Source organism: Pelophylax lessonae, assembly GCF_965119305.1.
Source record: "Pelophylax lessonae genome assembly, chromosome: 9".
Taxonomy (NCBI): domain Eukaryota; kingdom Metazoa; phylum Chordata; class Amphibia; order Anura; family Ranidae; genus Pelophylax; species Pelophylax lessonae.
In genome coordinates this window covers 141,380,186-141,452,274 of record NC_138776.1, presented here as the reverse complement: position 1 = coordinate 141,452,274, position 72,089 = coordinate 141,380,186, and the positions used below count along the sequence as shown (strand labels likewise).

At 42.5% G+C, this 72,089-nt stretch overlaps 1 protein-coding gene across 1 annotated transcript; it reads left to right on the top strand.

The window, feature by feature from the left end:
- The first annotated feature begins 11,540 nt into the window (after nt 1–11,540).
- On the top strand, nt 11,541–60,682 carry OIT3 (oncoprotein induced transcript 3). The gene is made up of 9 exons (XM_082269282.1): nt 11,541–11,815; nt 22,973–23,347; nt 26,203–26,313; nt 33,515–33,637; nt 38,456–38,578; nt 42,062–42,222; nt 43,665–44,080; nt 52,500–52,599; nt 60,418–60,682. Exons 1-9 carry the CDS (start codon nt 11,758–11,760, stop codon nt 60,589–60,591), a joined length of 1,641 nt encoding a protein of 546 aa, XP_082125408.1. The 5' UTR covers nt 11,541–11,757; the 3' UTR covers nt 60,592–60,682.
- The last annotated feature ends 11,407 nt before the right edge of the window (nt 60,683–72,089 follow it).

Genomic DNA, 72,089 nt, shown 5'->3' with positions numbered 1-72,089 from the left:
CCCAGGCTCTCTTCAGTAGGCCCCAACAGCTAAGCCTAGCTGAGACCTTGATGTCTTGACAGGACTCCTCAGCTTTCTCTTTGTCTCTTTCTTTTCTCTGCCTCATGGACAGAGCCCCCAGCACAGGAACCTCTTCTAGAAGGCTGGACCCTAGAACTCTGCCCACTGCTTCCTGGCTTCAGAATATTTATAGGCTCTCTCTCCACCTACTGAGCAACTTCCTAATGGATTGTCCGGAGACCCATAAACATTCAGGCTGCCCATCCTGCTCTCCCTCCCACTATACTTCTAGAAATCTCCAGAAAACAAGGGGGAAATAGCAGAACAGAAGCCTACGAGACACTGAATAGCCCCAAGCAATCAACCCCTGCTCCTCTAACAGAGGAGCTAACTAAACTTGCCTTGAATCCTGCTCTGAACTAAGAGAGTGCTACACTTGAAAACTTTGAATTTTTTTGCACTCGTTAAAACCTCAATTTTATTTGCTAGAAATTTCTGTAAACCCCCCTCCCCCCCAAAAGAAATATATAACTTCTAAAAGCAGAGACCGTTTAGAATAAAATGGTGGGAGTTGCAGTTTTTATGTTGCACGATATTTGCACAGTTACAGTATCTCACAAAAGTGAGTACACCACTCACATTTTTGTAAATATTTTATTATATTCTTTCATGTGACAACACTGAAGAAATTACGCTTTGCTGCAATGTAAAGTAGTGAGTGTACAGCTTGTATAACAGTGTAAATTTGCTGTCCCCTCAAAATAACTGAACACACAGCCATTAATGTCTAAACCGCTGGCAACAAAAGTGAGTATATCCCTAAGTGAAAAAGCCCAAATTGGGCCCAAATAGCCATTTTCCCTCACCGGTATCATATAAATCGTTAGTGTTTTTTTTTTTTGTTTAATTTCTGTTTATTGAGAATTTTTCAAAAAGACAAAGAAAAACAGTACATAGACCATACAATCCGACGTTAAATACAGCAAATAGCCATGGAACAGTATCAACGAGTGCGTGAACATCTCAGTGCGCGTCAAGCACACCTAGTCATGTAGAGTCTGAGGAAACATAATGATAGAACTATATCATGCATCAAAAAACCAATGTCAGAGAGCGTCTATATGAAAGTGAAAGGATACAAAAAAAGCAGAAAAGAGAGGGAAAGAAGAGGAGAAAGCAGCAGGAAAAGGAAAAAAAAAAGGGGGGGAGTAAAAAGGGGGGGGGGGTAAAGTAGGCCACGGGTAACTTATGTACCGATTAATAAAAGTTTCAATCAGATATGATTACATTAGAAGGTGATGAACCAAGGGGGGTGTCTTCAGCGATTAGGGCCACATAGGAAGAGGTGCTTTTAAAAGTAGACCAAGGTTGCCAGGCAGAATGAAAACGGTCCAGTTTGTCACGGGCTATGAAAGTAAGTTCCTCTAATTGGTAAGTCGTATCAATTTTCCGTAGCCAGTGACGTATCGTGGGAATGGTCGGTGAGCCCCAGAGGGCAGGGATCAGGGCTTTGGCCCCATTAAGCATATGAGGGATCATTGATCTTTTGTACTTAGAGAGCGGCATGTTAGTTCCATGCAGCAGGACAACCCAAGGATCTGATGGGATCGTAACTTCCGTGATCACATGTATAAGCCTAAGTACTTCCGACCAGAACGGTTGTATTATTGAACAGTGCCACCAGATGTGTGCGTGCGATGCAGCATCTCCGCATCCCCTCCAACATAACGGGGAGATGGCCGGAGAAATAACGTGCATTTTCTGCGGGGTATAGTACCAACGGGACAATAACTTGTAGTTGGATTCCGCCACCTTGGTGGAGAGAGAGGTGATGTGAGCCAAAGCAAGAATTTTGTCCTTCCGGTTATCGGAAATTTGAGATCCAATATCCAGTTCCCACTTGTGTAAGAAATTCGGGTAGGGTTGACCTTGTAATGAGATAAGTGCCTTGTAAAACTGCGAGGAGGAGTGAAGGGGGGGGGTCCCTAGGGGCCAATATTGCCTCAATAGGGTTCAAATCCTTGGAGTCCCGCAGTGGACGTGGAAGGGCAGCTATGAACCCGGATAACTGCCTATGTCTCCAGTGGTCCATGTCCGTTGCGGGGCTAGAGCCCAAAATGTGGTTAAGCGGCTTCACAGTATCGGAGTAGATTACATGGGACAACAAGAGGGGAGTCGCAGGAGACCAGTTTCTAAATCCAGCATCCAGTTTGCCTGGCATGAAGTGGTTGTGATTCAACAGAGGCATCAAAGGAGAGTTGTAGGTCCAAGAAAACTTCGTATGTATGGAGTCCCAGACAGACAAGGTTGACAGGGTCAGGGGAGAGGTGGATGGGGAGAGGGCCCTGGCGGACCTTGGAATCCACGGTACTGCAGACAAGTCACTGTCACATAGATCGTATTCCAGCTGTACCCATAATTTAGAATAAATCGTTAGTGTTACAAGGTCTCAGGTGTGAATGGGAAGCAGGTGTGTTAAATTTGGTGTTATCACTTTTACTCTCACATGGCATCTCATGGCAAAAAACTCTGAGAATCTGAAAAAAAAAAGAATTGTTGCTCTACATAAAGATGGCCTAGGCTATAAGAAGATTACCAAGACCCTGAAACTGAGCTGCAGCACGGTGGCCAAGACCATAAAGCGGTTTGACAGGACAGGTTACACTCAGAACAGGCCTCACCATTAACCAAAGAAGTTGAGTGCACGTGCTCAGCATCCTATCCAGAGGTTGTCTTTGGGAAATAGACGTATGAATGCTGCCAGCATTGCTGCAGAGGTTGAAGGGGTGGGGGGGTCAGCCTGTCAATGCTCAGACCATACGCCGCACACTGCATCAAATTGGTCTGCATGGCTTTCATCCCAGAAGGAAGCCCCTTCTGAAGATAATGCACAAGAAAACCCGCAAACAGTTTGCTGAAGACAAGCAGACTAGGGACGTGGATTACTGGAACCATGTCCTGTGGTCTGATGAGTCCAAATTAACCTTTTTGGTTCAGATGGTGTCAAGCGTGTGTGGCGGCAACCAGATGAGAAGTACAAATACAAGTGTGTCTTGCCTACAGTCAAGCATGTTGGTGGGAGTGTCATGGTCTGGGGCTGCATGAGTGCTGCCGACACTGGGGAGCTACAGTTCATTGAGGGAACCATGAATGCCAACATGTACTGTGACATACTGAAGCAGAGCATGAATCCCCTCCGTTCAGGGACTTGGCCGCAGGGCAGTATTGCAACATGATAATGACCCCAAACACACCTCCAAGACTTCCACTGCCTTGCTAAAGAAATGGAGAGTAAAGATAATGGACTGGCCAAGCATGTCTCCAGACCTAAACCCTATTGAGCATCTGTGGGGTATCCTCAAATGGAAGGTGGAGGAGCACATGGTCTCTAACATCCACCAGCTCCGTGATGTCATCAGGGAGGAGTGGAAGAGGATTTCAGTGGCAACCTGTGAAGCTGTGATGAACTCCATGCCCAAGAGGGTTAAGGCAGTGCTGGAAAATAATGATGGCCACACAAAATATTGACTCTTTGGGCCCAGTTTGGACATTTCCACTTAGGGGTGTACTCACTTTTGTTGCCAGCGGTTTAGACATTAATGGCTGTGTGTTGAGTTATTTTGAGGGGACAGCAGTTATACAAGCTGTACATTCACTATTTTACATTGTAGCAAAGTGTCATTTCTTGAGTGTTGTCACATGAAAATGTATAATAAAATATTTTCAAAAATGTGAAGGGTGTACTCACTTTTGTGAGATACTGTATTTATCAAGTGCATATTTTCAGGAAAAAATACACTAAAATAAATTTTAATGCAAAAAAAAAATAATATAATACACAAAATATAAAAGATTGGGTTACGCTGAGTATAAAGATAGCAAACATTTCAAGTCTTTAAATTGCGCACGCCTGTAGAATTGCAAAAAAACAATGGTATCCAAAATTCTCCATGGGCGCCGCTTTTAAAGCCTTTCCAGGTTATCATTAACCATGAATTATGGCCCTAGATTTATTGCTCTCACACCGACATTCATGACGAGACAACAAATGGGTGGAGCAATATACATGTGCTTGCCCTACACTGCACTTTTCATTTTTTTTATTATTATTTTATCACATCTGCTGTGAGCTGTTTAGAAATGTAGACCAGTGGTTAAAATGTATGTAAACCCAAACTTTTCTTTTTCATTTAAATAGAGTAGGGAAGGGATAAAACTGCTATTAGGTTATTTTTTTGCATTCTGTGTCCTACCAGAGATAAATACCTTCACTTCTTATTCCAGAGACCCAACAGGAAATAAGCAGATCGTTTGAAAGGTTTTTGATGGTATACTAATAGACTCTATAAAACAATTTGTCAGATAAATTGTTAATATTAGTAATAATCAACACAGATTTTTGAAGGACTTTTCGGTCATATCAATCCGGTGGCATTTTATGAGTATTGAGGAGTAGCTTAGACAGAGATAGGGCAGTAGACGTAACGTATCTTGATTTTGCAGAGGCATTTTCACTGTTCCCACAAACGCTTACTTTACAAACTAAGGTCTATAGGTATGGAAGCAATTGTATATCCATAGATAGCTTGTGGGCGTGGCCATGAGTAGGGTACCTAATTTAAGAAAACAGCACAGGAAGAGTCAACAGTTATTGTAATAAGAAGAATACAGGTTAGGAAATAATACGGTTGCTTTAAGAACATAGATGCCAGCACCGGTATTGCTATTTATGGCAATCAGTGGGGAACACCGATAGGCACATATATACAGGAACACTTGCTGCAACAGGTGCAGTATCACTTGTAGTAACAGGGTCAGCAACACTTGCAGTAACTGGCTTGATTGCCATCCCATTCAGCCACAGCAGAGTTCTCAGCAGGGTGCTATCACAGTCTTTAATGGCACAGAAGTAATATGGCAATACAGCTAGGCTAGCCAGTACCAGGAGATTACAACCCTTCATCACAGATATGCAGCGATATAACCTCGGCCACATTAGGTCACATTATAGGCATGTATACTGTACATTACCAGAATACATCTGCTGGAGGGTTGATCAAGTGGCAGGGTGACTGACATAGGTAGTAGCTTGGTTAGCTTGGAACAGATAGTAACAGTGGCAGACTGGAGTCGTAAGCAACCCTGAATACTGGTGGCTATGTGGGCGCATAGCGATATCCCCTACTTTTTCCCTCCTCAACTCGAACCTGTCCCTAACACTAATCCTTTGTCCCTATGAAGTGGGGTTCCTCTCCCTACATTGTCCACTTGCAAATGTGCATCAAACCCAGTAGGACACTGCTATTTATTAGCACTGCCCCAACCAAGATGGCCACAACAGGTCACTGTCTAACTCAGGGATCCTAAAACTATGGCCCTCCAGCTGTTGCGGAACTACACATCCCATGTGGCATTGTAAAACTCTGACATTCACAGACACAACTAGGCATGATGGGAATTGTAGTTCCCGAACAACTGGAGGGCCAAAGTTTTGAAGACCCCTGGTCTAACTGGACAGATGCTTCCCTAGGGACACCTATGGAGGCTGCAGAGGAACATCATTCCCCTGAGACTCCACTTCATCCCCAAGGTGGCAAGGTGCCATCTGCTGGCTAGAATGGGAACTATACCTGTCAACTAGCTTGCTTTAGGAAAGGGGTTGGAAAGTAGTGGTTAACCCCTTCATGCCAAGCGTATGCAAATATGCGGCCCCACTGGACTGGGCTTTTTTCTGTGGAGCCGCATATTTTCGTATCTTCCGCACGGCACACTCCCAGCACAGAGACCAGGGTCTCAACCGAAGCTCTGGGCCCCGTACCAATGATCGGGACCCGGAACTCCCGATTTCAGGTCACCTGATCGTCTCTGATTGGCTGTCACAGTGATCAGTCACTGTGAAATATTCCCCGCGTTTTCTCTGTTTTCTCTCTCTTTGCAGTAAAAGAAAAAAAAGTGTGCGTAAATAAATAAATAACAATAAAAAGGTAAAATACCAAAAGATCCCTAGATCAAGATTTGAGCTAGGTCAGATCTGGGGTTAGTGTTTGGGTCAAGGTCAGGTTCAGTATTTTTTTTATTTTTTTAAGTTAATGTCAGTGTGTTTTAGGTGAAAAATAGCAAAATGTGCACTATTTGTTTTTGGTCTGTACTATGGGTACAAACAATAACTAATATACACATATGTGGTATTGCTGTGATCCTCAGGAGCGGGAGAATTTATTATTTTTTTATTATTTTGGGACAGTTTTCCTTTGATAATAAAAAAAATCTGAAGATATCCATTACCATTTACCTTCAAATAAAAGTCCAATTTGTCCTAAAAAAAACACGGTATAATGGAACTGGATACAAAGTAGTTGTGATGATATGTACAGTTTTACAAACACATGTCAAAGTTGCAAAATTGTTCTTAGGCATTAGGATTTGTTTTACCCTTAGGCGTGAAGGGGTTAATAAGTCAGGCTCTAAGTGGTCTAAGTTTAGTGGTGTGCCCCAGGGTTTTTACACAGATTAGGGTATAATCAGAAACTGAAAATCTGTTTAAGTCCAAAAGATGCAGATAATGAAATACTCCATTTCAATTTTATTTTGTGCTTCATTTAATAAAATGTAAAGATAGAAAAGCAATAACATTTTTACACACCAAATGTCACCAAGGTTTGTATTTTAGAGGCATAGTAATATGTATTGGTCTCTAGTTGGTTAGTTGATTTGGGTTGTGTACATCATTGTTTCTCGTAGTTTGTTTTTAAAGCACTACATGACCATGCCATACAGGCATGCTGTAAATGTTGCTGATATTGATTAGACACTTGATTATTTATCACAAAGTATGTGATCTCCAAAAATGATATAGTGCATAATCTACACAGAATATAGCTAGATTTTGTTTTTGTTCTAGTAAGAAAATAGAACATCCATGTTAAGTTAAATTACCATTATTAATAGAACTCATTAGGATGCCAGAAAAAAAAATTGCAATAAGATGCTACGTGCTTGTAACATTTTTTAAAATGCCATTGCTGAGCCTGGAGAAAAGAGAAGCTTCCAAGTTTAAATTATTGGATGCTAAGATCTCATAACTTCTGAGGTGTGGTCCTCTCCATAAATCTGGATGTGCAGCACTTCCTATCGCAACATTAATCACAAAGCACTTGGTGAGCCAATACCACTACAAACTAAATACACTATATTACCAAAAGTATTACTACACCTGCCTTTACACGTACATGAACTTTAATGGCATCCCAGTCTTAGTCCGTAGGGTTCAAAATTGAGTTGGCCCATCCTATGCAGCTATAACAGCTTCAACTCTTCTGAGAAGGCTGTCCACAAGGTTTAGGAGTGTGTCTATGGGAATATTTGATCATTCTTCAAGAAGCACATTTGTGAGGTCAGGCACTGATTTTGGAGAGAAGGCCTGGCTCGCAGTCTCCGCTCTAATTCACCCCAAAGGTGTTCTATCGGGTTGAGGTCAGGTGTCAGGAAGGTCCTGCCAGGAGACAAGTTGGCAACCGCAGGCAAAGTCCTGTCCCTTGAATTTCCCAAAGTTAATTGGCTAATTGGCAAACGTGAAAGCCCCAGCATGTGAATTTGAGTGTGCTGCGCACCTGATGACAGTTAAGCATCAAGAGGCCTATTTAAGCTGGATTTGCTCCCAGGATCAGTGCTGTCTCCTCTACAGCGTTCCCTGCCAGTCCTGCTTCCTGTTACCTGTGTTGTTTCTGAGATCTTGACCCGGCTTGCCTTGACTACTCCAGTTCTCTGCCTGCACCGACCCCAGCTTGTTCTTTGACCATTCTCCAGTCTCTCCACTTGTACCTAATCTGACCTCTCTGTGTATGACCCGGCTTGTCTGACTCTGCTTACCTTCCAGTAATCCCCGAGGCTCCCTAGTTGCTGCATTGATCCAACTACTTCCAGGACACCTGCCTCCTTCTGGAACTCTACGCTACCAGGAGTCCTGCAGCCTGCACGACCACCGGCACTCGTGCGACTCTGCACTCTGCACTTCCTGTTTACTCTATCAGGGGCTCTGAGTCAGAGGTGTAAGAGAGGCCTTCCTCTGCACATTCAGGCTCTACCTACCAGGTACGTGACATCAGGACTCTGTGCAGGCCAGTCAAGTTTCTCCACCCCAATCTCACTCATCCATGTCTTTATGGACCTTGCTTTGTGCAGTGGTCCAAATCATTTGGTGAAGGGGGGATTATGGTGTGGGGTTGTTTTTCAGGGGTTTGGCTTGGCCCCTTAGTTTCAGTGAAGGGAACTCTTAAGGCGTCAGCTTTACTAAGACATTTTGGACAATTTCATGCTCCCAACAATGTGGGAACAGTTTGGGGATGGCCCCTTCCTGTTTAAAAATAACTACGAACCAATGCACAGTAAGGTCCATAAAGACATGGATGAGTGAGTTTGGGGTGAACGAACTTACATGGCCTGCACAGAGTCCCGACTTCAACCTGATAGAACACTTTTGGGCTGAATTAGAGCACAGACTGCAAGCCATGCCTTCTCGTCTACATCAGACATTTCGATACAGGTGGGCAGATTAGTATTCGGCATACTTTAGTATCATGTAGGTATCCTAACGTCCCACTCTGCAGGTTTCCCAGTGTTTTTTTGTCTCCGAGGACTTGGAAATACCCAATACCCAGGGAGTTTTGGTGCTCTTGTTGCTCTGTGCCGAGATGAGTGCTGTATGGTATTCATTAGCCTTGATAAAGCAATTTGGCAAAACGTGTTGGCACATGAGAACATACTGCATCAGCACTCACTCTTTGGTGTATGACTATATACAGCAAACTCTACCAGCACTATTTGTGTTTTGTTTGCACTTACCTAGATGCATACACACTGTGTGATCTGTTTAATAATTGTTACTAAATAAATTGTATATTTTTAAAAAAGTGCTAAGTGTTTGCTCCTAGTCTGGCCTGTACAGTCTGAAATCCATTTGCCCGTTTTTCTCTATACATAGACAATATGGATGATGGCCATGAGTGTCATAATGTTTTCTATAAAAATAGGCACATCATATGGGCTCAATTTCGGTGTATGTACAGGTGCATCTCAAAAAACTAGAAAATCTTTAAAAAGTTCATTTATTTCAGTAATTTGATTCAAAAAGTGAAACTACTATAAAATAGATTCATTACTCACAGAGTGATATATTTCAAGCATTTCTTTATTTTAGTTTTAATGATTATGGATTACAGCTGGCAAAAACCCAAAATTCAGTGTCTCAGAAAATTAGAATATTACGTAAGACCAAAACAAAAAAAAGAAATTTAATACAGAAATGCTGGCTTAATGAAAAGTATGTCCATGTACAGTATAGTATGCATGCAATACTTGGTCGGGACTCCTTTTGCATGAATTACAGCATCAATGCGGCGTGACATGGAGGCGATCCGCCTGTGGCACTACTGAGGTGTTATGGAACCCCAGGTTGCTTTGAAATCAGCCTTCAACTCATCTGCATTGTTGGGTCTGGTGTCTCTCATCTTCCTCTTGACAATACCCCACAGATTCTTTGTAGGTTAGGAGAGTTTGCTGGCCAATAAAATACAGTAATACTAGGATCAGTAAACCAGGTATTGGTACTTATGGCAGTGTGGGCAGGTACCAAGTCCTGCTGGAAAATGAAATCAGCATCTCCATAAAGCTGGTCAGTAGAGGGAAGCATGAAGTGCTCTAGAATTTCCAGGTAGAGGGCTGTGCTGACTTTGGACTTGATAAACACAGTGGACCAACACCAGCAGATTGTATGGCTCCCCAAATCATTAGGGACTGTGGAAAATTCACATTGGACCTCATGCAACTTGGATTCTGTGCCTTTCTCCACTCTTCCTCCAGACTCTAGGACCTTGATCTCCAAATGAAATGCAAAAATTATTTTCATCTGAAAAGAGGACGTTGGACCACTGAGAAACAGTCCAGTCCTTTTTCTCCTTAGCCCAGGTAAGACACTTCCGTCGTTGTCTCTCGTTCAGGAGTGGCTTTACAACAGGAATGCGAGAGTTGTAGCCCATGTCCTTGATATGTCTGTGTATGGTGGCTCTTGAAGCACTGACACCAGCTGTAGTCCACTCCTTGCAAATCTCCCCCAAATTCTCAAATGCCCTTTGCTTCACAATCATCTCAAGGCAGTGGTTATCTCTGTTGCTTGTGCACTTTTTCCTTCCACTCAACTTTCCATTAATATGCTTGATACAGCACTCTGTGAACAGCCAGCTTCTTTAGCAATGACCTTTTGTGGCATACTCTCCTTGTTGAGGGTGCCAATGACTGTCTTCTGGACAACTATCAAGTCAGCAGTCTTCCCCATAATTGTGTAAACTACTGAACCAGACTGAGAGACCATTTAAAGGCTCAGGAACCTTTACAGGTGTTTTGAGTGTAATACCATGAGTCTACAATATTGAACATTTTTTCACAATATTAATATTTTCTGAGATACTGAATTTTGGGTTTTCACTAGCTGTAAGTCATAATCAGAATAATAATAAGAAAAAATGCTTGAAATATATCACTCTGTGTGTAATGAATATATAGAATATATGAGTTTTACTTTTTGAATTTATTTACTGAAATAAATTAACTTTTTAATGATATTCAGATTTTTTTAGATGCACCTGCATATGGTGTGCAGTGCCAGTCAGTGTGGGTCAGTGTTGTGTGGATGCAGAAGTGTTGGTCAATAGGGAAGTACATGTAAGTGCAGTGGGGGTTAAGGGAAAAGTGCAGTGAGGGTTATGGTGGTCAGCAGAGTCTATTTATTTGGTGGTTGTTGGAGAAATGTGTGGGTGCAGTGTTGGTCATCAGTGGCCAGTGAAGTATATGGGTACACTGTTGGTCAGTGGTGGATCGTGAAGTATATGGGTGCAGTGTTCATCAGTGGTAAAGCCAAAGGAGGGAGATCCTTTCACTGCAGTTCCTCAGATACAACTTCTCCTCCAGCAAAAACAATGAGCGGCACAGTAGTGACATCACCAAATCTCATTCTAGTGAAACAAGCATTCGTGGCAGCAGTGCCTTAGGAAATCATGTACTGTAGATATAGAGCTATGAGCCTCAAGACACAATGGTGCCTTGCTATTTTTCAAGAGGAATTCAAGGCAAATTGTAGATTTTTCAGAGCACTGCTTAGGCAAGATTACCATTTTTAGATCTTCCCTAAGAGAAAGCAAATCTTCATTTTTTAAAATAAGTTACACTTTAAGATTAGTGTGTCATTGTGTAAACTTTAGTCTGTTCATATTCGAAAAAAAAAAATGTTTCCCCAACTTCCCTGACGGTAAATTAGAAGGACAGTTTGGGGCTGGCAATATTCTAAAATTGGAGTTGGAAGGTGTTTCGAGCATGTGATTTAGCTGGACAAACGGAAGGGCTGACTTTGGTTTAATGAGCTGTCTCCTGAAAGTCCATCCCCTGTGTTCCCCTTTGGATAAGCCTGTATAATTTTCAGAATTCCAGCCTGTGAAGACAATGGGAGGATGAGGCTTGAGGATCAATCAGTAAAAATATCCTTGTTTACATGGCAGAACTTGGCTAGAAAGGTCAGAGGCTTGGCCCATTTCATCAACTTCCTTCTGATAATGTGTCCACTGGACATGATAAAGAAGTGGTCATAGCGATAAATAAGGAAAACAAAATCTTCTATACACTGCAGATCTAGAGAGAAAGCAGACCATCTCCTAAAACTCTGCAAAAAGGTCCAAGTCCTATTTTCCCATTTGCACAAAGGCTATTACAATGCTGTTTCTTTTGACTTTCTTTTTCTACTCCAGATTCAGCCCAGTGACTCCATTGGGTAAGTGGCTTCATCTTTTAAAATGTATTTGGTAAAATTTAAACATTCATACAGTCTACTGATGCTGATAAATGTATTTAAAAGCCAGTATTGTGATAAAAATGGCTCTATTGGAAAGCCATATGTCATTCTTTTAGGAATCTAGTGCCAAGGGTTTGGTGATGATGAACTGTGATTATTAATATTTATATGGTTCAAATAATGCATGTTGTATTGCGGTGTTAAATCGATTAGAATAGTAGTAAACCCAAAACAAACATTTATTATGTTGAAGCTTACCAATTTGTTGGTGGGATGGCTGTATTTGTTTTCTTTTTTTTGGGTGTTCTTTGTTCTATTTTAATCTGGTGATCCAGCAGTAAGTCTGATGTTTTTCAAAAGAGCAAGCTCCCTTGCAGATGCATCAGTTAGAGACAAACAATTCAACACTGACAGGGGTGCTTACAGTTTGTCCTGTCTTGTTTTCCTGGCTTTGAAGACATTAGTTTCCGTTCACATTAGGTCGCTCCAACTTCGGGGGCGACCTGTGAAGTCGCGTGCACTGCGACTTCGGCGTGACTTTAACGGACTTCATTTAATGAATGTCTATGCAAGTCGCCTCCAGGTCGCCCCAAAGAAGTACAGGACCCTTTTTCTAAGTCAGAACGACTTGTGCCGCTCCTATTAGAACCGGTCCTGTACTACTCAATGGACCCGGCGGTGCGCGACTTGCCAGGCTGACCAAGTCGCCTGGCAAGTCGTAATAGTGTGAACCGGCTCTAAGGGAATTATTTTGAATCAGTCCTGTGGTGGTGTGCAGCCAATTTCTCTTTATCCAGGGGTGCTTACAATGACCAGTTTTATTTATGTAAAACCTTTATTTAAAAAGGAACAAAAACGTCTGCAACTGCTTATAAAGTATTAGCTGGAGTTTGGCTTCAATGTTCAAGTGGATCTAAATCTGCTAGTACATAAAACACTACTCGCCCCCCAGACTGACAATGCTGTCTAATGCTGGCCATACACTATACGAAAAATCGACCCACATTCGGTCATTTGGACAGTTCTTTCATTTTTCAGCCAGTTAATGGGCACAAATCGGTAATCAGTTGTGATGTTTTTGAGCCAAAAAGACTAAGTTTGGAAAATTTCTGCCGAACAAGCGATAAATTGAAAGGTTAATGTATTTCTCGTCCAAACTGTTTGCACTAGGTATATGTGAAAAAACAAACAAAAAAATGGATCGGTCATTAATGATGGCACGATCGTTTGCTCTCACGGCCGAGTATTCGTTTTTCGAAAATTAGTTTGAAGGATTTTCTGTATAGTGTATGGCCAGCATGATGGTGCTTCCTGTGCTTATTCATCCAGAGTGGAGGCACTAATACAGAAGGTGTGTTACTAGCTGGTTTACCAGGTGAAAATATAAGGAAAAAAGTCTAAAAAAAAAAAGAAAACCATTATTACTTTACAGCATTTCTTCACACCTCACAAAACATCATTATGCTATATATTATGGCATTGTGCTAGCTGCTATGTTTTTAATATCCAAAAGAGCTCCAGACCTGTTTTTTAGTTCTTACTTCTTCATACCTGCATAAAACATTTTCACCTCCATACATATTTACATACATACACACAGTATCTCACAAAAGTGAGTACACCCCTCACATTTTTGTAAATATTTTATTATATCTTTTCATGTGACAACACTGAAGAAATGACACTTTGCTACAATGTAAAGTAGTGAGTGTACAGCTTGTATAACAGTGTAAATTTGCTGTCCCCTCAAAATAACTCAACACACAGCCATTAATGTCTAAACTGCTGGCAACAAAGGTGAGAACACCCCTAAGTGAAAATGTCCAAATTAGGCCCAATTAGCCATTTTCCCTCCCTGGTATCATGTGTCTTGTTAGGGTTACAAAGTCTCAGGTGTGAATGGGAAGCAGGTGTGTTAAATTTGGTGTTATCGCTCTAACTCTCACATGGCTTCTCATGGCAAAGAACTATCTGAGGATCTGAAAAAAAAGAATTGTTGCTCTACATAAAGATGGCCTAGGCTATAAGTAGATTGCCAAGACCCTGAAACTGAGCTGCAGCATGGTGGCCGAGACCATACAGCGGTTTGACAGGACAGGTTCCACTCAGAACAGACCTCGCTATGGTTGACCAAAGAGTGCACGTGCTCAGCGTCATATCCAGAGGTTGTCTTTGGGAAATAGACATATGAATGCTGCCAGCATTGCTTCAGAGGTTAAAGGGGTGGGGGGCGGGAGGCCGCCTGTCAGTGCTCAGACCATACGCTGCACACTGCATTAAATTGGTCTGCATGGCTGTCATCTCTGAAGGAAGCCTCTTCTAAAGATGATGCACAAGAAAGCCCCCAAACAGTTTGCTGAAGACAAACAGACTAAGGACATGGATTACTGGAACCATGTCCTATGGTCTGATGTGACCAAGATAAACAGATTTGGTTCAGATGGTGTCAAGCATTTGTGGTGGCAACCAGATGAGGAGTACAAAGATAAATGTGTTTAGCCCACAGTCAAGCATGGTGGTGGGAGTGTCATGGTCTGTGGCTGCATGAGTGCTGCCTGCACTGGGGAGCTACAGTTCATTGAGGGAACCATGAATGCCAACATGTACTGTGACATACTGAAGCAGAGCATGATCCCCTCACTTCAGAGACTGGGCCACATGGCAGTATTCCAACATGATAACAACCCAAAACACATCTCCTGGACGACCACCTCCTTGCTAAAGAAGCTGAGGGTAAAGATGATGGACTGGCCAATCATGTCTCCAGACCTAAACCCTATTAAGCATCTGTGTGGCATCCTCAAATGGAAGGTGGAGGAGTGCAAGGTCCCTAACCTCCACTAACTCTGTGATGTCATCAGGGAGAAGTGGAAGAGGATTTCAGTGGCAACCTGTGAAGCTCTTGTGAACTCCATGCCCAAGTGGGTTAAGGCAGTGCTGGAAAATGAGGGTGGCCACACAAGATATTGACACTTTGGGCCCAATTTGGACATTTTCACTTAGGGGTGTACTCACTTTTGTTGCCAGTGGTTTAGACATTAATGGCTTTGTGTTGAGTTATTTTGAGGGGACAGCAATTTGCACTGTTATACAAGCTGTACACTCAGTACTTTACATTGTAGCAAAGTGTAATTTCTTCAGTGTTGTCACATGAAAAGATATAATAAAATATTTACAAAAATGTGATGGGTGTACTCACTTTTGTGAGATACTGTGTGTGTGTGTTTATATATATATATATATATATATATATATATGTGTTCGGCCGCAGACCGGTATTTGTGGGAGGAGCTAGCGGGCTTTATAGCACCGCCCCTCCCCTATATCGGCCTGCTGCTGCTCGGCTCGTCACTCGGCTTGGTCAGGTGTTCTAGTTGATCACCTGAGGTCGGCCGGATACCGCTCGAGGACCGGACTTCCGGTCGGGACCTGAGACGCAGGGAACACCGCTGCGGGCGCCGAGTTCCCCACCGCTACTGTGCATCCCAGCACTTCCTTCGCCGGTGCCAGGCTCGTCCACCGCTGCATCCAGCCCATCTCCTCTGCCTCCAGCCGCTGCCTGCACATCCTGCTACGGCCAGCTCTACTCCGCTGCTTCTCCCCGCTGTTCAGCAGGGGGTCAGGTACCTGCAGGGTATGGGGGGGGGGGGGGGCAATCTTCCTGCACACACTGCCTGCCTCTCTGTAAGGCCACGGCTACCTCCTTCACACATGTTCTCCTGCACACACTGCCTGCCTCAGCAAGGCCACGGCTACCGTCATTACATTTGTTCTCATGCACACACTGCCTGCCTCTCTGCAAGGCCACGGCTACCTTTTTGTTACATGTGTTCTCCTGCACTCACTGCCTGCCTCTGCCAAGGCCACGGCTACCCCATCACACACGTTCTCCTGCATTACTCTGCCTGCTTCTTGTTATACCATGGTTACCTTTGTATGGGGGGGGTCGCGCTGCATTGTCAGGAAGGGGGGGGTGTTGGTGCCCGGGGTTTGGGGGGTGTCTCACTAGCATTTGCAGGGCATGCGTTCTGTTCCTGTCTCCATGTTATGTATCTACCAGTGGGGGGTCATGGGTGGCGGCTTTTTGGTTCCCCCCCCCCTTTTGACCATTTGCCTTTTGACCATTTGCCTTTTTTCTCCAGGTTCACATCATGTCCTTCAATGCCGGTATCAGGTACTACTTCAGGTTTAGGTTCCTTGTGTACCTCACGGCTCCGCATTTATTTTAGTCGTCACAGACGCTACTCTGGCGTCGCCCATAGGCACTACTAGGCCTGTCTTCCGTCTCATTGGGCCTACACACACTTAGTCACCTTGTCGGGCCATGCGACCGGTGGTTAGGCCCCTGCCGGTCACGCTTCAGGCTCGTTTCACACCTTCTGTGTTCACCAGCGGATGCCATTTGGTTCCAGTGCTCCGTTAAGGGGTCACCACCTCTGTGCACATACTACACTTCATGTCGTTCGTCCTCCTCGTAGGCACTGTTATTCGCTGTGGCACTTCAACTGTGTTGTTCTTTGTCATGTTTTGCCCCCCCCCCCTCGTAGGGCGAGTTAACTGGCTGATTGGGGTTCAGGTGCTGGCCCTATAGTTCCCCCCTTCATAGCCGGTCCCGCGAGGCCAACCTCCCAATCTCGTTTGAGATTTTTCACCCCTCGGGCCAAACCATAGCTAGTGCCTTGCTCCACCCTTCTATGGGTTTATAGTTAGGGCCTCACCTGTCACGACCACACGTTTTTGATTCTTTACTGTCCCCGAGAGGCCAACCTTCCCGCCACCACGTCAGTGGCTCACGCCCAAATCATAGGTAGAGCCTCTCGCCGGCCGCTTGGCATCTAGCAGGGCCTCACCTGTCACGGGGTAGTTACGTTTTTCGCCTCTGGGCTCTAGCTAGCCAGCCAGTGGTTCTCCTAATACGTTACGGTCGTTAATCGGATTTGGGCATTTTATTTTTTGTTTCCTTCAACAGCGGGCCTCAAGGAGCCATCCTGGACGAAGGATCTTCCTCCCCCCTCCACGCCAGCTAGACCTAGCACCCCCGTCAGATCTGGTACCCCCAGGGGTCTTCGGAATCCATCTTCGCTGGGCTCCTACGGATCTTGGACCATCCCGAAGATCTGGGCGGTCCCACGCCAGAAGGGTATCCCGTTCCCAGCGACGGCAAGGAAAGCGGAACTATTTAGGTTGATGTCGGAACATCCAGAAGATCCTGGACTGGGCACCAGCTCTCAGGGCTGTGGGTCAGCCATGCAAGGGACCCTGGACTCCATCCTATCCTCCCTGCAGTCCATCGGCGATAGACTGTCCAAACTGGAGGACGCCAGTCCAGCTCAGGGGGGTCCTCCTCCTTCCTTGCCGGTGCAGACCCCAGCTCCCGTTAGTGTTCAGGGTAGGCCCCCAGTTCCCCTCTTTCCCTCTACTACGGTATCTCCTATCATCCCCCCGGCCCACATGGTCCCCCCAGCTCTCCGCAAGGATATCTTGGAGGGGAAGGATGTAAACCTGGTGGCTCTCCTTATTGCCTCCCAGGACATGGTTGAAAATAAGGTTTACAGCTACGGAGATTTGTCCGTAGTTATGAAGGCCAGGGACCCCAGGCTCAATAAAAAACTCACCATTCCAGAGTTTGTCCTGGCTTTCGGAATCTACAGGGATGTGTTGTGTTCCGTCTACCCACATCGTCGGGAGGAGTTGGACCTTTACCTGCATAAGGTCGTGGATCTAGGTTACAAATACGGGGGTTTCACCTTTTTTGACTTCCACAAGTCAGTCTCAGCCAAAGCGGTGGCGGCCTTGGCTCAATTCAATGTACGGGTTGATTGGAGTCTTTTGGACACCGAGCTGTTCTGTAGGCACTTTGCAGGCTTGGTGCCTCCCTCCTGTGCCACATGCTCCTCCACTTCGCACTCTGCCAGCCTTTGTCCCATGGAGGCTGAATCCTCCCCGGCCGGGGTCCTGGGGGGGGGAGCTGGCAGGTCAGAACTGCGGGGCCTTAGGGACAAGCTGGGTCGCCCTATCGTTTACTTGGGCAAGGCCCAGGTTTGTAACAATTTTAAATGGGGGGCATGTAGTTTCAGTGCCTGCAGGCTGCTTCATGTGTGTTCCATCTGTTTTAGGGCCCATACCAAGTCTATGTGTCCGTCCAGGCTTAACCCTAAACAATGACTAACCGGGGTCAAGATCGAGGTGCTGGCGTTTTACCTTCAGGCTCACCCGTCTCCACACCTGGTCGAGTATCTGGTTCAGGGGTTCTCGGGAGGGTTCCACACGGTGCTGGTGTCTCTACCCACTGGGTCATTGGAATGTCCCAACTTGCTGTCAGCCAGGAAGGACCCGCAGTCGGTGGACCTACTGCTCGGTAAGGAAGTGCAGGAGGGGTTCATGTTAGACCCCTTCCCGGCCCCCCCTTCTCCTCCTGGCGCACCAACCCCATTGGTATCTCTACGAGTAAATACTCCAATAAAAAGTGGTTGATAATCGACATGTCGGCTCCTCATTCTTCCACTAACCCTAGCCTGAATTCCCTTATCCCTTCAGCCGAGTTCTCTCTCCACTATACCACCGTGGACAATGCCATCCAAGCCATTTTAGGGGCAGGTAGGGCTGCTTGGCTCAGCAAGACGGACATAGCCAACGCCATCAAGCTGCTGCCCATTCACCCCTCTTTATGGCACGTTCACTGTGTCAAGTGGAGAGAGGAATATTATTTTGCCATCAGGCTGACATTTGGGTCCAAAAGCAGTCCAAGGATCTTCGATACCTTTGCAGAGACGCTCTGCTGGCTCCTTCTGAACATCTCCAGGTGCCCCACGGTGTTGCACTACTTGGACGATTTCTTGTTGGTCGAACGAAGCAACTGCACGCCAGTCAGTCTGAGGAGCACCATGGCTTTATTTTCTACCTTAGGGGTCCCGCTGTCGCCAGGCAAGACGGTCGGACCTGTCACCAGGTTAGATTTCTTGGGGATTACCTTGGATTCCATCTCTATGCAGTCCAGCCTCCCTGAGGACAAACTTAGATGCATTCGTGAGGTGGTAGGCAGGTTCTTGGAACTAGGGACTTTTTCGAGGAAAGAGTTGCAGTCCTTGATCGGGTCATTGAACTTTGCCATGCGCATCATCCCCCAGGGCAGGTCCTTCATCTCCCGGTTGCTGCAGTTGTTGCCAGGTCTTCCGGAGGGCGTCATCTCCCACTTGGATCCCCCTGCCAGGGCGGACCTGGCGATGTGGGTTGAGTTCCTGGAAAGCTGGAACAGTATCTCCATGTTCATCCTGCCCATCTCTTCCCAGTCCCCCGTGTTTTGGACGGATGCGGCCGCCAATACCGGGTTCGCAGCCATCTTTGGGGACTCATGGTTCAGGGATAGTTGGCCGGCTGAGTCACTTGCCTTACCTGCTTTCCAGGAGACCTCAGCTTTGTTTGAGTTATATCCTTGAGTTATATCCTATAGTAGCGGGAGCTGTCACTTGGGGTAGGTGCTGGTCAGGGATGGCAGTTAAGTGTTTTAGTGACAACAAGGCTGCCTGTGACATTATTAACAAAGGCCGGTCGTCATCCCTGACCATCATGAGGCTGGTTCGCAGGCTGACCTTGGTAGCAGCCACCTTCCAGTTTTTTCTTTACTGTGAGCATATCCCGGGTCACTCCAACTCAGCCGCTGACGCTCTTTCCCAGTCTAAATTGCAGGTATTCTTCAACCTCCACCCGACGGCCGACAGATGCCCCACGCGGACCCTGGAATTCGAGGAACTAGTCCTGGACTAGCCCGGATCTTGGCTCATGGGCGGGAGTTGGCCCGGATGGCTCTGTCATCCAACACCAGGAAGGCCTATGACCGAGCCATGTCCATCTTCCGAAGGTTTTCAGTGGAATTTGGGTTGGACGACCACTCAGTTCAGACAATGGTCGCCTTCGCTGCCTTTTGCCACCTCCAGCTTAAATTGTCCGTCAGTACCATCAAGCTGTACCTGTCTGGTGTTCAACACCATGTCCTGACGCACCAGCCAAACTCATCACCTTTTCTCAGGGCATATCCATTAAAGAACCTCCTGAAGGGTATTGGTAAAGTGGATCACCATACCTCGGTCAGGCGGTTGCCTATAGATGGGGAGAAATTCCGGGCTCTCTCCGACTTGCTGGACACGGCCCCTTTTGAGCCATTCACAAATTCAGTGGTAAAAACAGCCATGTATCTGGCCTTCTATGGCTTTCTCAGGCCCGGGGAGTTTACGGTAGCTTCCTTAGCGGAGGGTCGCTCATGTCTCCTCAAACGTGATCTGGTCAAATGGGGGGATCACTATGTTTTGTCACTCCGGTGCTCCAAGACCAGGCAGGTGGGCCACCCCGTTACCATCCCTTTTTACCCATCAGGGAATCATTGGTGTCCAGTCAAAGTGCTGGACAATTTTGTGGCTCAGACCCTGAAATCTTCCAGCCACGCTCCGCTTTTCACGCTGCTGGACGTTCCCCTCACCACGTCCAAATTCATATTCTATATCCGAACTCTATGCATCAGACTGGGTTGGGACCCTGCAGCGCATTCTGGCCACTCCTTTCGGATAGGCGCAGCATCAGCTGCCTCCGGGAACAACACGCCAGGCCACATCATCAAAAGGCTTGGTCGGTGGGAGTCTGACGCTTTCCAGGTTTATATTCCTCACCCAGAGAAGCAGTTAAGACTAGCTTTTTGTAGGCTTGTGACTTGAAGTTGTTATGAATAAAGTGTGTTGTTCGCTTCCTTTTTTGCCCTCTTAATTTACAGGCTACCCCCCTAACGTCGGTTCAGGCACACCACACCGACTTTCTAAACTAGGGTGTACGTTTAATTTACCGACCACAAGTGTTCGGCCGCAGGCCGGTATTTGTGGGAGGAGCTAGCGGGCTTTATAGCACCGCCCCTCCCCTATACCGGCCTGCTGCTGCTCGGCTCGTCACCCAACCCACCTTCACCCTTTTTCTTAACCTCTTACCTTCGGGGTGCCCTCTTTATTTACAGGCTACCCCCCTAACGTCGGTTCAGGCACACCACACCGACTTTCTAAACTAGGGTGTACGTTTAATTTACCGACCACAAATATATATATATATATATTCAGTAAATTTACCTGTGATTATTGGAACTTTTTGTGCTCATATTTGAAGGATATCCATAGAAGTAATAACCTCTAGTAAAGCAATCTGACTTGAATACATTAATTAAACTAAGATTAACATTATAATTTAAAACTAATTACAAGTTAATTTAGCTTAGAGCTGACTTTGATCATTTAGCAAATGACTTAATTTGTCATAAATGCAGAGTGCTACTTGAAAGCTATTATAATCTGCAAGCAAAGAAAAAGGAACATGTATGCCCATTTTTTTTTTCCTTTCTATTTTGGGTATATGGACGAAAGGTTACAACCTGAATTGACTTGGTATTGTTGATTTTGTCCTCAACTTAGACATTTCCTCTTATTTCCTGCTAAGGTGATAGTTTTTCAGGGGAATTGTTTTTTAGTAGAGCCAAAGACAGCAACAGTTTTTGTATTCCATGAACTCCCATGTACAGTCATTCAGCAAACTATCATAATTAGAAGATGGATGCAAATAATTGAACAAGAAAGATGGAGGTTGTCGAGACCGTTTAAGTAGACAATGTTCATGTTTCACTGAAGTATACATTAAGCTATAAATCAGTCCACAGTGGACCTAAACAGCAGTACAAACCTGACAGTTGTCCTAACACTTCCATATTCTAACTTTTTTGTTTATTAAATGGCTGACTATATAGATAATGATTGCTTTACCTTACACCTGATTTTATAGATAATGATTGTTTTACCTGTAGCACCCTACAGGTAGGTGATAGGTAAAGTATAGTGGGCCTTGGCTGCCTAACAGCAGGGCCATGATTTCAGCTGGACTGTCATGTCTCCCAGATGTGACTGCTCAGAGGGGAGTCTCCCCACTGGCTCCATGAGAGGATTCTCATTGGACAGTGGAGGAAACCCAATCAGGGACACACTCAGGCCTGTATCTACCCCAGAAGGCAGATTCCGCCGCAGAGGATTCTGGGAGTGGGTATAAGTTCTGAAGGAACGCATGACTCAGCGTCTTTGGCGGAAAGCAGAGTCCCAGAAGGGAGAGTACAGCTGTCTCTCCTCCTGTCAGAGGAAGGGGGTGTCCCTGGTGGCGCCCTTGGAATCCAAAGAGTGCGGATCTGAGCTGCAGAGGGGATCCAGTGTGCCGAGAACCAGCGGAGAGAGAGAGAAGTCCAGTTCCAGGAAAGACTACAAAGGTAGTGAGTAATGTGGACTGCCCCTGGGGGTCTGCCTAGTGTCAGAGGGGACCACTCCGAAGAAGGTTCTAGGGATCCAGGAGTCAGCTAACTATTAAAGAGGGTACCTGGTCAGAGGACCCTGAAGTATTGGAGGGGGTACCTGCAGTTTGGGCCCTGAAGAGTCAGTGTACAGTATGCAGTGTACAGAGTTGAGAGTTGCAGCAGCACAAGTAGTGACAAGGAGCTACCTCAGCCAGTGAAGGGTTGGAGAGAGCTGTTCAGTTACTTTTGAGCTAAATCGAGTATCAGGAGTCAAGAGTTCTACAGTCCTGGAGCTTCTGATCTAACAAACAAGTTAAAGTCGAGGTTCCGGCACTAATTCAGTCAAGCAGCATTTGAAGCGTCAGGAAGCATTGGTCGGCATTCAGCTGGCACCAAGACAGCGTTAGTGAGCATTTTTTTGTACAAACTCCCAGTAAAGCCTAGAAGAGCCAGAGGAGTATCCCACTCATTCCCTTCTCACATCCCCTAAATACAATAAAACAAACCAAAGATGCCGGAATGTTCATTGTCTCAGTTCTCACACCTTGGTTTACAACTTAAATGTGTTGGAAGTGTTACTGACGCTGATGGCAGACCCACCTCAGGCCCCAGGCCTGGAAACATTGCTACATACCTTACACCTGATTGTATAAACAATTATTGTTTTACCTTACACCTGATTGTATAGATAATGATTGTTTTACCTTACACCTGATTGTATAAACAATGATTGTTTTACCTTACATAATGTAATATAAGGGCACATATTTGTTTCCTTTTGTTGTATAAATCTGTTGCAATGATCCCTAATGATCTCATTTCATTCTCACAAGCTCTAGATCCATGTTCTGCTTATATAAGCCTGAATGAGCCTTGGAGAAACACAGATCATGTATTCAATGAGTCCCAAGACAAACCAATGTGTGACAATCATTTAGATGGGGAGTGGTATCGGTTCACCGGGATGGCTGGAGATGCTATGCCTACGTTTTGTATTCCAGAAAATCATTGTGGCACTCATGCACCAATATGGCTCAATGGGAGTCATCCAAGTGAATCAGAGGGCATTGTGCAAAGACAAGCCTGTGCCAGCTTTGACAAAGACTGTTGCCAGTGGAATACCACCGTGGCCATCAAAGCCTGTCCAGGAGGATATTATGTCTATCAACTCACTAAACCAAGTGTCTGCTTCCATGTGTACTGTGGCCGTGAGTATTTCCCCTCTTTTTCTCTCGCCTTTAGAGAATGTGCTGCTATGTAAATGTGACTGTCACAATCTTACAATACACATTAACTTTGTAGTTTTAGACAAAATAGAATTTTTAGTAGCTATGTTCAATATCTATATAAGGACTCTTGTCCCCTACCCTACAGTTGAACTCTGATATAAGAAAATATTTTCTAAAAACAAGAGTCGTGTATAATTGTGCTTTGTGTATTTCCGTGCAGTTTGAACTTTTGCCAGTGTGTAGGAGCTTCCTGTAATAAAGACCGGTCACTGATGCTCTCTCTCCTTGTGCAGGGTAACTGGTCCTGTCTCAGCCCCCTCCTGTAGTTTTGTGTAGGCAGCATGTAGTGGGTGGAGCCTGCCAGGCCCCTCCCACAGCTCTGCTCTCTGTACAGGCTATGTACAAAACAGTGATTACAAGGTAAAATCTGGATTTGCAAAGGCATTTGGTGAACAAAAAGTAGTTTATATCCTTTGAATCTATTAAGGATTATCTTTAAATTAAGTTTCTTGTGCATGGATTTCAGCTTTAGGTACTTTTCTGTTCCAAGTGGCACAGGATACTTCTCATTGCATCAGAGGAGCTTTTAGGGCCTCTGGATCTCTAAGGATCATAGATCAGCCCCAACTAACCCCTTGGCCTGCATGAATTTCAGCTTTATGCAAACCTTTATAGCAGAGACCTCCAAACTTTCTAAACAAAGGGCCAGTTTACTATTCTCCAGAGTTTATGGGGGCCGAACAGTGGCCAGTGGGGATGGAAATTGTCTTGGCATCAGTGGCAGTAAACAATGCCCTATCTTTGATACTAGGGGTGGGAATGGTGCCCCATTTTTTGTGTCAGTGGTAGGAATTATGTCCTTTTGTTGGTGTCAGTTTCATATCAATGAGAGGAATAGTGCCCCAAGCACAAGATAAATTCAAGCTAAGGGCCGCGTCTGGCCCTCGGGCCACAGTTTGGAGACCACTGTTTTATAGTCTCTTGACTTTAGAAACATTTATAGCACTACAAACTCCTACCATGTTTTTGTGATATGGTAATTGGTAAACATGTACACTGGGATATTCTCTATCAACAATATGGCCTCATGCACACTGGACGTTTTGCTCTCCTAGGCTCTATTTCTCCTGGCAGCAGAGTTTTGGCAGAAAAAATGCTTGACGCTTGTAAACTCGTGTGAAGCGTTTAGGCACCTCTTGTGTGGTTGGTGTTAATTCATTCTACTGCCCAGAATAATAATGAGGCCTAACCAGTGGCGTGATTATATGAACCCACAAGTTGTAATTCAGAAGACTGCTTTTGTAATAGTGATGGTTTTACATTGATATATATACTGTAAAAATTATAAAAGAATGGAAATTTAATTTCCCTCTTCCAGGCTTATTCCATAAAACATTAAGCCCCGGTGTGGGAAATTCAGCGATCCCTGCATGTTTCCCACACTGCATTACAATTGCACTGTGTTTGCGATCTGTTGCGAGTGTCAATACAAAGTTATTGACACCCTAAATGCATCGCAATCACAGTGCCCATTCAAAATGAATTCGGCTTAAATTGCACCCCACTGAATTGCAAGTGAATTGCACAGGAATGTGATACGATTCCAATGTGCTTCATAGTGTAAGCCAAGGCTTAACAATGTGTGAGATTCAGTAATAAAAAAAACAACCAATACTAATTTATATGTATGGGTGGTTCCTGCGCTATCTGAGGTAGTATGTGTTTCCCTTCTTGCTGCTGCACCACAATACTGGTACCAGGAACCAGTTAATACAAAGTGTACAATTTGGGTGGGTAGTGCGCTTCAGAAGTGGAACTATAGCTAAAAATGGTGAATATATAAACTGAAGTAATAAAACGTGTTCTTGTGGTAAAAAAGTGTTGTCACTGAATTATAACATGGTGATCAAATTAATTCCATCATATAAATAAATAGCAGTATAAATAAGACGTTTCAATGTATCTTCTATACAATAAAAGTGCTGGGTACTTAGATTTCTTAAAAAAGATGTCAATAAATATGCCGTAGACAAAATATAAATATATAAATAAAACTTCAAAAAAGACTAAAAGTGCTATGTGCTTTTTTTTTTTTTTCTTCAATCTAAAATAAATAAAGTGCAGTGTTCATAGTGTCCATATATAAAAATCCAGAATCGGGTGTCATTCCCTTCAATAACATCAAATAGAAAAAAAGGTGCTCTCATGCAAAATAAGGGTGTTGTGACTTGCTGCCTCCACCAGGTGTCACATCTAGGTGTTCTATATTCTCACCTCAATAAGGTGTATATTGCGCCTGTATATAAAGCTTTAGCCTCCGGGTACCATGTAGGCTTTTTCTTATTCCGGTATCTTGTTCCAACCTCCGAGTATTTCCTGTCCTGTCCTGCTAGTATTTTGGGGTGTATAAATTTTGTGGCGTCCTTAACTCCTTAACGTAACCTCGGGCTCAGTAAAAACAGAGGGCAATCATGGTGCAGTATATCAAATCAGATTTATTATTAAAAACATGGTTGCACTTACAATTTGTAGATCATTTGTTCGCAAATAAAGTATCAATGCAGCGCGGGGAGCGTTATCGCTCCGATCTCCAACGTCACTTCCGGTAGTTTGGCGGCTCCTCCTACGCGTTACGTCACATCACGTGACTTCCTCAGGATCAAACTGATTTAATTGCACTCCATACACAAACTATAATTATGGTAAGGTAATTTTTTTATTGAATGCATATTTATGTTCCGGGTAATTTTAAAAGTTGGTTTTCTTTAATTTTCAGTACAGAAATGTGATTTTAGGTGTTTATATAAACATATATGTGTTTTTATCTTTTTAAGACTTTTATGACATCTGTGATTTGATGGAGTGTGGAGGGACATGTCTGGATAATGGAGATTGCATTTGCAGTTCTGGAACAGTTCTTGGTCCTGATGGACAAACATGTCTGGGTAAGAGAATAAACCTGGCTACTTAGTAGCCGCCCCATCATTCAGCAGTATTTTTCCAGTAAATTGAAAAATCTGATTAGATGTTATAGGGCATGGCGCCATGCTTTATATAGCTTTGCTGTTTGCGTTGCAATAACCAACCCTAGTTAGTGTTAATCTTCTTAAAAATGATATAAACTTCCCCTATATGTGACCTCTGGCATTTGACAAATTTCACTCACCCAAATAATAGTGCAAGTTAAAGTCTACATATATTTGAAAGAAAGATTTTAGTTTGCATTGTGCTTTTAAATATATATTTTAAAAAACAGTTATCAGTGTGAACTTTCTCATTCTTCACTTTTGAATTATCATACTTCATGTTTACCTCTTGGGCATTGCTTGATTTTTTTTTTTAATATCTAATTGTATTCTCTCCTTGTCAGAGCAGAAGTGTCAGACTGTAAGTCCTGGCTCCTGCCTGAGATCAATGTGGATAATAGGCACTCCAAAAACTGTCAAAGGACAAAGGTGCTGTAAAGATTATATGAAAGAAAACGAAAGTATTGTTATTTGTTAAGTATACCCTCTTTCGCTAGCCCAGACAGAGTCAGCTATCAGTCTTGTGTTCATGGCAGAAGACAGGTCAGAGTCAACACAGTGGCCTTACAGCCTGATTCTAGGTTGACCTTCCTTTTCTGACAGGAAGAGAATACAACTAACTAACAGTAGATACATTTTGAGAGGTGAGGCTGCACTAGTTTAATAACTTATTAGGGAGAATTCAGTTTCTTACTAGGGTCCATTGCTGGATGATTATTTCTATTGCTCCCTTTTTTTAAATTTGGATCATTGGTCTGATCATCTGACACGAAGAGTCATATTTTTCTTCTCTTTCTTTCCCCGGTGGGGGTAGGGTCCTGAATGATGTAGAGAACAGGACTGTCAAGCCTTCTACTAGCGTTGATGGCAAGGCACTATAGTTGGCTCTGTGTTTTTCACTTCTAACAGCCCCCTTTCCCATAAGGCAAGTAGGCCTACCAATACTCAGTTGACCCCACATCTATACATAATGCTATAATGTCTGGTTACCACACCAGGGCAGGTGCTAGCTAAGCAAAGCACTTGCAGTTGGCAGACAGACGGAGTGGTCCAATGGCAGTCCAGGTTCAGGGCAGGAAACATTCAGAGAATAGTCAGGCAGGTTGAGTTCAGAGAGTAATACAAAGTCCAATTTGAGGCCAATAACAAGGGAACTTTAACTGGCAGGGATCAGTCAAAGGTAAAGGTTAAGGCAGGGGAACAAGGCAAACAAATAGGAAGCTTGAAGCACGTGTTGCAAACACTATCACAAGCATGACACTAGGGGCTTGGCAAGCTTAAAACAGGTTTGGCCTTTACCCAGAGGCTGTGTCTACATTAATCCCCTTGCAGGTGAACAGTCAGACAGCGACAGTGCAGCTCGAAACCAAAACCAGGATGCTGGAATGAGACCAGCGGCTGCAAAGCAATAACAGCATTACACGTTTCTGACGGGCACTATATAACGCAGCATTCTCTTGTGAGCCCAGAATGGTTTGGTGACATGCCCCAAGGTGCTTATCCTTGACACTCTAGGCTCTGGACCATAGAAGAGGACCTAGGGCGTGAAGAGGGTGAGTATTGATTGATATACACTTTTTTTTATACTGAGAGCGGTTGTAAAAAAAAAAAAAAAAAAAAAAGTAGCAATTAATCATGATGATTCAAAGATCATATGAATTTATAACACATTTAGGAAACAAAGTTTAAGGCTAGGGCATCCATATTTTGGCAGAGTACTTCATAATCTAGTTCTCTATGGTTCAGGCTGTACATTTTGATTTGGAGCATTAGTCTCTATAACAGGCCTCATTAAACTCCCATTCCATGTGGAGGTGATGTATGGGGAAAAAGCAGTTTAAAGCTAAGTGGATAATCAGCAATGCCTTTCTGCAGATAAGGAATGAACAGACTATAGCATTGTTCATGCAGAGCCAAGAATATTTTTAGCCTCCATCAAGCAGGGGAGCAGAGGCTGAAGACTTGCTGATTGATGGTTCCCCTAAATTGACACACAATGAAAAAATCTTCTGTCAGCTGCCATTCCTGGTTCATTAATTCTGTATGAATTTCTGATAGAAATATAGTAAGTCCAGGGGAAATAGGACAGCGGAGAGCTGGTGATGCAGCTTGAAGTGGACGTTCAGGAAGAGAGATTATAGAAGTAGGGAGAGAGTCCCATACCGAACAAAGTGCAGCTTCAGAAACCACATAAATAAAATGAGTACTAATTCACAGTCCTCTCAGTAAGACGCCCTGCAGACACATACACACACCACTAAAACTCACTGATTAGACAGATCTAAAAATGCATGCTAGTAAGAACTTCCAGTCTAATCAAGTCAAAGTATAATGGAACTTTTTTTTTTTTTTTAACTAATTTGTTATTTTGTGTACCAGCACATCACCCTGACATTTATATCTTTCTCTGAGGCCAATAATAAAAAAAAAAAAAAAAAAAAAAAAAAAGACAGTGACCCACTTTCAAATGGCAATTCAGGGTCAACTTATAAGAATACTTTATTGAGTACTTTGGGTTTAAAAAGTTTTAGGATACATAGAAAACTTTGATGCATTTCTGCCTCTGGTAGCCTTAGTCATAGCACCTTAAATGTTGCAATGCCCAATTTTGTTTCCCCAATATTAAAAGAAAAATCTACCAAAACTTAATACTACATTTTAATTTGTTACTTATAACTCAAATTACATATTAGCTTCTTATATATCTTGGGGTTTCCAGTGGTCAGAAATCCCCACCAGATTACTCACTTCCATACAACCGTAATGGCTATTCCACAAACAAACAAGGCATTCCAAATACAATCTCTATAATGCATATGTATAATAAAATTGCAGGGGAGTCCACCTTCATTATAACCTTGTGGTATTGGACAGAGACATAAAATGTTTATGTGGTTTACCCTTCACTAGAGCCAACCCAGCAGTGACCATTTAAAACAAAAAATATGTATTTTCAGGCCAGCTGGTCCTAAAAGAAAAACCCTAATGAGAGGCACACCTATGGTGTGGTGATAGTTGCTGGTTGTCCTGCTGTTCCTTTGGCTTTGATACTTCCGGTGTCCTTTATCTAGAAGAAGCATTGAGCAAGTAAAGTGTGAATGAAATCGTTACTGCTGATCTGGATTTTTGATCAAGAAATATTAACACCTAAAATTTACTATTTTGTACCTGACTGTTGCAGCTACACAATAACCATTATGACTGGCCCCAGCATGGAGATCTGTACATCAGCTGGCAAAGGGTTCTGATGTAGTGTACTCCACAACTGTCTAGAAAGTAAGACATTATTTAGAGTGTATGCCACACAAGGTATAGATTCTACTGGCCCTGCAATTTCATTATTTTGTTGGGTTCTTACAATTGTTACAGCTGGGCTGTACCCACAACCCTGTTGCCCTTTGCCATCAAACCCAAAAATAAGAATGCCTACAGAGTCCAGCAGGCATTGAAGCTGTGCAACTGCCTCCATTCACTTCTATTGAAACACACCAAAAGCATGCCTGAAACGCACTGTAAATGTGCCTATGGTGTTTACGGCACATTAAAGGTGCCATAGCAAACATCAAAAGTGATCACTTCCCAATTAAGCCTTTTTAAAAAAAACATTTCATCATGGGAATGCTTGTTTGGCCATCCTGTTGGTTCAGGAGGTCATGCTCCTAAGGCGAGCAGCCATCTGTGTGTATGGTGGAAGTGCTGCACATTATATGACACCTGCATGTTTAATCTAGAGACAACACTTTGCACCAACCAGGATCTGTTTTATGAACTTTTTATGGAAATGTATTTGGACTTTTTCCTATATATTTTACAAGATTTACTGTATATGTTTTTTAATATTTAAGGAGTATTGCCTTATGTGACTTGAATGCCTGTGCAAATCATTCAAAATGCTACTTACAACTATAAATGCATTAATGTGCATTAATGACTGCTTTAAAAGTCAACCTCTGTGTGAAAGAACACAAACATTTGTGCTTCTGTCTTTACCTAAAAGTTTTTAGAGTTGGCCACACAGGACTAGAAAACATAACATTTCAAAGGTTAGGCTGTCCCCTAATCTTTACTCCCTGCTGTCATACAGTATGCACTGAACCCATATGTGTCTTATGATAAACATACCCCTATTTCAAAGACAATTTTACATTTTTATCACCTGCTTTCTTGTTCCTTTTGGAGTTACGTCAGAAATTCTATAGATTCAGTGACACCAGGACTTTGCCTTAAGGAATGAGTATTTTCATGACGGAAGTCACTGCCTGAACTTGAGTAGGAGGAATAATGGGCTCTAGTTTAGAGGAGTACTCTGTCATGATGATGATTGAAGAAGCAGAAGTGTACATTGGCTCTGGTATTGCTGAAACTAGGTTTGTATGTGATTAAAAAATTTAAATAAGAAATAAAAAGCAGCCAACAAGCTTGTCTAAAATTGAGTCATCAAGCAAACTGGAAATATATGGTGGTTTTTGTGATTAGTAAAAGTAGAGAATGTGGAGATCCCATTAGAAGATAGCGCCAACTTGATGGCCAACGACTAATGATCCCCAACACCATAATTCTTTTCTTCTGGCATATTTTTTTTTAAGAAAGCACAGTGTATTTTTGCCTCAGACTGCATAAGTATAGTGCCAACACGTGTGGTAATGCTTGGGTTTAACAGTATCCACCCAATGTAAAGCCGGTCTGATTAGTAAGGCATATTTTAGGGCTTCAAAGGTTTCCAAATTTTTGGAAGCCAATTCTTAGGATCAGGCTACCAGGGAGGAAGGCTGGAAGAGCAGAGTAGAGTATGGTCAAGATACACCACAAACACATAGAGGTCTCTAAAGATTTCATTAACTAGGTGCTTAAAAACCATGGGGACATAACATAACCCAAAGCATCACTAATTGTTTATAATGTGCATCCCAAGTGTTTGAAAGTGGTGTTCCATTGGTCTTCCTCCTTTATTTGGACCAGACTTTTAGCCCACTTAGGACAAGTTTGGAGAAAATATGGGCTTCAAGCAGGCTATCAAATAGTTCTGTGATGAAGGGCAGGGTATACCGATTTTCACCATTGATAGACACAAGTAGTCTAAACAAAGTCTAAAGCTGGCCATACACTATACAATGTAATTGCACTATCTGTGCACACTCTTTTTATATGTATCAAAACTATGTAATAGCAGAATATACCTACATGATCCATTCAGTTTGAATCAAATCCAGCAGGCTCTTGTACTGCATGGCTGATGGTAGATCCAAAGGAAATTATATAAATAAATTGCATAGCCTATGTGGTTCCATCTTTCTTCTCAATGAAGATAAATCCAGCTCCAGACAGTGAGATAAATTTCCTGATTAAGCTTCTTCTTTTTTTTTTTTCAAATATTTACAAATGTATTAAGACATAGCCTGCATATCAGAAACTGAGAGTGGGCAGATTGTACCGCGAGGGGGATTAAACCCAGAGATCAGATTGATGGCACAGGGAGTGGTGAAGAGGAAAGGTGTCAGCTGCTCTCCTGGAGAAGATGTTATAAAAGTCAGCAGAGGAAGCCTGCAGGATAGTCTGAGCATGGGTTGGCAGAAATACTTTTTATTATGGAAGACACCAGGAATGTCAAAGAGGGCCCCAAGCAAGCACTTTGTTGCTGCAAAAAAAGGAAGACCCGGGATGATAGAGAAAGTGACTGCCAGCAGGTCCAAGTAGCACTTCAATAAACATCTTGAGAGCATTGTTTGCTGATTTATGGGGCCACTGGAAGTTAGAATTCCACCAATAGTCGACACAGAGAGAGGAGTGGAGATAGGTTTCAGGTCAAGCACAGGCTCTAGGTTTAGGGGTGGAAATTTGCCTTGGTCCCAGAGTCAATAAAGACGGGAATGGGAATTTACTAACCTCTGGAGATGGTAAGAGCAGGAGCATTAGCTGAGGGTAAAGAGGAGTGTTCTAGGAACCCCTTCCTTCCTGCTCTGCTCTCCAACTCATCCTTAACATGACTGGATAGTTCTTTCCAAAAGGTGGCGACTGGTGCTTGGTTTTCCAGGCCAGCTTCCTTGAAGAAGGTGAAGGAGGCCACTAGCAGAGGAGGAGGCACATCCAAGCCTAGTGAATATGCGGTGAAAGGCAGCTTGGAACCCAAATAATCCTAGACCAGATAATCTTCCCTTTCCTAAGGGGTTAAGCCAGTTGTTTCTTAACTCCTGTCCTCAGGACCCCCAAACAGGCCAGATTTTAGGTATTACATTGGGGAGATGCAGACCAAAATACTACAACCACTGAGCAGCAAATTAAATCCCATGTGATGTTTTTCAGTTATCTTGCAAACCTGGCCTGTTGGTGGGTCCTGAGGACAGGAGTTGAGAGAACCACGGTGTTAAGCCCTGGCCAGGATTCACGCCTGGTTAAAGAAGCCCCTGAAGCCCTTAGGATCCCCAGGGTGAAGGAGGGAGGTGCCAGGTGATGATTGACTGAAGCATGAGGGAGAAACCAGGGACTAAGTAACTGGATGCCAAAGAGAGGCTAGAAACCGTGGTTGCAAAGATGGAGCAGCAGAGAAAAAAGTATTGAATGCCACTAAGACTATGGGTGCAGAAATGAGGCTTCGGGGGCAGCAGCATTGCAGTGAAGACTGTGAAAAAAGCTGAGGTGCAACAGATGCTGCTGGTGTAGTGGAGGCTGTGGGTGCTGCAGAGTCTTTGGCTGCAGGTGTACCAAAGACAAGACTGGGGTGCAACAATGAGCAGAAAGTAGTGCAGTGGAGGCCTAGACTATAGATGCGTTGCTAGATGATTAACAAAAACAGCTTCAATAGCTCAGGGAGTGTAAAGACTCAAAAAGTGTAAAGGCTCTATTCTCAAAGGGTGACGTCATGTGATGCGGCTGCAACAATCTGGGTAAAATCTTGACATGTCAGCGGCAGGTCAAGGCGGCACTGAAGCTTGGAAGGTAAGTAGCCTTCCTAGGTCTCCTTATCCTCCCATTTTCTCACATGTACTTTTCAATATGTGAAGGCAGCCTAGAAACACAGTTTTGAGCTCTTACCCAACCCAAATGATCACAGGACCATTCAAATAAATATTCTATTGGATGACAACTAACTACTACTTTTGTATGACTTTTTCAATTACTGCAGATGAGAATGAATGTGAGGATACAAATGGAGGCTGCAGTGACATCTGTATCAACCTGAAGAACTCCCATCGCTGTGAGTGTGCAAAAGGAAGAGTTTTGAAAGAAGATGGAAAGACATGTGAAGGTGATTTGCCTATTGGATCGTGTTTGTATTTGGTTCCTTTAACCCCTTCGCGCCTAAAGGGCCATACACACTATAAGATTTTCTGAAGACTTTTTCCTTCAGATTTACCTTTTCTATGTAGTGCAAGGGCCTGCCAGATTGCATACAAATTGAAAGTGTTTAGGTTTGACCTCATATTATCTGGTTTTGGTAAATCTAAAGGAAAAAGTCTACAGAAAATCTTATAGTGTGTATGGCTCATTAGGGTAAAAAAATTGTAATGCCTAAGCCCAATTTTGCAACTTTGCATTGGTTAGTAAAACCATAGATATCATCACGACTACTTTGTGCATCCAGGTGGATTATACCTTGTTTTTTTTTTTCAGGACAAATTGGGCTTTTTTTTGGTGGTAAATGGTAATGGATATCTCCTGATTTTTTTTTTATTATCAAAGAAAAACTGGCCCAAAATAGTAAAAAAAAATATATATATTATTTTTAAATGTAACTGCATCTTCTTTGCTACTACCATAATCTACCTCCAAAGAACAACCTAAAATAAATTCTCCTGCTCCTGACGATCACAGCAATACCACATATGTGTATGTAAGTTGATGTTTGTACCAGTATGACATCCCAGAAACAACTGTGAGCATTTTGATGGGTTTTTTTTTATTCTACAGAAACCCCGCGCCTCCAGCACAAAGTGAGATACGCAAATATGTGGCCCCATGGAAAAAAAAGTCCAGTCCAGTGAGGTCGCATAATTGCGTACGGTTGGCGTGAAGGGGTTAAGAAGTATTGAGGAGTTGTGATAGCTCACCTCACCTGTCCTAGGGCAATAGCCTTGTGCAGTTTGTGACTGCCTGCTGCAAAACATATTTTTTATATATTTTGGACTACTCAATGCTTAGGTATAATCATGGTTATGATTAGGGTTCAGATGGTTCAGTGAGTATAAGGCTCTCCATGCACACTAGCGTTTTTTTAAAGCTCCTAGAAGCTATTAGAATTTTTCTTCTGCTCCTAGAAGCTAAAAAAAGGTGTCCATGCACACTACCTTAGACGATTAGCATTTTATAAGCAGCATTTTTTACAGTGTTTATTTAGCTTAAAAAAAATTCTAGTGTGCATGGAGCCTCAATATGCTTTCCTGCATTTGACCCAAGCTTTCATGAAAAGAAGAGATAGTGCAGGTAATTTTGTATATGTATATTACAAACTTTATTATAATGCTAACCACTCGTGCCAGTCTAACCGGATACACACTATACTACTTTTGTTGTTCAATTTCCTTTAGATTAAAGCCCCGTACACACGATCAGATTATCAAACGATCTGTCGTCCGTTTTTTGTGGCACGCTAGTCTGATGTGGAAAGTGAAGAGGTTATTTTCATACAAATTTTCCCGTACGACGGAATTCTATTTCAGAAGTGAGGTCATGTGTTGGATTGATTTGTATGTGTTCTTTCATCTCTGAGCATGCCTAGTCTTGCTCTTAAGATTTTTTTCCGTCAATCTGTACTAATGAGACAAAAATCGGACGTTGTTTTGACGGACGACAAAAATTATATAGCCTGCACATCAGGATTTTGTCAGCCGAAAAGTCGGATTCGGCTGTCAAAAGCACCATACTAACAATCCAAAAATCGACAGATCGGTCGTCAGACGAATTTTCCCTACAGATTTTCTTATTGTGTGTACGGGCCTTTACTTTAAACTATGTAGTGCAAGGGCCTGCCTGATTGCATACAAATTGAAAAGGTTTAGGTCTGACCTCATATATTATATGGTTTTGGTAAATCTAAAGAAAAAAAATCTAAAGAAAATTGTATAGTGTGTATCCAGCTTTAGACTCGCTTTCCCACTCATGAGAATGATTTGGTGGTGTCGTAACTAAATGCACTGTGCACTGAATTAACAAATCCAAATTGCTGTAGTAGAAGAGACACATGGTAATGCTTGTTATTTTCTGAACTAGGGTCTTGGATTTGTTGAAATATCACACAATATTATTGCAACCCTTTAATTTTATTTTTGATCAGGAGAAAACCTCAAATTAAACCAAAAACTTTTTTTTTTGTAGTTTTGGCTAGAGTGTGGAAACATTATATCATCAGTCAGGTTTTTGTTTTGTGCTTGATGGGTGTCGGTAGGAGATTCACAGCTAGTAAGGAAAACTTGACACAAGTTCTAATCTTTCCCTACTCTACTCAAAATGTTTGTATTGATTTCTCGGTCACTTTGGAGAGATTTCCTATGACTTCCTATTTTTAATATTTATTTAATTTAATTCTTTTTGCTGCAAATAAAAAACAAAAATGATATGCTTTGCATCTACCTAGAAAGTTTTGTTTGGGCAAACTAATGCATTCTGTTCTACTTCACATATTAGTCTGCAAAAAAAAAAAAGAATTGGTGCAGTGTCTCGGTCGAATTTTAACACACAGTAAACATTATTCACTTGTTTTGAATAGTGTTAAATATTAAAGAAAATTAAAATAGTATACGAATAAGAAAAGCATGTTTGTGTATTAATGTTTTTTTTTTTTTTTTTTTTGTTTCCTACATAAAAAAAAAAAAAATAATAATTGTTTTCACATGTATTGTTTACAGTAAAGGAAAGTATTATTTTTGCAGTCACAAATGCAGACATCCTCCAGTGCATAATTGTTTAAACCGCTAGTAAAAGAAAAAAAAAAACAAAGAACTTACAAAACAACGTATCACCTTTTGTTGATGGGCAACTAATGCCTGTGTGTTTTTGCAATACTATTTTAAAGCAGAGTTCCGGCCAAAATTTTTATTTTTATTTTTATTTTTTTATAAAAATACCCCTAGGACAGTCAGGGCTAGTGCATTTAAGTAACGAGAGCCTCTGAACTGTCCCCTGCTTAGTGTACCTGTAAGAAAAAAAACCTACTGTACCTTGAAATTTTCTTGTCCAGCGCTGCCATCTGCGGTGTGGGCAGCTGAAGCCGTAGGGTCCCTCTTCATGTCCCTCTTCCTGGATGTCGGAGTCCCAGAATGCCATGCTCGTCACTTCCGGGCAGGCGCGTCATCCCGCAGCTGGTTCTGCGCATGCCCAGAAGCTGTTCTAATTCATTCAGCAGGGAATGACGTGCCTGAACCATAAGTGACGAGGGACACCTGTGCAGGCGCATTGACTCCTGGGATTGATGACGCTCATCTCCAAGGAGTCAATGCAAACGAGGAAGTGACGTCGGGGGCAGCGGCCTCATAAGGAGGAAGTGGAAGGAAGGTAAGTTAATTTTCATTAAAAATAAGGTAAGTAAAACAAAAAAAAATAATAATTATCCAATTATTTTTCAGGATGTTTTAATCTAACTGATGCTGTAAAGTGCAAAAGTAGGGTGGAACTCCGCTTTAAGTTTGTCCTTTGGTCGAATACGCAGTTCCCAACACAAATTGGCCTGCCACTACTGGTAAAAAAATAAAAATCTAAACAAATATAGTACATTTTCTTTACAATACCAATGTTCGAGAAATTCTAGATTGTAAGCTCTAACGAGCAGGGCCCTCTAGTTCCTCCTGTTTTGAACTGTATTGTAACTGTATTGTCTTCCCTCACATTGTAAAGCACTGCGCAAACTGTTGGCTCTATATAAATCCTGTATAATAATAATAATAATTAATGCCCCATTACATTTATATATTACTGTTTTTAATAGATATTATAAATAAGTTTGGCCTGCATGTTATGCATTACATTGACAAACTTTTCTTCTTGCAGTATCTTGTTAAGATACATACAAGTTTCAAATATCTATTGCAAAAGAAAAGCAGTATTTACTGTAGTTTTGTGAATACCCTTTCTCACATTGAATGTAAAGGCTTGTATTCAATATACAGTATATCAGGAAAATGTAATTGTCTGAATGTCCTATGATCTTCCCCTTCAATCAGATTACTGAAAAGGTTCCTTACTACATTAAAACTGCTGTTGCTTTTTTGGGCAAATGTGCTTTTACTTACAGTTAATTTAAAGCAAATTGACAACGTTGTAGTCTACAAATATTGGTTCACTGTGGAATTGTACAATTCTTGTGTTATTATATAGTTCGCCCAGGTTAACCACATATACGGAAAGTCAAGAAAATTGAAAAAATATTAATAAAAGGGATTTTTGTAAGCAGCCAATCTATTTCTAAAAAGAAAAGTGACAATTGATATGGCACTAAGAAATTTTATTTTATTTCCACATCATCCACAATTAAATGTGGGAGGTTGTCGAAAAAAGTAGTACCAGAAAATATATGAGCAGCAATAAAAATTTAGAGTTTGTAAATTATGCAACAAGCTATTACCAGAATTAAGAACAGACCGAAATATTCAAGGAGGGAATACTCTGATCATAGTTACTTGTGCATAATGAGATTAATGAGGTTAGAAATTAAAACTGCCCATGCTGTTGTTGTGTAAACCTATTAAAGCTCATCCAGCAACATTTTGTGAGACCCAGGACAGGAAAGATTCAGGAATGTACCACAGCAAGGACATTAATCAACGATAAAGGAAACTATCATATAAATCCCACATATACTTACTCCATCCTTCATTAATGATCAGTATATTGTAACATGATGACCAAATAAATATGTCTTTCTCCACATATTCAATTATACAATTGTATAATTGTATATATACACTTGTGTACAAATATATTGTTTTTTCAAGCATTAGTAATGAGATATGTGTCTTTCTTTCTGTACATGATTTGGTATATATTATACATTTTTGTGATTTCTGGCCCATGGGTTTCAATCTTATTTTTGGCAATGCTGTCTTGTTATAAATCATTAAAATATCTCTCTTAGATATTGAAGGCTGTCAAAATAATAACGGAGGTTGTAGTCACAGCTGTGTTCCATTTGGTGATACCTACCAGTGTCAATGCCCACGAGGGCTTCTCCTATCTGAGGATAACCATACATGCCAAGGTATGTTTTTTACAAAAAATTGTGAATTTTAATTTTTTTTTTTAATGTAACCTTTGGCCACAAATTTGGGGAATGTTTTTTAAACCATTATATCATTTACTTGCCACATTTAGTGAAGTAGTCATGATAACTAATACTATAGTCTTGCCCTACATTAAATTAATGTTCCACATCAGTAGCAAGTGATATAGTGGAATTATATTTTTCATAACATTACCTGGGCCCTGGCATACCAACAACCATGCAATTTTTATTTTGAATTATCCAAGTTTGTCTCTGATCTATTACCTTTGAATAAACAGCTCATGGCAACTTGCCCACTACTCTCCCTGGTGTCTCAGGGGATACTTTCTTATCCAAAATCTCAGAATACATCTCTAATACGGCTCTTCCTACCCTATCTCCATTAGCAGTGGCCAACCTAGATCAGCCTTTTTCTGAGGAGGAATTGTTGGGGGTCATTTTCGCTCTCAAACCCAAAAAAGCCCAGGGTCCTCTTTATTCCTTCCTTACTAAGACCTACAACGTTATCTGTGATGATTTGACTCTCTCTGCCAGAGCCTTGGAAGCTCAAATCACAGTCTTACCCAAGCCTGGCAAGGATTCATCATTATGTGGTAGCTACTGCCCTATTTCCCTTACTAATATTGATATACGCATATATTCCAAAGTTATTGCCAATTGTTTCACACCCCATCTTCCTGACCTTATTCACCTTGAGCAAGTCGGATTTATACCAGGTTAGGAAGCCTGTGATAACACCTTGAAAACCATTTCTTTAATTGAATATGCTCAAAAGCATAGTTTGAAGGCCTGTCTGTTATCAGTGGATGCCGAAAAGGCATTTGACTGTGTTCATTGGGATTTTCTTGGGGCTACTCTTCACCAAATAGGACTGGGACCTAACATTCTCCAAAAAATGTTGGCTCTATACAGCAGTCCTTCCGCTGGAATATGCTCTAATGGAAACCTCTCAGACCCATTAGTAATTAGAAATGGAACTCACCAGGGTTGCCCCCTTTCTCCCCTCTTATACGTCCTAACTATGGAATACCTTGCCGTGGCCATCCACAATAACCCAGATATCAAGGGTATTGAGGGTGGCTCCCATCATTATAAACTGTCTCTCTACGCAGATGATCTTCTTCTTTACGTTTATTCCCCTCTTACTTCTCACCCTTTGCTAATGAGAGAATTTGCAGATTTTGGATTGGTGAGACATTTTAAAGTTAACCTGGATAAGACATAGGCCCTTAACATCTCCCTATCTTCCTTGGAAAGATCCAGACTTTGTTCTAACTTCCCTTTTAGGTGGCAACCTCAAGCCATTAAATATCTAGGTGTCCATATCCCTGCTACTCTTTCTAAACCTTCAGATCTAAACTACACTGCCCTTCTCTCCCTTATTCGGACTTGTCTTAAATCATACGAGAAACCCACTATCTCTTTTTTTTGCCAAATGAAAATCATTAGGATGGATATACTGCCCAAATTACTTTATACTTTTCGAACGGTTCCAATAACTTCCCCTTCTGGTTTCTTTGCTCAGGTAATACACTTATTCATTACTATATCTGGTGGCATAGAAAATCCAGAATTCACCACTCCACGCTTTTTCTGCCTAAATCTAGAGGTGGGGTTGCTCTACCTCACATACTACTGCACTATAAAGCATCCTGCTTTCTCAGAATCCTTGATTGGTACCATTGTAAAGACACCCAATTTTGGACAGTCCTGGAAAATTACCTTCTCACCCCTGACATCACGTCCTTGCTATCGTCAGACCCAAAAAACAGACCACATACGAATGCCTTACCCCTCCTGGTGTCTCCTACTCTCTGTATCTTGGACTCCTATGTGGTGAGAGGCTTACTCACATCGAGACCTAGCCCACTGTCAACGCTTTATGAAACTCTTGCATTTCCTCCCACTTTCATCTCACTTCCTTATCTGGAAATAAGACTGATAGACCACTACTCTGTCACACCCTGTGGAATGGTACATTGATCCCATTGTCATAACTGTTAGGTTCTTGTCATACCCAAGCCAGAGCTTGGATGGAATATTCTCAACTCCGCCATTACCTTTCCTCTAATATACCTACAATTGCCCTGACTGGACCACTTACTGATTTTGAGAGCTCGCTGACCCAATCTGACCAGCCTTTACACCCCTTATCTCACATATACCAAGTTTTCCTGAAAACTGCCCTGCCACAGGACCCTCCATTCATTGCTAAATGGGAACAGGAACTTAATCTTCCAAGTAGTGCCTTTGACTGGGACAAAATACTGACGTTTACATACAAGACCTCCATATCCTCTAGAGCACAAGAGCGCAATTATAAGATCCTTGCCAGGTGGTACCGATGCCCTACTACTTTACATAAAATGGACCCATCTATTCTAAACACCTGCTGGAGATGCTTTAAGGCCCCAGGTACCATGACTCACATTTGGAACACTTGCCCGCAGGTTGATGACTCAAGTAGAAATATATATATATTTTTTTTACAAAATTTACATAACGTTCACCCAAGAGTCAAACATTTTCTAATCGGATATAACTTAAAAATGTGTGAATTCTTTGTTGAAAGTTCCGTGCATAGACACTATAGTTACAAAAAGGATTAATGTTTAAATTCTGTTTACCATAGATCACTTCAACACAAGCCATTTTGCAATTTAATGTTAATAGAATTATATCTTTACATTTCAATCTGCAATCACAGATGTTTTAAACTAAAAAAATGAATGCTACTTCCATGCATTATTCCAGTCCAGTGGAGAGATTTTCTCTCCCTTTATATTGTGCCTTAGGAACAAAAAGTAATGGGAGATCTCCCTAATACTGTGCGTCCAATAAATTTATCACATGCAGCAAGGTGTGACTTGGAGAGGCAGATGGCAATTTCTTATCCACCAATTAGTTTTTCGGTTGTGCTTATTTTTATTCCATACACATCAAATTGTTAGATGATTTCAGCAAAATTGTCTTCAAAGTGTAACAGTGTGTATCAGCAAACTTTGGATTAAATATTTTTTTTTGTGTATCCTAGCACTGGTATTTTTTTCTGCATATTCCTAGACATTTTTCTCCCTACAAGCTATTAAGTTTCTGGATTCTGTTTCAACCATAACTTTGCTCCCTGCTGCACACTGACATTGTAAGAAGTACTTATCATTCATAGTAAGAGCTGGTGTGAAGCTAGAGCTGCACCATTGACCTGCAGCAGAGAGTGATCTTTCTGCTCTGTTACTGAGATCTGTCTCCAATAGAACATTTAATCCTGCCACTAATAACCACCAGGGATTTTCATGCTAGAAAGAGATAGACGTTATCACAAATTGTATTTTCTAGACCTGCAAAATGCTTCTTTATACCTTGTGCTCTGACAGAATGGAGATGTACAGAAAAGAAAAAACTTTTTTAACTTTGGCCATACTATGGATAAAAGTTTTTTTATTCTGCTTTCTATTCCAGTTCCAGTGATATGCAAACCCAGCAACATTGAAGTCTCAGTGCCAAAGGAACTGGTTGGGGGTCTTGAGCTGTCACTTACCAACTCCTCCTGCAAAGGAACATCCAATGGCACCCATGTCAATATTAACTTCAACCTGAAAACCTGTGGGACTGTCATCAATGTATGTAACTGTAAAAAATGTGCTGTTATGTCTTGGTTCCCATTAAAGGAAATCTTTAAATTACACTGTAAATAATCTCCTTCTGGAAAGCTCCAGTCAAAGTGGCTTCAAAGATTCGACACTTGTCATTTTTTTTTTTCAATGGTTGATGGAAATTTGTATGAAAGTAACAGTTTTTAAGACTTTCTGTGAACGGAGGTGACCACACGGGATTCCCAGAATCAAAGCTAGGCTACTCAGTTTACCAAATCTGCCATTCACCCGTGCACTTCCAACCTGTTCTCTGTCTGAAATGGCCGTCTTTTGCCCATTTTACCACTGAGCCTCCATTCAACACCTAGGAACCACATGCACTTGACACAACCATCTTTAGACTGCATTTTGTCTTTTCACATGAACATCCTTTGTATTATGTTTAAATGTAGTTTCCCATATAATCTATGGAAAAAGCTAGCTGAAGGCTAAGTTGGCTCAGGCAGTAATCTCATTCTCTGAGCACACAAACGCTCTCCCTGCCCCATGCCATGCAGTCTCTTTTGGGGTCTTCGCAGTCACGTTTCCTATCCAATCCACATGTGTGGCCTGCACTCCATTAACTTTACAGAAAAGCCCACAGCTGCTCACCCTGTTGAAGGGATAACAGTTGCAGTGTGTGATTTCCCCTGACTGAATACCATTATTATGGAAGAAATGACTAACTGCAGCAGTTTAGTCATTTCTTTATATGGAAGAAGTGAGGTTTAGTGTACAGGCAGTGCAACTGGGTCCTTAACTCAATGTTATAAATCCTAACACTGCACTGCAGCAGTTTAGTGTGTTGGCAGCTCTCCGTTCTGGCTGCAATGAGTCGGCATTAGGTGGTGGTGTGATGCGCATTTCAGAGCATTACACAGTTCCCTTTTTTTCATCTTTACTTGAAGTACCCAACATAACGGTTCAATAATGTCACTGCACAGCAGCAATCTGTGCGCTGCGATTAAATGCAGGATGTCTGCATTTTAATGCAGCTCCCTGCATTGCACCCCCAAGCTGTGTTGAAGTGTCAATGGGGCACATAGAAAACAATTGTTTTCTGTTTGTCCTGGTGGTAACCTGTGTTCATTGCATTGTGTTAACAGGCCTAATGGTTTTCTTTGCTTCTCCAAATTTAGTTTTGAATATATTAATATCATTTGCACAGTATTTCTTTATTTGTACATCCTTTTCATTAACATTTTCCAATTTGGTTACAGCACTAATTTTCAAATGACATAATTTGTTTAATGTTTGCAATTAGCCCATGTCCTAATAATGAATTCTAAATATGTTAATAAATACATATAATCTGTTAAACATTTCAATAACTATTTATCTAGTTATTTAGGACCAAATCTGTTTTTTTTGTTTTTTTAAAACCAAGATTACGTATTTTGCTTATTTGTACTTACCACTGTATCTTACAGGTAGTAAGTGATAAGATAATTGCCACCAATCTGGTGACTGGAATGCCAAAGCAGACTCCTGGAAGTAATGGTGACATTATTATTCGTACCAGCAAGATCATAATTCCTATAACATGTGAATTCCCCAGACTGTACACAATTTCAGAGGGGTATGTACCCAATCTGAAGAACTCACCACTGGAGATAATGGGACGCAGCAGAGGCAACTTCCCATTCAGCCTGGAGATCTTCAAGGACAAAGACTTTGATGAGCCTTACAAAGAAACAAAGCCAGTACTAAAGCTCAGAGACTCCCTATACTTTGGCATTGAGCCCCTTATGCGAGTGAATGGTCTGGAAACCTTGGTGGAGAGTTGTTATGCCACACCTTCTTCCAAGATTGACGAGATCCTAAAGTACTACCTCATACAGGATGGGCAAGTATTACATTATTGGCCTAATACTGTATCCTGTTGAAAATAACACTTGCACTGTCTTTGCTAATAGAAAATAAAATGTTTTATAGGGCAGCTTTGTTCCACTTGTACTCCAAATAATTAATCCTAAATTTACCCCACCCTAAACGGACCATAAAATATTAGTTTCAGTGCAGTAAGCTTGAAGCTGAACTGCAGGGATTACGTTTTTTTTTTAAAATAAATTGGGCCAGCTTGGTTACCTATTCACTACTATACTTCTGCCTTTCAGTAAGGCCTCATGCACACTGGACGTTTTGTTAACTCTTCTAGACTCCTTTCCTCCTGGCAGCACCGTTTTGGTAGAAAAAAACGTTTGAAACTTGTAAACACGTTTGGGTGCTTCAAGCGCTTGGGCATTAGATTATTTAATGTGCGAGAATAATGATTTATTCTGGCCATTGAAATGAATTAATGCACAAGTGTTACTCAGGTGTCACCTAGTGTTAACTACTGTTTTCCAGCAAAATGCTGCCGCTCCTGGATGCGCTGGCAGTAGGTTTTTTCTGCCTATAAACTCTGCGCCTCTAAACTCCTCTAAATGCCTGTGTGTGCATAGATGCATAGGCTAACATGCAGGGCTTTTAGAGGCAGAAAAAATAAATGTCGGACACGCCATGTTAAAAATAACCAGTATGCATGAGCCCTAAATCTGTTGTATTATTTCAGTGAATACAAAGGGTTCTCTTATTTCAGTGAATACAAAGGGTTCTCTATTTGGACAAGGTGGCAATTGTAAAGTTATCTGCCCTTCCTCTTCACCAATCAGAGAATACCTAGTATTTAGAAAAAAAAATGTTTTTTTAAATGGTAATGGTGTCCCAATACATCAGACCCTGAATGAGCCCCACAGGGAACTGTGTATCGTGAGGAAACACCCAACCTGGGACTTTAGAGGCAGGAGTTAGTTGGCATAAAATAGATAAATTGAGAACCAGCTAAAATAATATAAATTTTATTAATACATGTATACAATAGTGTTAAAAGAGACACGGATGCAAATGCATCAAAGACAAACAATGTGCAGTATATGTGAATACATAAAATTATGAACCATGTCCTAGAGTTGTGGGGTCACCCAGGTCCAACATGTTTCGCCGACTCTGTGGGCTTCTTCGGGGACCATAGGTACTGGTGACCTCTATGAGTACCTATGGTCCCCGAAGAAGCCCACAGAATTTAGGGTCCCTTTCACACTTGTGCGACTTGTCCTGCGATTTGGGTCTACAAAGTCGCATGACAAGTCGTACCCCATGATATTAGGGGGGACTGCTGCACAGAGAAGGTTTCTCTATCGCTCATTGACAGACGTAGTCTTCTTGATTCTCAAGAGCTGGGTTATGTTGTCTCCGCAGGAGTAGGACTAGGCAGAATGACAAAACGTTCTGGCTCCACCCTAGGGGCAGTCCCTGAGGGTATATCCTCCCTCTCTCTGCTACAGGGAATCAGTTTTTTTCTGTCTAGTCAGGAGTAAGGACCTAAGTTCCTTGCTGGGATCTTTTGGTCCTGGCAAGACTTTTTTTCTTTGAGAAAAAGACATTTTTTAGGTAGTTTTCTCCAGTGTTTTTTTCCTGTGAGATCTTCAAGCAAAAATGCCGGACTGGGCGACACTTGTGGTCACCCCAGCCGGCCTACGAGCGCGTGCAGACCATGGCATTGCGCTTGGTCGGCCGCGACATATTCAAGTAAGTATGCGGGGCCGGGCGACGGGCTGGATGTTGAAATCCAGTGGTCACCCCGGTTTCTGCCTAAAAGCGCGTGCAGACCAGTGCGCTGAGTCGGCCGCGACGGAGTCCCAGTAAAGGGACTGACTTTGCGAGTTAAAAGTCTCGCTTGGACGCCAGGTACCAGAGAGTCGAGGCGTCCACAAACCCCCACCTCGGTGGAGAGGGTATTGTGAAGAGAGGGTGCCTGTCGGTTCGGTATGGTGAGTAAACGTTCCCTTTTTTCCTCATTATGAGGCAGTATATATTATGGGCCCCTCCATATATGGTCAGTATATATCTGATACTTACAAGTCCCCCTTGTAATACAGCATGTGTTTGTGGGAAGTGGACTTGGTTCAAGAGCTAACACTCTACCCAGCAGACTGTAACATTACAGCAGACATAGGAGGTATAATCCTACCTTATGTGCAGTGTATCTCTGTAGATCCATATGTCACCTCTTAGCAGAGTGCAGGTGGATGTGCTGGGAAGACGATATCGGCGGTCCGCCGCCATTTTGCCGTAGACCGAATGCCTGAATGTCCTCAGGTCACGCCGGCCGCCATGTTTTTGGAGTCTTATGTCTCTTCTATGGGGGCGGCCATGTTTTGTGAGCCCAGCTACCTCGTGAGGGCTGGGAACGCCGGAAGGCGTACACAGGGGGCGGAGCCACGCCTTCTGCCCGGGAAAAAGCAAACAGCTCCTTCCAGTCTGTGTAAGACAGACGCTGACTGCAGTTTGTTGGAAACTGCACTGCATCGGTTGGTGAGCCTTGGGGGTCCCTCTCTCTCTCTCTGGAATCGAGAAGCAGGTACTCTGAGGGGCGCTATTGCGCTAGGGGGAGACACACAAAAAAAAAAAAAAAAAAGTTTTTTTGTTTTTGCTGGCAAAGGTGTCCTGTATTAACATGGACCCTGCCACTCATGTATCTCCTCCGGATCCCCTCGAGGGGTCTGCGGGATCCTCCAGCACCCCATTGACAATTGAATCTTTGTCAGCTATTATGGAAACTTTTGTGTCCCGGGTGGAAGTGGCTTGTCAGGGACAGGGCGCAAGAAAGCGACCCCCGCCTAACCCCTTATTATCTGAAACTTCGGATTCAGACTCTGAGCCTATTTCTGCAGTTGCAGGTACTTCATCTGGTATTGGTGTCTCGGGTCCTGTCTCTTCAGACAGTGAGGAGGATGTTTCGGCATCCGCCATAGCCCGAGAGGAAGCGTTGGTAAACGCACTCATTGTATCTGTTCAAGAGACTTTAAGGTTACAGGGTATTCCATCAGAAATAGCTGAAACTGAGATCCCTTTTGGGACTAAAAAGCGCATCAAAATGGCGAAGGTTTTTCCATTGCCCAAATGTTTTGGCAATCCAATCGAAGAAGAATGGCGTCTGCCAAAACGCACTTTTAATATTTCTAAACGCATTGACAGGCGTTATCCGTTTGAGGAAACCCTTATTAAGAAATGGACAGAACCACCTGTGGTGGATTCACCCATTGCTAGATTGAATAAAGCCACGGTTATTCCTTTAGAAGACGCTCCGTCTTTTAAAGATCCAGTGGATCGCAAGATAGAAGCTATGTCTCGCACCATGTTTTCCTTGATTGGATCAGCTTTCAGACCAATAATTGCTATTGGTCTGGTTTCGCAGGCTGTAACTGAATGGACCAAGTGGTTACGCCGGGACTTAGAAGAAGTCCCTCAGGCGGTATCAGATTTGTTGGAACAAATGATACAGGGGTTACAGTTTGTATGTGATGCGGCGTTAGACGCCACTCCATTAATGGCGCGAGCATCAGTCTCAGCAGTGGTTCTCAGGCGTACACTGTGGCTAAAAGGTTGGTTAGCCGACCAAGGTTCCAAAAAAGCATTGGCTAATATCCCCTTTTCAGGAGAGCGTCTATTTGGAGCCAACTTAGATGAGATCATTAAGGATCTCACCGGTGGAAAAAGCACCTTTTTACCGCAAAATTTTAAAGGTAGAGGAACTCGTCAAAGACGAGGGCCTTCTTTTTCTGCTCACAAGAGGTTTTTTCGTCCAGCGGGTGAAAAAACTAAGTCCTCCAAAGCTCCTGCAGGAGGCGTCAGGGGTCGTTGGTCGGGCAAGCAAAAGCCCGCCCCCTCCAGACCTGAAGATAAACCATCCAAAGCCTGAAGGTGCGCCCCCACCCATAACTGGGGTGGGGGGACGTCTTCGCCGGTTCCCGGATCCATGGCTTTCCAGAATCCCGGACAAATGGGTTTGCGAAGTCATAAGGTCAGGGTACAAGATCGAGTTTCGATCTCTCCCACCGGCGCGATTCTTCCCTTCCAATATCCGTCTATCCGCAGATCGTTTAGAAGATCTGCGGAGAGCAGTCACAGATTTACTACAACAAGGAGTGGTAGTCCACGTTCCTTGGACAGAACGGTTTCAAGGGTTTTATTCAAACCTGTTTACAATACCCAGGAAAGAGGGCAAAGTGCGTCCAATTCTGGACTTAAGAGCACTCAATTCTTTCGTCAACATAAGAAGATTCAGAATGGAGTCCATTCGCACGGTAGCAGCCTTCCTGCATCCAGGGGATGTCCTAGCGTCCATAGACATCAAGGACGCCTATCTTCACATTCCCATTTTCGCAGGACATCAGCGTTTTCTACGCTTTTCCGTAGAGGAGAACCACTATCAGTTTGTGGCGTTACCTTTCGGTCTCGCCACGGCTCCGCGGGTCTTCACAAAGGTGTTGGCCCCAATGTTGGCACTTCTGCGCCAAAGAGGTATATCGATTCTAGGTTACCTAGACGATCTTCTGCTTCATGCAGAGTCTCCTCAGACCTTGCTACAAAACATAGAAATTACTATGATTTCTTTACAGGAATTCGGGTGGCTGGTGAACCAGCAAAAGTCATTTCTGGTTCCCACCCAGAGGCTCGAATATCTGGGTCTAATTCTAGACACAGTCAGGACGAGAGTTTTCCTTCCGGTAGGGAAACTTCGAAAGATTCAATCAGCAGTCCAGTTGTTACTGTCCAACAGCTGGTCTTCCCTTCGGACGTGCATGAGGGTTCTGGGGTTGATGGTGGCTTCATTCGAAGCAGTCCCATTTGCCCAGTCCCATACCCGAATTCTTCAGCAAGAGATTCTTCTCAGATGGAATCGGAATCCGGAATCCCTGGACAATCTGATACGATTGAGCAAACAGACCAGAGAGTCTCTGGTTTGGTGGCTTCGGTCTCCAATGCTCAGCCAGGGAAAGTCATTTCTGCCAATATATTGGACGATAGTGACCACGGATGCCAGTCTATCCGGATGGGGAGGAATTCTTGGTCAGTTATCTGTCCAGGGACTTTGGTCCCCGGAAGAATCCAGGTTACCAATAAATGTATTGGAACTGAGAGCGATCAGACTTTGTCTGATTCACTGGACCGAGCAGCTCCAGGGCAGCCCGGTTCGGATCCAGTCGGACAATGCCACGGCCGTGGCTTATGTCAATCATCAGGGGGGCACCAAGAGTGTCCGAGCGGCCAAAGAAGTGGCTTACATTCTTCGCTGGGCGGAACGATTTGTTCCAGCAATCCCTGCGGTGTTCATTCCGGGGGTGGAGAATTGGCAGGCAGATTATCTCAGCCGTCAGACCCTGGATCAGGGGGAATGGTCCCTCCATCCAGACGTTTTCCACCAGTTGTGCCTACGGTGGGGCACCCCGGATGTGGATCTGTTGGCATCACGATTCAACAGGAAAGTTCAGAGATTCGTGGCTCGCTCCCGCGATCCTCTAGCAGAAACCGCAGACGCACTGATCGCCCCGTGGGGGCAATACCAGCTAATATATGCCTTCCCTCCTCTCGCGTTACTGCCAAGACTTCTTCGCAGGGTAGAGGAGGAAGGAATCCCAGTAATCCTGGTAGCTCCGGACTGGCCTCGTCGAGCTTGGTACGCCGACATGGTCAGACTGGTGGCGGACGTCCCGTGGAGACTTCCTCTCAGGGAGGATCTACTGTCTCAGGGACCGATCTTCCATCCTGCTTTACGATCGCTGGCTTTAACGGCCTGGCTATTGAGACCCAGGTGCTGAAGGACAAAGGTTTGTCAGCTTCAGTTATTCCTACTCTAGTTGAAGCAAGGAAAGCGACTTCCAGAAAGATTTATCATCGCACATGGAAGTCCTACATTGCATGGTGTGAACCTTTGGGGTTCCGTCCTCGGTCTTATTCGATTAGTCGAATATTGGCTTTTCTGCAACAAGGGGTTGAGCAGAAACTGGCCTTGAGTACTATCAAGGGTCAGGTCTCAGCATTAGCCATCTTCTTTCAGAAGCCTTTGGCTACTCATTCCTTGGTGCGGAATTTCATCCAGGGGGTGCGACATCTGGCTCCGCCAGTGCACGCGCCGTTACCCCCCTGGGATCTTAATTTAGTGTTGTCGGTTCTTCAGAAACCTCCCTTTGAAGATATTAGGGAGATTCCTCTACCCACGTTGTCCCAGAAGGTGGCCTTCTTGGTGGCTATTACTTCTGCACGCAGGGTGTCAGAACTGGCCGCATTATCTTGTCGTTCACCATATCTGGTGGTTCATAGAGATAAGGTGGTTCTTCGTCCGAATCCATCCTTCCTACCAAAAGTAGTTTCAGAATTTCATCTGAATGAAGAAATTGTATTACCTTCCCTGTGTCCTAAGCCCAGTCATCCTCGGGAATTTGCTTTGCACTCCTTGGATGTGGTCCGGGCGATCAGGGTATACTTGAAAACGACAGACTCGTTTCGCAAGACGGATTCACTTTTTGTGATCCCAGATGGACCCAAAAAGGGGTTGCCTGCATCTGCCGCGACCATTTCCAGATGGATCAGACAGACGGTAGTGCAGGCTTATTCTATTAAGGGTCGGGAGCCCCCGTTCCCTGTTAAGGCGCACTCCACTCGGGCACTTAGTGCGTCATGGGCCTTTCGCCATCAGGCGTCAGTGGTCCAGGTGTGCAAGGCGGCTACCTGGTCGTCGGTGCATACCTTCTCTAAACATTATAAAGTTGATGTAATGGCATCGTCTGATGCCTCATTTGGCCGCAAGGTTTTGCAGGCCGCAATTTGAGGAGACCAGTGGTCTACCTCGAGGGTTTTTTTCCGTTGGAAAATTTTTTTCTTTAGCCTCATTCTTTGTTTATAATGAGCCTTTAAAATTTCTAGTTTGGCACCGGTTGGGCCTTCTAGATTGGATTTGATTTTGTCAATCCCACCCCTCATTTGTGGCACTGCTTCTGGATGTCCCAGCTCTTGAGAATCAAGAAGACTACGTCTGTCAAAGAGCGATAGAGAAAAATGGATTTTTGTAAGAACTTACCGTAAAATCCTTTTCTCTTAAGCTCATTGACAGACGTAGTACCCGCCCCTCTATCATTGAGTTGGGTTGGGTTAAATTCTCTGTACTGCTTTGAACAGAACTGATTCCCTGTAGCAGAGAGAGGGAGGATATACCCTCAGGGACTGCCCCTAGGGTGGAGCCAGAACGTTTTGTCATTCTGCCTAGTCCTACTCCTGCGGAGACAACATAACCCAGCTCTTGAGAATCAAGAAGACTACGTCTGTCAATGAGCTTAAGAGAAAAGGATTTTACAGTAAGTTCTTACAAAAATCCATGTTTTTTTTACCTTCATGCATAGAATGCATGAAGGTAAAAAAGCTTGAGCCTTTACAACCACTTTAAGGTGGCATTATTTTAATGTTTGCTATATTTCACTATGTTTTACATTATTCCTGTTTACCAGAACTTTCTATGTCAATGTTTTTAGTGGCAAAATATGATAACCCTAAGTCTGAAGCCACTTTTTTTGGGACCTAAATCACTATTGGGTACTCGGCTTATGTGAAATTTCTACAGCCCTGGTTTGTGTTGATTTTGCAAGTTTCTGCTGAATTGATACACTGCATTCCATGCAATGAGACTACAGCAACCCCCTTGGCTTTTTCCACAATTTAAAGGTTATATTTTTGTATAAGAATATAAGTCATCCTCTTGTCTTACTACTGCCAAAGAAAGATGAAAATCACATAATTTCACTCAGAGTCTTTTGTAGCTACATATTGTAGATAATGTTTTTCAAAATCATATTTTTTTTTTATTTTGATACAGTATATGGAAGAAATTATAAGAAAAACAAACATAAAATAAATGCTCATAATCCCAAAAAGCAAGGAATACAATTAAATTTTTCAGTTTAGGATGGAAATCGGATTGTCTTGGGTAACAGCCCCACTTTTCCATTCCCTGGTTTTTCGTTTCAGACTAAACTTTTTTCTATTTTGGATACATCTTTTACGTTTTCAATACTTTGTGCAAATTTGAAAGATTCCCCCTTTTGTCCTGCTTATTACTGTTCCTGGAACAAGAAGTGAGTGGAGACTCTGCAACAGGTCTGCACATAATAAAAAAAATTGACAGAGGTACTAACTCCTCATGATATTGCTGTGTGCTCCGATTTGAATTCTTTGTGACCACCAGCAACGAGGCAGGAACAGAGGGATATCTTTACAGTGGGGACACGGACAACAATACAAAACTGGCAGGTGCTGATTCTTACCCACATTATACAAAATGAAAAGAAATAATTCATTAAAAAACTTTTTGGTTGGATTCCACTCTGGTAAAGTTATAATAAAATAGAATAAGATGCCAGTCATCATCTTCCTTTTATTTCTTTTTCTAGGTGTGTCTCAGACGATGCTGTGAAACAATACACATCTAAAGATCATCTCGCCAAACACTTCCAAGTTCCTGTGTTCAAATTTGTGGGGAAGGATAACAAGGTAACAGCAGAAGCTTTATTATTCTGGGCTGTAGTCTGATTGGACCCTAGTGAGTAAGGATGACAAGATGATGTAAACTTGATTTAAAAGGATCTTAGTTTTTCATAAAAGTGAAATATCCCTTCAGTTGGAAAATAACAACCAGTGGCAGATTTCTCCATTAGGACCCTCTACAACACTCCTATAGGAATCTTGTAAAACTATTTTGTTCATTGAATTCCAAATGTTTAGCACTAAGCTTGCCTGGTCCTGAAAGACCAAGGAAAGCCAAATGCTGGAAGCTAATAGTTCCTGAGAGAACCAAAAAAAAATGAATGCTAGAAGGAGATAGGTCCTGAGAGATCCAGCTGACCTGTCCAGAGAGATCCAGAGAAGAGAAAAGCTAGAAGTAGGCAGGTCCTGAGTGATCCAGGGTAGCCAAATGTTAGAAGCTGACAGGTCCTCAGTATTCCAGGGAAGCCAAATGCTGGAAGCTGTAGTTCTGAGAGATTCAAGGTAGCCAAATGCTAGACGCTGACAGGTCCTTAAATCCAAGGAAGCCAAATGCTGGAAGTTGACACACCCTGAGAGAACTAGGTAAACCAAATACTGGAAGCTGACAGGTTTTGAGATATCCAGGGAAGCCACATTCTGGAAGCTGTAGCTCTGAGAGATCCACGGTAGCCAAATGCTGGAAGCAGACAGGTCCTGAGTGATCCAGGCAGGCCAAATACTGGAAGTTGTGGTCCTGAGCTCCATGATAGCCAAATGCTAGAAGCTGATAGGTCCCGAGAGATCCAAAGTAGCTAAATACTAGAAACTGACAGGTTCTGGGAGAACAAGGGTAGCTGAATATTAGAAGACAACAAGATCTGAGTGATCCAGATTAGCTGAATGCTGGAAGCTAACAGGTCCTAAGTGTAATACAGGTATAGTTAAATGCTGGCAGATAACAGGTCCTGACACATGAAGAGTAGCTGGATGCTGTAAACTGACAGGTTCCCAGAGATCCAGAATAGAGAGATACTGGAGTGAGCTCTAGTCCTCTCATGCCCAACACATGGCCTGCTGGTGCTTGGCATCGATCCCACTGTGCTCCAAGCACAGGGCTGTTTATACTTACACAGGAGTTGCTGTCCGCTCCTATCCCTGACCCCTGGCTTCCTCTTCCCCTTCCCCATTAGGTGTTTGATCCCAGCTATTTCTCTCCTATAAGGTTGCTCCCCTCCTAGCCATGTCCAATGCCTTGTCAAACCACTCCTCTCCTGACACTAGGTTTGAGTGGTTCTGTTCCTCTTTAGACCTATTCATATTGTATGAAAAGGTTAGAAGATAAACAAAGCCACTCATATAACTGTGACCATATGGACAATGATGACTCCTCACTCTACTCATTTCAGAGTAGATTACAATGAATGGATTAGCTTACAAACACCATAATTAAAAAAAAAAATAGGAAAAAAGAAATTATAAATATAGACACAGTTAAAAAAATAAATGAAAAATGAAAATACATGATATGCCTTTTATCATTTATTTTGGCTATTTTGGAGTACTTTGCAAAATAAGGAAAAAAATTGAGGTGCAAATAGCAACTTTATAATTCTAAATGCCTATTAAGCACAAGCATGCAACCAGTGTTTACAATTCAAATGTTTTGTGGGAGGATGTCATTGTGAGGCATGAACCGATGGAGAAAATAAAAGGTGGAGAAGTGGGGTGGTGACTTTATGATCTCCACCTTGTCCAATCAAAGAACATTTTACATTTATGCAAGTCACTGACCTAGAACAAGTATCCAGATCAGGAAAGTTAGAACTGTCAGAGGTGCTTACCTGCACAGCATATTCAGTGACCATGAGAGCCAGGCAACTAGGTTTTGCAAATAAGAAGCCAGCATAGGCAGCTTTAATGGTTTCCTTTAATGAAGTAGAACTATAGGCAAAACGTTTTTTAATTTTTTTTTATTTTTTTTTATTTTGGATAGAGTAAGGGAGGATTATAAACCTTGTCAGAAATTTGTTTGCCTGTCTATGTCCCATTACAGAGATTTTGCTTCATTTCCTGTCCCATAGGTAAACAGGAAGTTAGACGAAATCCCAAATTAGGGGAACTCCTCGAGGACCCCCAGGTCACCAGAACTGGTGTCCCTATTGGAAGATTTCCCCTCTATTACTTTTTTGGGACAACCAACATTTGGGAATTTCTTTTACTTTCACTTTTAATGATAATGGTAAACAGGAGAAATATAGTGGGTGGATTTCCCTAATGGGGGGCGCAGACAGTAATAAAATGCACAAGCATTCTAATTCCTCTCCCCTCTAAACAAAACTAAAAAAAAGTTTTGCCTTTAGTTATATTTTAATATTTTACTAGTATTTTACTACTTACTTCAAAAAGTCAACACTGGAAGCCATGCATAATCTACAGAATGTATTTATTCAAAATCAAGCATTGACTTTTTTGAGTGCCAAGTGGATAGGGCTGACAGGACCCTGGGGGTAGATCTAAGCTCATTTGTTTGGTTTTGCTTTTTTTACTTAAAGCAGAACTAAACTCTCTAATCCTTATGCTGATAGCATTAGTAAAATGATAGGAAAGTGTTTAATATACAGTATACTGGTTTTAAACTGTTTCTTGAAGTAATTTCTGAACAAAATAAATCATGAAGACATGAATAGATACATTTTGAATAATAAAAATCAATTAAATATCCTTTTGTGGTGCTCAGATACAGTTAAATTCAACGTTAATTAACTTGCATTCATTTTAATTTTTATTCTGCTTAAAGTAATTTACATTTTATTAATGTTTTGCCATTTATCTAACAGTTTATTATTCCTTGTCATGGTGTTGTGGTGTTTGCTCTTTAGCCTGTTCAATAAAAAGCCTCAGCACATCACAAATCAATGGAGAGGACCCAGTACAATTAGTTGATTTTAGATAACACTTGTTTGCTTCAGGAATAAAGGTTGTTCCTAATCCATGAGATGTGATAACTTGCTGCTCAGTCATCAGTATTTAAAATCTAATTTACTAGTCTGTGTAAAACATCTGCATTGCAATAGTCAGTGTGTGTTGTAACATGTCTCTAGTTTAAAGGCTAAGTTTACCTATAACAAAAAATAATAAATGCACAGGATTTTGCAGGTAAAAATTGTGCATTTATAATTTTTTTCCGCAGGAGCCTACAAAGTGTTGCACCCGCAGTCAGTAGATTGTGGACTCGATGTCAGGCTCCTGTGCGCTCTCTCTCCAGCTTTCTGCCTGTTCCTCTGTATGGACTTTTAGTTTGAAAGCTGGAGGAAGTGTGAATGGGCTACAAGTGCGCTGATCAGCACTTTCGCAGTCCATTAAAACTACAAGTCCATCTGCCATGGTGACAGGCAGGACATTTAGTCAATTCATACACAGATCCCTGAGAATGAATGACGTGGCTGTGCGTGCGGAGCCGATTTTAAAATGTGACAGTGGCTGTAGGGGAGAGAAACCCCCACTTGCTGTAACAGGACAGAGAGGGTGACAGGGGTTGCTGAACATAGATTTAGATAAATACAGATGTAACATATTGAAAAGGTGAGCTTATCAGATTTAGATCCTAGTGTTTATCTCCAATTTTTTTCGTTCAATATACGGTGTGACAGCATTCACCGTCACTGGAAGTGAAAAACAGATACTTAATGGTTTGGATTGCTTCAGATGGGACAGTAATATTTGTCAGCAATACCTTCATATAGAAATATGAAGATTTATTCCCACTTTACACTGGGAGACTTGGACTGTTATAGACCATTGCCATGAAGTCTGCCTCTGAGAGAGTAGGGAAGTCTGCCAATGACAGTCTGTGTGTCTCTCTCACAGACAGACTTCATGGCATGTGTCTGTTTGTGTACTGAAAAGGAATGTGGATTGTGCCTGTCCCATTGTTAAATGTTAATGACCTCACATTGTTCTGTCCAGATGGCTAGATAATTAGTTTAGGTTAATTCTGTTCCTGTATACACTTTCATCTGCATATGATACTGTGATCAGCCAGAAGGGAGGGATCGTGTACACTGTATGGGAATGACTGAGTGTAAAAACCTGTTTCTATTGGATTGTGAATGTCATGTCCTGTCCCAAACAAGGTCCACCTTGGTGGTAACCTTGTGGGGGAAAACTGTATAAAAGAGCAGCTGTGCCATTAAAGTTTGAGTTCTACTTCACCCTCAATCTAGAGTCCTGTCTCTCATTGGGGAACCTGCTATAAGGGATTGCTATGCTCTTCATACTCCCTTGGATAATCACTAAGCTCTTGTAATAGCTTGTGTAAGAACTTGTTCCTGCTTCACTCTCTGGAGAAAGAGAACCTGGAGCCTTGTCGTAGGTCCAGGGTGGGTAGGAGAGGGCAAGACCCCAACCAAGCTGCGGCAGTTTGTGGGGTCTGATGTGGTTATGGTGTCTGGTGGAGTGCTTGGAGCCCTCAGGAAGCACTAGAAGCATCCGTCAACGGAGGTACCGGTCCCGGTGCCGGTTGATCCATTGCATACGGCTTAGAGGAAGAAGTTCAGCCTACAACCAAAATCTCTAAATCTTCTTGCAGCCACAATCTAAGACTAACCTATCTAGTCTTGTAAAGAAAAAATTGCTATACATACCTTTTCTGAAGCCACTTCGGTCAAGTCCCAAGCTGAGCTGTCAGCAGTGGCTTCTCTGTGTAGGCGGGTGCAGGAGAGGCAGCCAACAATGGAAGCCCCATAGTAAGTCTATGGGTGATGTCACTTCCCTAGCATTTTCCAGCCATTGTCGGCAGACTACTGCACCCTGCTTCCACCCCTGGAGGCCGGACCGGATCAACTGCAGAAAAGGTATGTATAGCGATGTTTTGCTTTACAGGGCTAGATAGGTTAGTCTTAGATTGTCGCTTCCAGTAGATTTAAAGATTTTAGTTTTAGGCTGAACTTCCACTGGGCTGGGCTAGGACGTTGGACGCTACCGTGCACGTGTGACTCGCACTCGTGGTTTGAAGAATCACAACCGGAGGTGACATGAACACTTTATAAGGAAAGGTGTTTTACCCTTAGTGCCAGGTGGACACTTCCACAATGTAAATTAGTATATTAATTAACTGGCTTAACTGAGTTTTATATGGATTTACACTATGTGAACGCTCCTTTCCTCCCACAAACCCACAACCTCTATACATTACTATGAGAGAGTTTGAATAAAGAGATGGGAATATCTACTGATAGAATTTGGCACAGAAGCTGGTTTATAATTTTACCAGCCACTCCATCTGGTGAGTCAGTTTGGGTTGATTGGTGGCAGGATTGCACGGATTAGTTTGTTGAAGATCTTGCACATTCTTTGGCACTTTGAAAAAAATTCTTTCTGTATGGGACAATCATTGTAGAGTTTAATTTTTGAATCACTCTGATATGTTTTTTTATTTTTTAATTCGCAGGATATCATGGTTATGTGTGATATGAATTTATAGTTTACATAATTTTTATGCGCTATTACATTTATAGAAGATGTTTTGTCACATATATTGACAAAGGAATGATGATTTACTTTTCATAATAAATTCAATGTAAGATTAGCACTAGTCTCCTTGATCAGCTGCTAGCAATAAAGGTACACCAAACCCCACATTAAAATCAAATCAAAAATTGCAGCGCTCATGAAAAAGATAATTAATTAAATAAATGTCCATAAAAATTATTACAGTCATAAAGGCAGGAATCCAAGTGAGTGCCTGAAGTACAGAGTATTTCACAGTGCATACAGGTTCCTCCCAATAATTAGATCCATGGGGAAAACAGGTAAAAATAATAATGAATATATCATGGTGCAGTAAATTCAAATGAGATGTAGTACAAACAGGGGGAGGTGCACCCGTGATGGGGAAAATAAACTTGTTGTGCTCAACTCCTTGACCCTGCATGCAGTGCAAACTCACCAGATAATGGAGATAAAACACTTTAAATCTCCAATGTTGTTATCACCCACGATATCAAAATAGAGAGGCAGGCCATAGTAATCAGCGTGATAATCCATCTCATTGATAAGGATCCATACTCATTCCTCTCCAGAAGTAGACCGATCTGGGCCCCAGCTGAAGACAGGCAGAGAGAGGAGCGGGCCTGTTCTCACATGGTATCCTCAGCCTGAGCAGGAGGGAGCAGTGCCTCCCCCGTACTTCCTGCCCGGCTCGCACACTCACACACACACACGCTCAGCCTAGTAGACCTGGACCCGCGGCCACGTCCTGCTCCCTCCTGCTAAGGCCAGGCCGGGGACACCATGTGAGAACAGGCCCGCTCCTCTCCTCTGCCTGCCTTCAGCTCCGACCCAGATCTGTCTACTTCTGGAGAGGAATGAGTGTGGAGTAATCCTTATCAATGAGATGGATAATCACGCTGATTACTAATGCCTGCCTCTCTATTTTGATATTGTGGGTTATAAAACACTTTAAATCTCCAATGTTGTTCTCTCCATTATCTGGTGAGTTTGCACTGCATGTGGGGTCAAGGAGTTGAGCACAACAAGTTTATTTTCTCCATCACGGGTGCACCTCCCCCTGTTTGTAGTACATCTCATTTGAATTTACAGCACCATGTTATATTCATTATTTTCTTTACATGTTTCCCCACGGATCTAATTATTGGGAGGAACCTGTATGCACTGTGAAATACTCTGTACTTCAGGTACTCACTTGGATTCCTGCATTTATGACTGTAATCATTTTTATGGACATTTGTTTAATTGATTAACTTTTTATGAGCGCTGCAATTTTTGATGTGACACTATTCATAATAGGTGCACTGACACTTTAAGCAACAATACACAAAGATATGTTTTTTTTTTTCTTCTTAACCAGGGGAGATTAGATCTGTGCTGACTTAATTATTTATTGAATCTGATGTTGGGCACACTTGCAGTGAGTTAGCAGCAATCATAAACTAAAAACGAAAACCCTTAACAATCTGATATAGTCATTGATTATCGAGGCGCCAGATTCCTTTTTCACTGAACTTCCACTACTATTATTACTACAACTATTAAAATCCTGCCATTTATAAACTTTGTGGAGTGGCTCTGGATTTGCTGTAAAAGCTACTCACTGGTCCTGGATACGGCAATTTTACAGGCATTATACACTTTCAAATGTTTTAGTTGTTTTACCTAGGTATTAGTGTACAGTATTATGTATTGCTTTGTTTGTCTTACATCTGTGTTGTTTGTTTGTTTTATCTTGTACCTATGTGCTCATATGTGGTGGCTGCAGTTTGTAGTGTCATGCCTAATAAATTTCCTGATGTCCATGTATTCATTCACCTTGCTTGTCCCTATGTGCCAAAGGGACCCATCAACTTCCTATTCTGGGTCACACAGCATCCAGTACATGTTTTGCCCCACTTCCAGTCTGCAAGTAAGCTCTCTGCGTGTGTTTCTTTGAAAGCTCTGCCTGCTTGTGTCTGTTGTAACAAATTACTGTGTAGCTCTCACCTGCATTAGTGCTAGACTGAGACATCCAGAGATTGTGGGATATTTAGTTTCTACACAGGTAATGTCGGGTCTTATACTACAGACAGAGGTCCTGTGTTAACCTGTGCAGAGCCATGCCACATGCTTCCTCTTTGTAAACAAACAGAAACTGCTGACACAGGAATATGAATACTCTACTATAGGATGTGTGTACAGGGCAACAAGTGACACCAAACTAAATGAGTGTACAGGGCAACAAGCGACACCAAACTAAATGATCAATGCATATCTAATGCAGGTGAAAAACACCAGCTAGAAGTAGAAATGTTACCCTGCCTTTAAGAATATTACTTATCTCTTTGCATCTAGGAGGTGTTCCTTCACTGCCAGATTTTAGTGTGTGGAGCTACAGATGAGCGTTCACGTTGTGCTCAAGGATGCCGCAGACGGATGCGCAGAGCAGCAGATATGGAAGAAGAAACAAGTCACCTGTCAAACCACCTTCTCACTGGAGGACCTATAATAATAGACATGGAGGAGTAACTTCCTTTCCGACTATATCCATCGTGTTGTACATACATACTACTATAATATGCTTCTTCTTTGAACATCTCATCAAACATTTTATTTATAATTCATGCCTTTTGTCTTGTTTTTCTTTAATTAACCCAACTATGTTCTGGTTATGTATTTGGCATGGCAATTTCAGATTTTTTTTTAGAGGCGAAGGACTGCAATTCACCAACAGCAAAGCGAGAATTTTATATTCAATCTGACCTTTTAAGTCCTTAAGTAAGGTAGTTAAAAGATCAATGATGATGTGCAAAGTTAAGATGATTGCAAATTAAGTTTAATTGTTACTAAGTGTCTTTGAATGCTATGGACAACCCCTGAGTTAGCAACATGGTAAATCTTATCTTGTAGCTCTGTGTTGGGTTTGCTTCACTCTAGGACAGTGGTTCTCAACGCCTATCCTCAGGACCCACTAACAGGCCAGATTTTAAGTATTACCTTGGGGGAGATGCAGACTCGAATACTGCAATCACTGAGCAGCAAATTATATCAGCTGTGATGTATTTCAGTTATCTTGCAAACCTGGTCTGTTAGTGGGTCCTGAAGACAGGAGTTGAGAACCACTGCTCTAGGACATCATCTTCATGGAAAAGCAGGATCACTAATGCTAGGTACACATCAGAAATTTTCAGCAAGCTGAATAAAAAAAAAAAGAGAGCTTGCCGTACTAAGCGATGTGCGATAAGCAATATTTGGCCCATGTGTATTAGCCTTAAAGCTGGCCATACATGGATTTGAAATTCGCCCAGTTGTAGAGAAGTCATTCTATTGATCGACTTCTGTAAAACCACCCTGTCACATTTTACCAGTTCGATCAGTGCTACCAGCTAAAGCCTGACGGTAGGGAAGTCTCCCCGCTGTCAGAATACAATAGCTCCACAGGGAAGGATACACCCATCCACACAAAATGTGTGAATGAGAAACTCAAGCTAGTTTTTTTTTCCTATTCAACTAGCAGATGAAAAAAGAAAGACTCTATGGGCTGCCTAACAGAACACTTACATGCTGTTATGGGGGCACTCCCTTTCTGCTACCTTGCTTGGGAGTGTGATTCAGGCCAGTCAGGGAGCAATTCCTTTAAGGTAAGTGGAAGCTTCTCCCTTGTGATTCTGCTTCTGGCAATGGGAAATGATATATGTACTGAATAAAGCACAACATACTATGTTTGATATTTTGATACATATATAAATATTTGGAATAAAAAATACGATTTTTCCCTGTCCCCCATTTGTGCGTCTGCATTGGCACCCTGTCTTCCAACAGAGGCTACACCTAGCTTATTCAATACAGGCATGATCCACTGTTTGCACGCCATTTCTAAGAATGGGTTTTCTGATGGTGACGTCATTGCAGGAGATCAAAGGCCATATTAAACACAGCAACGTGGTTATAAATTGCAAAGGAGTAGCAGTGTCCCACATACTTTTCAAATATTGCTACTCATGATTTTCCAGGAATACTCACTATCCCAGTAAAAGCTGATGGACATGAAAACCGTGAGTAACAATTTCAAATGTCCTCGGTGTCTGCCCTATTTGTTTGTAGTTATGATTATACAAGTCTGTTTTTGTGTTGTGGAGTAGTACAAGTGGTTGTGATCTGTTATTGCCATTTTTTTGCCATATTGCTCATTTGTAAATTACATTTATACAGCTGCTTGTCTGATCAAATGTTTTCTAAAGTTTTTTATGATTATATTAATTACATGTGCATACCACTCTTGGCATGTTTGTGTCTACCATAAGCAAATGATGGAATTAGTGCACATGTAGGAAACATTTGTGGTGCAATATTCTAAGATTATACCATTAAAAATCTTGCATACTGATTGGGTGAGCAGTGCTAGGTAACAAGCTCTTCACATCATCGATTTTCTTAAAGGAACTAAAAGAATATGGAGGCTGCAGTAAGCGCTGTGACTAATACTAATTACCTGTCTGTCATATGCCTATCCAATGATTTCAGGCACTGATTTGGAATAAATGTTACGCCTGGGCTGATCTAGGGGGGTTTCTGCCCATTCTTTGGCAACCAGGGCAGCGATGCCAAAGAGCTCCCCTCAACCCTCCCAACTTTTTTAATTTTGGTACAACAAAAACTAACAAACACAAATTTAGAAGATTTACATTTAAACAGAAAAAAGTGAAGGGGATGTTTGAATTTTAACTACAAATGTTGAGGTTTCTAAAAGGTCCCAGAATTTCGGATACAAAGTGTTTTTTTTTTTTATTATTTGGAGCTACGAAAATGAACATGTGTTGTGTGCGAGGGGTGTGGTGTCTGGAGAGGGGACACTCTGTGAAGGGTGAGGAGACCATGGGGGGTGGCTATGGAGGGTGACATGGGCAAGCAGGGATGTGCTAGAAGTAAAAGGAATGGGCAAGAGGGGTGAATTGGCTGGAAGAGATGCTCTGTGACTGGGGTGTACGGCAGCTTTGAGGACTAGTGAATGGATATTAAAATGAGCACCACAGTGCAGTACACACAGGTGTGTTAGGGTTGCGTTATAAAAAAAAAAAAGCAGCATGTCCTTTTCAGAAGGCAGCACCACTTAGCCACCTCCATTCATTTCAATGGTAGAGTGCTGTAACTGTATTCCAAAGTGATTCTAAAGGCTGAAGGTTTTTTACCTTTATGCCTTCAATGCATGAAGGTAAAAAACCTTCAGTTGTCATCTTCCCCCCTCCCTAATACTTACTTGAGCCTGATCTTGATCCAGCAATGTCTCTCTCGCTCCTCATTTGCTCAAACACAGCAAAGGGAGCCATTGGCACCCACTGCTGTCAATTGCAGCCAGTGAGGAGGGAGCAGGGGATGGGGCCAAGCCCCGCTCTGTTTGTCATTTAGCTTTGAGGGCACCCAGGAGGGAGGAGGAGCCAGGAGTGCAAGTGGGGGACACGAGGAGGATCAGGGCTGTTCTATGCAAAGCCATTGCACAGAGCAGGTAAGTATGGCATGTTTGTTATTTAAAAAAAAAAAATATATATATATATATATATATATAAATAAGTCCACAGGGATTGCTGCACAAATAATTTTCTTTTATTGAAAAAACATCCAAGTAGTACATACCAGTACAATTGCATAGTATTTCATCAAGTACTGTTTTTCCAATAAAAGAAAATTATTTGTGCAGCTATCCTTGTGGACTTTTCTCTTTATATATGTAGCCTGTGGGATGGCTTGATTGCTTTGCACATGAATTAATGAAACAATGCTGTAGTGCTGCTTGCCACATCTGTGATATATATATATATATATATATATATATATATAGTATTACTTTAAAATATACTTCACTAATGTGCTGTAAATGCTGTAGACATGGTTAAAGTATTAGCTGGGTGCCGGGGGAGAGGCAGTGGAGGTTCCTGTATCCCAGAATGCACTTGGAAATAGTACCCTTAATTACTCTCTTCCAGATCATGAAACCAATCTAGTAACATGCATTCACATACTCTGGTTCCACTCCATCATCTGTTAACCGATTCACAAATGTAGGTCTATGGAAGGTTAAAAGTGAGTTGCATACATAAATGCCATTTTTCTTGATGTCCTCTTCAGTGTGGAGGATGAAGAAGATCCATTTTATTTCGGTGGAACAAAATTTAAAATGTCTCTTTTGCACAAGAAAAAATCCAAAGGCATCCTTGGCTATAAATCTTTAATTGTTGCCACGTTGGCTTAAGTAGTTAGACTCTGCTTGTTCCAAATATAAATAAGGTTTTGTGGCTTCAGGCATAATGTGATTTATCATGCCAGCTGTGATCCCTGTAACATAACGTATATGTTTCTTCTTTTAAGAGCATAGATTCACTGTAATTGTGATTATTTTAAGTGCCTTCCCAGAACAATACATTAGTATACCTGACTTAATCTTTTTAGGTCTTTAAAAATCATACTCCCAAATTTTATAGGTGATGGGCACAAGCACAACATTCTCTTTACAGCTCAGTGGTAATGTATTGCTACACAGACAGCAACTTTTAACTTAAAGTGGTAGCAAACCGCAGGTGGTAAAAAAAAAAAAATATATGTATATATATATATAATTTCCTAGTATGCATGAGAAACTTATCATAGAATGAAGCCCTCCAGCACCGTGCTGTCACAGCTGAGAGGGCGGACATCTTCCTTCCGGGTTCGTGGCCGGGAGCACGATGACGTCATGCGTGGGGGAGCCGCCCTTTACTGCACGGGCTCTGAAGGTTCGGCACTATAAGCTGTACCTTTAGAGTGCATGCGCCGGTGATGTCATAGATATTCACAGTACCTAGGTAAGCCTTATTATAGGCTTACCTGTATGTACAAGTGAGTTAACAGAGTTTACTACCACTTTAAGGAAAACACAAATGTATTTTCAGTGAGATCATATTTTGAGATACTATTTAGTGTTTGTTCCAAATAATTTTTGATAAGGCTGATTTTTTTTTTGTTTTTTTTTTATACAAGCAGTACTATACATTTTAACATATCCAGAGAGGTGTGAAATACTAGCACCAAATGGATTTACCAGGCAAAACCAATGCATGTGCTTTATCACTGTGCTGCACAGTTTCTATTCCACGCTGTCTTATGCTGTACATTGTGTATTCCACACCACCTAATTCTGTACGTTGTATGCTATACCTATTCCACACTGCTGCATTGTACACCATGTAAGTTGATTTAGAAAGTGGGCATAGATTTCTTTACATTGAATAATGGGTATTGCTAAAACAGCCTATCGTGGTACGCACAGCATATTCTTTTCTTTCTTTTGGAAGGGGGCTCAACTTCTGACCTTGCAGACAGGCCCGCTGCATTCAGAAAACACGCCTGACTGGGATTTTCCATTAGTTTATAGTCATTAAAAAATACAATATAACTGGATTTGTGTACATCACAGGACACAGAGCAGGCTTACTTGGGATATCCCAAAGCACTGCCTATGAGGGAGGGGGGCAGCCACTTCCACCAGGTCAAAAACTACACAGCATCCCGCAAACACAGCATCTTTAGTGGTAGCAACATCCACCTTATAAAGGTATGAATTGAAGACTAGGTTGCAGCCTTGCACAACTGTTCCCCTAAGGTCTGATAATTGATAGTCTAAGAGGCCTCTTCACTCCTAGTAAAGTAAGCCATCACCTGAAACAGAGGATTACTTCCACTCAAGCCACAGGCCTGAGAAATCGGTTGACTCCACTGCAAAATAGTTGACTTAGTAGCCGATGGACCCTTTTTTGGTCTATCTGGAAGAAGGAAAAACAGTGAGTCTGACTGCCTAATCGTAGTAGTAAACCTTTATGGCTTGCACCGCATCCAATATGTGTAGAACCTTATCCCGTGGTGACTCTGGTCTTGGAAAAAAAAAAAAAAAGGAAGGCAATTCAATGTCTTGATTTTGGAGAAAGGATGAAACCACCAAACTAAGGCAAGTGAGGATGCAGAACCACTTCATACTTATGGAGTACCAGAAGGGCTCCTTACAGGAATGAGCAGCCAATTCTGATACCCTCCCAGCTAAGGTAGTAGCAACCAAGAAGACCACGTCCTGAGTCAGAAGCACCAATGGAATACACTGAATCATCTCAAAAGAAGGTTTTTAGGACTGCCAAAACCAAAATTGAGATCCAACAGTGTCAATGGAAACATAACTGGAGGAACCAGATGAGTAAACTCCCTAAACGAATGCTAGTAGCAACGAATATGAAGCAATTGGCCTCTGGAAAAATATTGCCAAGGCCAAGATCTGCCCCTTAACTGTACTCAGGGGCAGTTTTAATCTACTCCTGCCTGGAGGAAATCCAAAATCTGACCTATCACACATACCAGCAGGGACGAAATGTCATAGTTTCACCCTAGCTAATATCAGATTTATAGGTGTATAGAAAAAAAAAAAAAAGGAAAAAAGAGCAGATCTACCATGTAATGGTTTTAAACTATTATAGCTGCATCTACATTGTCTATGGACTTTGTACGGTTCGGATGTACTGTATATACAAACTAATGTTTTTAACTTAACCTTAGTCTCATATCATATACTCTTGTATATTTGATAGTTCTAAGATGTATTTTTTAAATAATGCAATGAGGAGGGAGGGCGTGATCATCCAGTGCTTAATAGTACCCAGAAGAAGGATGTCCATGCTAATAGCAATATTGATATTTGCATGTATGTATGTGTGTAGGTATATACATGCACATGTGTATGTGTATATATATATTTTTTTTTTATTTGCGTTTTTAATTTATAACATGCATTTGTATTTTCATTGTTTTTTGATTCCCATTTGCACACTTGTCAGTGTGACATTGGGATTTTGAATCAACATCCCCTTCGATTTTGGGGGGGGGGGGGGTCAACACAGCGCTTTACATATGCACTAACCTTGGGTGGAGCTATTCCAGCCATACGGTTTTGAATGTTTGGTGCCACACCGGCACAGAGTGGGTACTTTACCTAAAGGAAACACCTTTGAAATATATGAGGTGTATGTATATTGCAGGAGCGATCTGGGACTGGTCTCTATATTCATGTGATGTAGGGTCAGGGGGGTATTTGGAGGATACATGCCCTCTCCCTGCCCAGCCAGATGTCTCTGTATTGGAAAGGTGTTTTTCGTTTTCCCGCAGTCGCAAGCTTTCCATGGAGGCACACTTACACACGTTGGGCTCAATATAGCCATGTGTGCCACTACTTTCGGGGAGCAGTACACTACTACAGCCGCTGGGTGGCGGTAGTAAATGCCGGCAAACGAGTGGAGGTTGTTTACAGGCCCCCATGGTAACCGACAGAGGCGGGCCCCACATCGCATCACAGTCCCGGAAGTGAGGCGATACGGGTCCCGGAGCGCAGAGTGGATGGCGTGCGTTCCGGGACCCGGAAACGACACACTCACACCACAGGAGAAGCGCCGATCTGGAAACAGCTGTGGGTACATTTATGCAAGAGGGGATACAACCATACCATCACCGAGGCCGCTGTAATATGGAACATGGGGAAACGTGCCAACGTTAAAGGGATCACAGCGGGGTATGTACCAAATGTACTTGATCTACTAGAACACTGTAACCCTTTTAGCTTCCCACAGACAAGTGCCCATCGCACATAGAGCACATACATCTTGCTATAATACTAATAATAACAATAGCAATAGTCCCATCATATCACAACTCCTTGGCTATCTGTCCACATTTGTATACTTCAGGGTGTTGATTTCCTGGTTGGCATCATATGACCATAAGATCCCAGGAATGCGCAAAGGGTTAACATTCATTTAAGGCGGAGAGGGTCATGATCAGAAGCACTGGATGGTCCCGCCCACTTCCTCTGGGCGGAGGAGGGAGGGGGATTGAACTGATGCAATTAAAGCTGTTATATATATTTGTGATCTGCTTGTGGTAAGACCAGCTCTGAAGAAGGGGGCCTGACCCCCGAAATGCGTTAGCGGTCCTGACTGAAGGACTTGTTCCAGTTCACACATGGTGGATGCTTGTAGCATGATTTTATCATCTTTATGTCTGTGAGTATGCATTTGGCATTTTATTAAAAATATTGCAAAGAGTGACCACGGGTAATGCACTAGGTGTTTGCGCCTCCTTTCTCTTTTTTTTCTATGTACCATTGGAGTTCCCTGCCTGAGGAGAGCAGCACGCCAGTCTTCCCCTTCGGAGTGAGCGCTAGGCTGAATTTTGTACTTTAGATTTATAGGTGTATCTAGGAATCCAGGGACAGAGTCCTCCAGTCCCATGCCGACAGGACATTCTGCTTCTGCGGCCTAGAATGCAACTGAACAAAAGGAACTGCCTGCAATGAGGCCACCATCTTCCCTAACACCCTCATGCAAGCGCAAATCATGGGATTCCTCAGCTTCTTTAGGGTAGCTATCTGATTTCTCACTGACACACACTTATATGGTGGAAGAACAGCTATTACCTGAGCAATGTCCCAGATCAGGCCCAAGTATTCCAGTCTCTGGGTTTGTATTGGGACAGACTTCTGCATGCTAAAGGTCCAACCAAACCTTGCCAATATCTGAACGGTGAGGTCGATTGTGCTGCAGTTGCCAAGCTGAACTCCCCGATCGCAGGTCAACGAAATAAACCAAAATGGGCACTTCTTGGACTTATAAGAGACCCAGAATTGGTGCTAGAATCTTTGTGAACTTGCAAGGGGCGGTGGCCAGAGCAAATGGTAAGGTCAAAAACTGATAATGCTGATCCTCTATTGCAAACCGAAGAAACCTCTGATGAGGAACAAATATCAGGACTTACCAACTCCATCCAAAAAAACTCTTTACCCAAAGAAACCTGTTCAGATTTTTCAGGTCTAAAATTGGATGAACATTTCCATCCGGCTTGGGAATCGTAAAGAGATTTGAGTAAAATCCTTGAAATTTCCCCGCTACCGGCACTGGCTTGATCACTCCCTGAGACACGAGGTGATGCAATGCCTGCAACAGCAAAGAAAGTTTTTGTAGCTTTGCAGAAACATTTAAACATGGAGGTGGAAATTCTCAAAACTTCAACTTGTAGTCTTGAGACATTGTATCACAAATCCATTTGTTCGCTATTTCCTCCCTCCATGCTCCTGCAAACTCCAGCAGACATCCCCTTACGTGTGCGAGTGGAGGCGTCCTATCACAGTGTAGTGGACTTATGGTCTTATTATTTTGCTGACTTAAAGGCCCACGTTCTCCTTAGTTACATACGATGTCCCATCCTTAGTCACCAGACCAGACAGACACAAAGGCTCTGAGCCACCCACCATACACAGCCCTTCAGGGATAACTGCAGCAGCAGAACTTCGTCCAGTATCCTCCAGACCTGATGTCAGCAGCCATATGACCCTCCTAGCCCTGCTCCCACCCCTTCGCTTGTGACGGTGGTGGATATCAGACCCCTGGCCTTCTCATCTAACTCGTGACCAAAGACCAAGCAATCTCACACCCTGCCGTCACTTGCGTAACAATGCCACTCTCAGCTGCACCCAGCACACAGATTGTCCGGCTTGCGGGACCTCAATCTAGATGCCAGCAGACAGAGCAATTATCACCGGGCTAATTAAACAATTAACCCTTTCTCTGCCACCACCTCTACGTTATAATGAGCCCAGAGGACGCTCGTAATTTTAGAAATACCAATTATGAATAACCATCTGTAACACACACTGTCACCTCAGACAGGAATGTTCAGATGATTTATCCTAAACAGTAGCGCTCTTTCAGGAGACAGGTTCTTTGGGTCAATTTGCGTTTAAGAGCTTAGAGACAAAATTAACACTTTTCAAAATAAGGTTTAATTATAAGAAAAATTAAGATTGGTGCAAATAAAAATATTTACAGAAAAATGGGTTATAAAGAAATAGAGACACAATTCAGCAATTTAGAATGATAGATAAGAATTAGAAATGGAAATACTTGCATTCAAAAGGTCCTGGTATTTATCTTAGTTTCAGAAGCTGAACATGTGTGATCGGTCTCCAATGGGTAGATGTTCCTTTCCTTGATGTTACATGAGACTGACTGCTCTATCAGCTCCTGTCTTTTTCTCTGACCCACAGGGGGTGTCACCAGAAGTACTGGACCAATAGACACTGGGGCCGTGTGCGGCCCCTCAGAGGCTCATAAACTGCTAAGGGACCTCCCGGTTAGACAGATTTCTAACCAAACTCATATCTCGAAATATGTAATGGTTACATGCTTGCAACTGATATTTTATTGTATGGTATTTAATCTATTTTCCACAGACACTAAACACGGGTTATCTCGGAATAACCTCTGACCTGTAAGGCATCTGATCGCTAGCTTGTCTCCCCTAGCAATGAAGGTGATCATGTTTGACCTTAATTCGATCGGTATTTTATCTGGCATTCAAATATATATTTTCTAGAGACATATCTTGCTTGTGTATAAGGTTAGGAAGTTTGTGGATGGCTGTGTCCCAAATAACAGAGCTATTGAATGTTTTGTTTACGACCTACTAGCCATATGGCTTTGCTCAGATTACCACTTAACTCTGAGCAGGAGGAGACAGAGTAGCTAGGAGGTCGGTCTGCTGCTTAGATAAGAGTTCTTTGAAGCCTGTGCATACTAATGTTCAGTGACCCAGGGGGTAATTAACACTGCCAAAAGGAGCTGGGGGCGAGGGCTGGTAAAGGAATGACTTTTTTGGTTTTTAAAACTGTCAGCTGAGCTCTGAAACACAAAATGGGTGCTTGCGACAGTTTTAAACGAAATAGCTGCCTGACAAACTGGGGTCCCAACGCACGATACCATCACATCGCTTTCTGTTAGACATGACAAGTCTGTTGACCAATACTGAGACCTGTGCCCAAAAAGCAGTCCCAATCAGATGGGAGGAAAAAAACTGAAAATAACTAGTTTAATTGTACTGCAAGCTTCCTTTCTCCCACAGGTTTTGCACCTCCCACTGACTGAATTTGCAACACTGCCCTGTGCAGTGAGCTCCCAGATCAGTTTACGTACAGCTGTTCAAATAGCCCACATATGTCTCTAAGGCTGGCAGGAACCTCCTCCAGCACCTAGACCAAGTGCATGCACTCCTGCGCTTTCCAGCCACATGCATGTATGCATGCATGCACTCCCGTGCTCGTGCTTCTCGCATCAAATTTTGGAAGAATCCCTCATTGAAACACATCCATCCACCCATGCCCAGTTGCAGGAAGTGCTCTTAATAGGAAGCATGAATTAGCAAGGGAAAGCTAGCCCAAACCAACCTCCCGTTACACAGGAAAGGAGCGATGCCTTCTAGTGTGGAAACTGAAAAAAGTAAGCAGCACTCTAAAGGGACCAAGGCTACTCAGGGATTAATCATTCCTGCCGTTACCGCAAGGTCGCGCAACGAAAGGTCTCAGTGCGGGTAAATCCCAGCAAGATATCAAGTTCCAACAAAACATGTCCAGGTACCAATCCAGCTTAGCCTTAGGCTGTATAAATGGATCTGGAATACCGATCCTTTAGTCCCTTCAGGGACCACCTAGACCTGGTAAAACTTGTGCAAGGAGATGCACTACTTCTGTGACCATCAACTTTAGACACTGGTGAAAAACTGATAATGGTCTTGAGAGGCAGTGTTATGTAGGGGAGGACTTCCTGTCTTTTTTTGCCAGTGACCATTCACCTTTAGGTGACGCATAGCTCAGGTAGTCATGTTTATTAAGCCTGTTCTGTGTTCCATGATGTACAAAAAAGAAACAACATTTTTTAATTGTGGCCACTTTTATTTGTAAAAATGTCAATGCAATAGCTGTATTACCTAATGTTTGCTATGGTTGTACCACTGTTCACGTATGTTATGCACTGATTTTTTTATGTGTGTATATTTTGCACTATTTTTGTAAAAACTTTCAATAAAAATCATTGAAAACGAAAAATGAAAAAAAAAAAAATGTCAATGCATAGAATAGCCAAAAATGTCACAAATGTTTCCAGTTTTAAAGATAAATTCTAGGTATAGATAGA

Bases quoted from the DNA above. Each gene is read 5' to 3' on its own strand.
- OIT3 (XM_082269282.1), top strand. From the start codon at position 11,758: ATGCTGTTTCTTTTGACTTTCTTTTTCTACTCCAGATTCAGCCCAGTG. The intron at 11,816-22,972 runs GTAAGTGGCTTC...CATTCTCACAAG, and splicing joins CAGCCCAGTGACTCCATTGG to CTCTAGATCCATGTTCTGCT. The intron at 23,348-26,202 runs GTGAGTATTTCC...TATCTTTTTAAG, and splicing joins CTTCCATGTGTACTGTGGCC to ACTTTTATGACATCTGTGAT.